Raw genomic sequence first — 60,948 nt, 5'->3', positions numbered from 1 at the left:
GTTCCTGTGTGACCTGTGCTGGGTTCTCTGCTCCTGCTCTGGCAGCAACATTGGACTGGCAGATCTCCAGAGGTGCCTTCCTACTCCTAACATCCTGTGAGACTGTGAACCAACTCCTTCTAAGCCAAAGGATGATGTAACACTTAACTAATCCATGATGAACAGCAGTACTGACAACAATCTCACTGTAAAGGGTCTTTTCTCAGCCTTGTGGGCAAGTTGCATTAGAAACAGGCCCAGAAATAAAGGTGTTTGTCATCTTGCTGTTCCCTCCTGGGGGGAGTCAAAGGAACAATCCTACAGACATGGTGATGGGTGAAGCAGAAAGGAGTAGTTCAGGGCTGGGATCTTGGTGCCACGGTCGGATGTTTGCTATTTAAGCTTGAAGTTGTACTTCAAAAAGACAGATAATGTTTTGTATCATGCAAGTGTAGAGTCCAGCAGGTGGGCAGCAACAGCCCCCAAGTGAGGAGTGACCTGACGATGGAGGGCAGCTCCACAGAGAAGGGCCTGGGAGTGCCTGAGGGCATGTGGCTGGCTGATGGTGAACTTCTTGTCCCCCAGCCCAGTGGAGACTACAAAGCTGTTGAAGGGCCTGAAGCATCTCTGTGAGGAGGAAAGGCTGAGAGGCCTGGGGCTGAGAGCCTGAAGAGTCCAACCCACTGTCTAAGCCAAAACCTCCCTTGGTGCACCTTGAGGCCATTTCCTCTCATTGTTTACTACCTGGGAGACCAAGCCCCACCTGGCTCAAATTTCCTTTCAGGGAGATGAGGTCTCCCCTCAGCTTCTTCTTCTCCAGGCTGAACACCCCCAGCTCCCTCAGCTGCTCCCCACCATTTCTGTTCTCCACACCCTTCCCCAGCTTTGTTGCCTTTCTCTGGACCTGCTCCAGCCCCACAATGTCCTTCTAGGAGTGAGGGGCCCACAACTGAAGCTGGGATTCAAGGTGCAGCCTCCTCAGTGCAGAGTCCAGGGGCACAATCCCTGCCCTGCTCCTGCTGGCCAGGAAGGATGCTTGGACACCTGGGCACATTAATGATTCATCTTCAGCCACTGCTCCGAGGGTCACTTTCCAGTCACCTTCCGATCCTGCTCTGATGGTTACTTTACAGCCACTCTGCCCCAAGCCTGTAGCATTGCAGAGGGGAGTTGGGACCCAAGTCGTTACTCTGCTTAAAAAGGTTTAGCTCCCTGCTCCTGACATAATTCCCGCGATTTTCAAATGAAAACAAACAAACAAACAAACAAACAAACAAACCTCTTAACGTTTCCACGAGCCGCTAATTACAGCCTGCTAATTACAGCGTGCTCCGCAAGCGGGACAGCGCCCAACACCACCGCGCAGCCCGCACGGACCCGCCCCAGCCCCTGCCCCGGCTCCAGCTCCTGCCTCTGCCCCAGCTCCTGCCTCTGCCCCAGCTCCTGCCCCAGCTCGGCCCTACCCCTGCCCCTGCTACAGCCCGGGCCGGGCCGGGCCCGTCCTGCCCTGCCCTGCCCCAGCTCCACCCCCTGCCCCGCCCCAGCTCCAGCTCCACCCCCTGCCCCTGCTCCAGCTCCACCCCCTGCCCCTGCTCCAGCTCCACCCCCTGCCCCTGCCTCTGCCCCTGCTCTAGTCCCAGCCCCGCCCCCCAGCCCCGCCCCGCCCCTCAGCCCCGCCCCGCCGCCGGCTCTCGCGGGGCCGCGCCGCTCCGCCCCTTCCCCTGCCCGCCGGAAGCCGGCGCCGGGCGTGCAGCGGCCGCCATGGAGTACATGACGGGGCCGGCCCCCCACACCCAGGGAAACATGTGAGCGGCCGCCGGGCGCGGGGGTGGCGGGGCTCGGCCGGCCGGGGCGCGGCCGCAGGGTGCGGGGGGAAGGCGCCCGGGCGGCCGTTCGCCGGGCTGGCGGGGCTGGTGCGGGGGGAGCGGGTGAGGACCGAGCTGCGGGGCCGGAGTTAACACCGCAATGAAACGCGAAGCCCGCGGGAAGCTTTGCTTGCGTGCTGCGGGCGCAGCCGCCGCCGGCGCCTGACTTTCCCTCCGTCTCTCGGCTGCAGCCTGTGCTGCCAGTGCGGCGTGCCCGTCCCGCCCAACCCGGCCAACATGTGCGTGGGCTGCCTGCGGGCGCAGGTGGACATCACCGAGGGCATCCCCAAGCAGGGCACCGTCCACTTCTGCAAGCAGTGCGAAAGGTGAGCCGCCACAGCACCTTCAGAGAATCCCAGGCTGCTTTGGGTTGGAAGGGACCTTGAAGATCATCTAATTCCCACCCCCCGCCAGCCCAGGTTGCTCAAGGCCTCATCCAGCCTGGCCTTGAACACCTCCAGGGAGGGCACAGCCACAGCCTTGCTGGGCAGGCTGTGCCAGGGTCTCCCCACCCTCACTGCAAAGAATTCCCTTCTGCTATTTAACCTGAATCTACTCTCCTGGGGCTGGGGGCAGGGGCCCTTGGGGGTGACTGTGGCTGGAAAGCTGGACATGCTGGAAAGCTCTGCATGTTTTCATCTCACCTCTTGGGATTTTTCAGCACATCTCTTTTATGTCTTTCCTTGTGGAAGTAGAAAGGTGTTGGGGTGTAGAGGCTGAAAGATTTAAAGAAGTGAGGTTTTGGTCCTTGGAAGAAAAGTGGGCAGATTGATGAGGACAGACTGCTCCTGGAGTGTGTGAGTTCTAATGTTTAGGGAGGCAGAAGGTGTGGCTGATCACAGGATCCCAGCATGGTGGGGCTTGAAAGAGACCTCTGGAGATCATCCATTCCAACCCACCTGCTAAAGCAGGGCACCCACAGCAGCTTGCCCAGCAGCACTAATGGTCAGGGAGGTTTGGAAGCTTTCCATACCAGGAGACTCCACAACCTCTCTGGGCAGCCTGCTTCAGGCCTCCAGCACCCTCAGAGGAAAGAAAACTCCAAGCTGCTTCTCTGTAGAGCTGCTTCCCAGCAGGTCAACCCTCACCTGTACTGGTGCAGGAGGTTATTCCTCCCCAGGTGCAGGACCTTACACTTGGCCTTGTTAAACTTCACTAATCACCTCTCTAGCCTGTCCATACCCCACTGGCAAAACATGGGTATTAAAACTGCAAGCCTGGGAAATAACTTTTGGGTGCTGTAGTGTGCCTTAAAATGCTGCCTGTATCATAGGTACCTTCAGCCTCCAGGAACCTGGATTCAGTGTGCCTTAGAATCAAGAGAGCTTCTTGCTTTGTGTCTTAAGAAACTCAAAGCTTCTCTGAGCAAGGTGAGTGCATACTTCACAGTGTGTCCATGGCATTGCATAAAGTGGAGTTGAGCTAACTCACACCCCAGGGTTTGATCCTTATGGAGGGGTTGAACCCTCTGTATCACAGCATGGCTCAGGCTGGAAGGGAGCTCAGAGCTCAGCTGCTCCAAGCTCCCCACCATGCCCTGGGACACCTCTCAGCTCCACTCAGCTGCTCAAGGCCTCAGCCAGCCTGGCCTCAAACACCCCCAGCAAGGAGGCAGCCACAGCCTCCCTGGCCAGCCTGGGCCACACTCTCACCACCCTCACAAGCAACAACTTCTGCCTCAGCTCCACTCTCACCCTGCTCTGCCTCAGCTCCAAACCATTCCCCCTTGGCCTGGCTCCAGACCCCCTCAGCAAAAGTCTCTCTGCAGCCTTCCTGCAGGATGCCTTCAGGTGCTGGCAGGCAGCTCTGAGGTCCCCCGGAGCCTCCTCTTCTCCAGGCTAAGCAACCCCAGCTCCCTCAGCCTCTCCTCACAGGGCTGTGCTCCAGACCCCTCCCCAGCTTTCTTGCCCTTCTCTGGACACCTTCCAGCAGCTCAATGTCCTTCTTCAACTGAGGAGCCCAGAACTGGACACAGGACTCAAGGTGTGGCCTATCCAGTGCTGAGCACAGGGCACAATGACCTCCCTGCTCCTGCTGGCCACACTCTTCCTGATGCAGGCCAGGATGCCCTTGGCCTTCTTGGCCCCCTGGGCACACTGCTGGCTCATGTTCAGCTGCTGTCCACCTCTACCTCCAGGTCCCTCTCTGCCTGGCTGCTCTCAGCCACTCTGACCCCAGCCTGTAGCACTGCATGGGGTTGCTGTGGCCAATGTGCAGAACCTGGCACTTGGATATGTTCAATCTCATTCCCTTGGTCTCTGCCCATCTGCCCAGCCTGTCCAGGTCCCTCTGCAGAGCTCTCCTATCCTCTAACAGATCAACTCCTGCCCCCAGCTTGGTGTCATCTGCAAATGTGCTGATGCCTGACTCAATGCCCTCATTCAGATCATCACTGAAGATGTTAAAGAGCACAGGGCCCAGCACTGATCCCTGGGGCACACCACTGGGGCCTGGCTGCCAGCTGGCTGTGGCACCATTCACCACCACTCTCTGGGCTCAGCCTCCAGCCAGTTCCTAACCCAGCTCAGAGAGCTGCTGTCCAAGCCAGGGGCTGACAGCTTGGCCAGCAGTTTGCTGTAGGGGACGGTGTCAAAGGCCTTGCTGAAGTCCAGGCAGACCACATCCACAGCCTGCCACACATCCACCAGGCAGTCACCTGGGCATAGAAGGAGATCAGGTTGGTCAGGCAGGACCTGCCCCTCCTAAATCCATGTTGGCTGGGCCTGAGCCCTTGGCCACTTGGAAGATGGTTGCAGAGGGCTGGATAGAGATCAAGTTGAAAAATCACCTGTTTGAGTTTTAATTGGATGTTAATCATTCCCTGCCTTGCTGGAGCTAGAGCATGAGGTTGTGTGTTGTGGCTGGGGCTGGGTGTTTGTGACCAGCTCCTGGTGGCAGTGCTGGGAGCAGCTGAGCTCTTGTTCCTTGCCCCTGGCAGGTCCGGCTGATTGATGCAGGCTTCATTTGGACTGAGCCCCATTCCAAGAGGCTGAAGCTGAAGCTGACTGTTCAGAAAGAGGTAACTGAAGCACAGTGTTCTGTGGGGGACTTTTGAAAGCTTTTGTGGCACACAGCATGATTGGATTGGATTCTTTTTGTGTGTGGCTGTGTTTTAGGTAAGTGATTGTCTGTGGTCAAATCCAGCACGTGTCAGCTGGATTGTCTTCAGGGTAAAGATCTCTGTCCTGCAGAAAAGGAGCTGGGGGGTGGCAGTCAACAGCTGCCTGAAGGTGCCCTCTGCTCTGGTGAGGCCCATCCTGCAGCTCTGCCTCTAGTTCTGGTGACCTCAGCACAAGAAGGGCATGGTGCTGCTGGAGCAGGTCCAGTGGAGGCTACAAAGTGATCAGGGGGCTGGAGAACCCTCCCCTGTGTGAGCAGGCTGGGGGAGTTGGGGCTCTTCAGCCTGGAGAAGAAAAGGCTCCTCCAGGGCCTTAGAGCAGCCTTCCAGTACCTGAAGGGGGCTACAGGAAAGCCAGGAAGGGACTTTTGACAGGGGCTTGTAGTAGTAGGATGAGAAGGAATGGACTGAAGCTTGAGGAGAGCACATTTAGACTGGATATTAAGAAGAAATTCTTTCCAGTGAGGGTGGGGAGACACTGGAACAGATTGCTCAGGGGGCTGTGGATGAACTCTCCCTGGAGGTGTTCAAGGCCAGGTTGGATGAGGTCTTGAGCAACCTGGGCTAGCAGGAGGTGTCCCTGCCCATGGCAGGGGGTTGGAACTGGATGATCTTGAATGTCCCTTCCAATCTAAACCCTTTTATGAATCTGTGACCCATTAATGTGCCCAGGTGGCCAAGAATGTGTCAACAGCATCCTGGCCTGGATCTGAAGTAGCTTGATCAGCAGGAGCAGGGCAGGGATTGTTCCTCTGTCCCAAGAACTGGTGAGGCTGCACCCTGAATACTGGATTCAGTTTTGGGCCTTTCACTCCAGGAAGGACATTGAGAGGCTGGGGTGTGGCCACCCTTCATGGTTCCCTGAATACTGCTTTCAGCCTGCTTCATTTCTGTCACTGAAGTGCCATTCTGAAGGTGGTCTTTGGCTGTTCCAGGGAAGTTCTACTAGCCCAAGACAGCTTTTTCAGCATGCTGCTGTAAAGTGGCTTTGTGCCTCACCTCACAGCACTCCCCTCTCCAACCTTTGTCTTGCAGGTGATGAATGGAGCAGTCCTCCAGCAAGTCTTTGTGGTGGAGTACATAGTTCAGACTCAGATGTGTGAAGACTGTCACAGGATTGAAGCTAAGGATTTCTGGAAGGCTGTGGTGCAAGTCAGGCAGAAGGTAGAGGAATCTGAATGTTTAGTTCCTCCTGGCCCAGCAATCTGGTGCACAGATCTTGGGAGGAACAGCTTTTGTCTCTGCTGTCCCAGTATTGTTAGCTCATCCTTCTTAAATGATGGCAGGGGGGGTGGTGTCTTGTGCTTAACCTTCATCCTGTAACCTTTGTTGGGTTTCCAGACTCTGCACAAGAAGACTTTCTACTACTTGGAGCAGCTGATTTTGAAGCACAGGCTGCATCAGAACACTCTTCGTATCAAAGAGATCCATGGTGAGTGGGGAGGGTTTGAAGTCTGGAGGGACAGCAGACCAACCTGCTTGTGCTGGAAGGGTGCTTGTGTGAGCAGAGTCATAGCATCACAGAAGATCTCTGAGCTCCCTTCCAACCTGAGCCAATCTGCTCCGAGCTCCCCACCATGCCCAGGGACACCTCTCAGCTACACTCAGCTGCTCAAGGCCTCAGCCAGCCTGGCCTCAAACACCCCCAGCAAGGAGGCAGCCACAGCCTCCCTGGCCAGCCTGGGCCACACTCTCACCACCCTCACAAGCAACAACTTCTGCCTCAGCTCCACTCTGACCCTGCTCTGCCTCAGCTTCAAACCATTCCCCCTTGGCCTGGCTCCAGACCCCCTCAGCAAAAGTCTCTCTGCAGCCTTCCTGCAGGCTGCCTTCAGGTCCTGGCAGGCAGCTCTGAGGTGCCCCTGGAGCCTCCTCCTCTGCAGGCTGCACACCCCCAGCTCCCTCAGCCTGTGCTCCCAGCAGAGCTGCTCCAGCCCTTGGATCATCTTTGTGGCCTCCTCTGGCCTCTCTCCAGCAGCTCTGTGTCCTCCTTCACCAGACCTGGAGGCAGGATTGGAGGTGAGGTCTGAGCAGAGTTCCAGGGGCAGAATCCCCTCTCCTGCCCTGCTGCCCACACTGCTCTGGCTGCAGCCCAGCACCCAGCTGCCTGCTGGGCTGCAGGAGGACACTCTTGGCTCCTGGGGGGTGTTGGGTGATGGGAAGCTCTCTTTCTTCAGCTCTACTCTAACCCATGCTGCGCTCAGCCTGGATTTGTATCTCAGATTGATCCCCTCTCTTGTGCTGCTGGCCTCACTCCTCTTGATGGAGTATCTTGGGCTGCCATGATACAATTTGCCTTCTGGGCTGCCTGAGCTGAGCTAAGCAGCAGGTCACTTGGGCTGTGTCTCTCAGGTGGCAGTCACACCTCGCCCTGGCAGCAGATGTGTTCATCAAGCTTTCTCCTCTTCCAGATGGCCTGGACTTCTATTATTCTTCCAAGCAGCAGGCCCAGAAGATGGTAGATTTTCTTCAGTGTACAGTTCCATCTAGGTATGTCCTTGGATAATGAAAAGCTTTTGGGAACTCTTTTATCCTTCACTTGCAAAGTATTGTGGAAGGGGAAGGATCCTGCAGTCTGGTTAAACCAGACCAACACCCCTGCTGCCTGAGTCCCATGTTTTCCACTTAGCCATTGTAAAACCAGCCCCCAAGCGTCTCTGTACTTGCTTAATACTTGCAGTGCCCAGGGCTGTGTTGTTCAGTGCTGTGCTTTGTGCTGAGCAGCCCCTGCTCCAAGGAGTGTCCTCCCTGGTGCCTGCAGGCTCTCTTCCTTCTGTGTTTTGTAGGGCAAAGTCCTCGCAGCGCTTGATCTCCCACGACATCCACAGCAATGTCTACAACTACAAGAGCACCTTCTCTGTGGAGATTGTGCCCATATGCAAGGTAGCTGCTTCCTGCCCCACCTCCAGGGTGTTGCTTCCACTGGGTAGAGCTTTTGTAGAAGCACACAACTGTCAGGCTTGGAAGGGACCTCGAGGCTCAGCCAGTTCCAAGCCCCCTGCCATGGGCAGGGACACCTCACACCACAGCAGGTTGCTCACAGCCACCTCCAGCCTGGCTGCAAACACCTCCAGGCAGGAGGCTTCCACCACTTCCCTGGGCAACCTGTGCCAGGCTCTCACCTCCCTCATGGCCAACAACTTCTTCCTGACATCCAAGCTGAATCTCCCCACATCTAGTTTTGTTCCACCCCCCCCAGTCCTATCCCTCCCTGACACCCTCACAAGTCCCTCCCCAGCTTTCTTGGAGCCCCCTGCAGATCCTGGAAGGCCATCAGAAGGTCTCCTGAGAGCCTTCTCCTCTCCAGCCTGCACAACCCCAACTCTCTCAGGCTGTCTCCAGAGCAGAGCAGCTCCAGCCCTCTGCTCCTCCTCCTGGCCCTGCTCTGGACACCTTCCAGCCCCTCCAGATCCTTCCTGGCACAGAGGCTCCAGCACTGGCCCCAGAGCTGCAGCTGTGGTCTCAGCAGAGTGGAGCAGAGGGGCAGAATGCCCTCCCTGGCCCTGCTGGCCACACTTCTCTTGCTGCAGCCCAGGCTCTGCTTGGCTCTCTGGGCTGCAAGTGCTGACTGCTGGCTCCTGTTGAGCTTCTCCTCCCCCAGCACTCTCAAGGCCTTTCCTTCTTTTTCTGATGGAGACTTTTGCTGAGGGGGTCTGGAGCCAGGCCAAGGGGGAATGGTTTGAAGCTGAGGCAGAGCAGGGTGAGAGTGGAGCTGAGGCAGAAGTTGTTGCTTGTGAGGGTGGTGAGAGTGTGGCCCAGGCTGGCCAGGGAGGCTGTGGCTGCCTCCTTGCTGGGGGTGTTTGAGGCCAGGCTGGCTGAGGCCTTGAGCAGCTGAGTGTAGCTGAGAGGTGTCCCTGGGCATGGTGGGGAGCTTGGAGCAGATGAGCTCTGAGCTCCCTTCCAGCCTCAGCCATTCTAGATTTCAGATTCTCTGCTGTCTTAACTGACAGAGTAGGTCACAATGATGTGAATGGTTCTGTGTTTGTGTGCAGGACAATGTTGTGTGCCTCTCACCCAAGCTGGCCCAGAGCCTTGGCAACATGAGCCAGATCTGCGTGTGCATCCGCGTGACCAGCACCATCCACCTCATCGACCCCAGCACTCTCCAGAGTAAGCTGCAGCTGCTCCTCTGCTCTCTGACACCACCTGCTCTGTCTGCTGCCCCAATCTGTCCTTGGCTTGGTTGGGTTCTCATGAAGTCCTGTGGGCTTAGACCTTAATGTTGTCAATTTAGCTGTAGAATAGAACTGAATTAACCAGGTTGGAAAAGACCTTTGAGGTCGTCAAATCCAACCTATCACCCAGCACCATCTGATCAACTAAACCATGGCACCAAGGGCCTCATCCAGGCTCTTCTTAAACACCTCCAGGTTTGGTGACTCCACCACCTCCCTGGGCAGCACATCCCAGTGGCATGTCCCTGCTGAGATCTCATCTTGAGTACTGTGTTCAGTTTTGGGCTCCCCAGGTCAGGAGGGACAGGGATCTGCTGGAGAGAGTCCAAGGGGGGGCTCCAAGGATGATTAGGGGACTGAGCACTGTCTGGAGAGGAGAGGCTGAGAGCCCTGGGGCTGTTTAGTCTGCAGAAGAGAAGACTGAGAGGGGATTCAATCAATGTTCACAAATATCTGAGGGCTGGGGGTCAGGAAGGAGGGGACAGGGACAGGGACAGGCTCTGCTCAGTTGTGCCCTGGGATAGGACAAGGAGCAATGGATGGAAACTGCAGCACAGGAGGTTCCACCTCAACATGAGGAGGAACTTCTTCCCTGTGAGGGTCCCAGAGGCCTGGAGCAGGCTGCCCAGAGAGGTTGTGGAGTCTCCTTCTCTGGAGCCTTCCCAGCCCTGTCTGGATGTGTTCCTGTGTGACCTGTGCTGGGTTTTCTGCTCCTGCCCTGGCAGGGGCCTTGGACTGGATGATCTCTCTGGGTCACTTCCAACTCCTGACATCCTGTGAGCCTGTATGCAAGTGGAGTCAGTTCTTCAGAGAGTGTGGATGCAGCCTGGAAAGTAGGCCCCCAGCACGTGGTCAGTGCAGGAAGCAGCAGCAGCAGATGACCTCTGTTGAGCAGGCAAGGCAGGGAAAGAAAGCAGTGAAAGATGTCTGCCCTTGTTACAGGCTTGCTGGACAGGAAGGGGGAGTAGAATAGACCACCTCTGACCCAGGGGACCCCTCCTCCTGGGAGGGGGAAATCCAGGTCTCTCTCTGCCCACCTGGATCAGGTTCTTTCAGCCCCCATGCAGGATGGCTGTAACCCATCACAATCTTTTAGTCCAACCCCCTTGCTAAAACAGTGTCTTGTAATGTAAAGGCCTTGCAGCTGGGGCAGGGTAATTCCAGGCAGGGAGCAGCTGGAGAGCAGCTCTCAAGGAAAGGCCTTGGGGGTGCTGGGGGAGGAGAAGCTCCACAGGAGCCAGCAGGGAGCACTTGCAGCCCAGAGAGCCAAGCAGAGCCTGGGCTGCAGCAAGAGAAGTGTGCCCAGCAGGGCCAGGGAGGGCATTCTGCCCCTCTGCTCCACTCTGCTGAGACCACAGCTGCAGCTCTGGGGCCACTTCTGGAGCCTCTGTGCCAGGAAGGCTCTGGAGGGGCTGGAAGGTGTCCAGAGAAGGGCCACGAGGAGGAGCAGAGGGCTGGAGCTGCTCTGCTCTGGAGACAGCCTGAGAGAGTTGGGGTTGTGCAGGCTGGAGAGGAGAAGGCTCCCAGGAGACCTTCTGGTGGCCTTCCAGGATCTGCAGGGGGCTCCAAGAAAGCTGGGGAGGGACTTGTGAGGGTGTCAGGGAGGGATAGGACTGGGGGGGATGGAGCAGAACTAGAAGTGGGGAGATTGAGATTGGCTGTGAGGAAGAAGTTGTTGGCCATGAGGGTGGTGAGAGCCTGGCACAGGTTGCCCAGGGAGGTGGTGGAAGCCTCCTGCCTGGAGGTGTTTGCAGCCAGGCTGGCTGTGGCTGTGAGCAACCTGCTGCTGTGGTGTGAGGTGTCCCTGGCCATGGCAGGGGGTTGGGACTGGCTGAGCCTTGAGGTCCCTTCTATCCCTGACAGTTCCCTGATTCTATAAATCACCCAGGAACACATCCAGGCAGGTTTTGGGTGCCTCCAGAGAGGGAGTGTGATGGAAGCTTAGGCCATGTTTTCCCATGGGTCAGGTGTATTCCTCTAAAATGAGTTTGCATCAAGTTTTGCTGTGAATGACAAGTCTGGCCACTTGGGTACCAGCAGCACGCTGCTTGTGTTGGCATTTGCTGGTGAAATGGCAGCCAGCTGCCTCTCAGAAGTTAGGACAAATCCAGAAGAATGATTCCTGCAGCTGAACAGGTTTGTGCTACAGACATAGAATGGAATAAACCAAGTTGGAAGAGACCTTCAATGTCATCGAGTCCAACCTATCACCCAACACCACCTAAACAACTAACCCATGGCACCCAGCACCCTGTCAAGTCTCCTCCTGAACACCTCCAGGGATGGGGACTCCACCACCTCCCTGGGCAGCACATCCCAATGGGCAATCACTCTCTCTGTCTGTGAACTTCTTCCTAACCTCCAGCCTGAACCTCCCCTGGCACAGCTTGAGACTGTGTCCTCTTGTTCTGGTGCTGGCTGCCTGGGAGAAGAGACCAACCCCCACCTGGCTACAACCTCCCTTCAGGGAGTTGGAGAGAGCAAGAAGGTCTCCCCTGAGCCTCCTAAATGTGATATGGGGCTGGGCTTTCACACATCAGCTGCTCTTGTAGCACAAGTTTGCTGCATAGGTCATGTCCTAAATGCTTGTGGTACAGTAGGAAACCAGCAAAGGCTGAGAGCCTGCAGAAGAGCAGCCCCAGAGGGCAGCTGAGCAATGCTCAGCAAGAGACAAAGGAGCTGTGGGGGGCAAGAGGCTGGGGCCAGGCTCTGCTCAGTGGTGCCCAGGGACAGGAGAAGGGGCAGTGGGCACAAAGTGGAGCCCAGGAGGTTCCATGTGAAGAGGAGGAGAAAGTTGTTTGGTGTGAGGGTGCTGGAGGCCTGGAGCAGGCTGCCCAGAGAGGTTGTGGAGTCTCCTGGTGTGGAGAGCTTCCAACCCCCCCTGGGCATTGTGCTGCTGGGCAAGCTGCTGTGGGTGCCCTGCTGGAGCAGGGGCTTGGACTGATGATGCCCAGAGGTCCATTCCAACCCCTCCATGCTGGGACTGTGGAATGACTGACTTCACCCCAATGAGTTTGGTGGTTGCCCAGGGTTTGGCTGCTTCCTGTTGCGTTCAGCCTCTCCCCAGGAAGCCCTGCTCCTCTCACAGCTGATGCTGTTGTCTTCTTGCAGTTGCTGAAGTTGATGGCAGCACCTACTGGCGCCACCCTTTCAACAGCCTGTTCCACCCCAGGCAGCTGGAGGAGTTCATCATTGTGGATATCAACAGGGTTCAGGAGAAGAAGAAAGGGGCAGGTGCAGGGGCCAGGTCAAACAAGGTAAGAGTTCCTCTTGCTTCGCTTTAGAGCTTTGGGCTCTGCTCCCCCTTGCTTCCCCTTCTCAGCTGAACCTCTCTTCTGGGTCCTTCTGCCTAGCAGAGGCAGGTGAATGCTTTGACACTTGCCTCTGGCAAAAGCTCTCCTGTGGTGGTTGGAGCCTTAACTGGGATTTAAGAGCTCAGATGGGGGCCAAGGCTGACAATCCCTCCCCTGCTTCCCCCCTCCTCTTTCCTGATTGAGAGGGAAGGAAGGAAAAAAAAGGCAAGGAGCAAATCCACTGAGAAATCTTTTGGAGTTGGTTTGGAAGTGGAGAGGTAAAAGTTTCTTCAAACCATGTATGTATGTATAACAACAGGAAGGGCTCACAAGGGTGAGGAACAAGGATGGATAGGGAAAATAGGAATACAAACCCAGTCCTTTGGAGTCTTTGCAGAGGCATGGATGTAGCAGGGAGAGGACCAGGCCTGCTGTCCAGGAAAGGCAGAAGCCAAAGAGAGAGCTAATGGCTGCAGTGTCCTCCTTTTTATAGGCTTGCTGGACAGGGAGGGGGAGTGGAACAGACTGACTCAGTTCCCCAGGGAGGAAAAACCCCTCCAGGGAGAGCAAGGCTCTCACAAGCCCTCCCCCACCCTGCTTGCAGGACGGGCCTAACCCATCATACCCTGCCCAGGAGAGGTGTGAGCAGTGCTTAGGAGCCTGCCCAGGGGTTCTCTGAATTCCACCCTCCAAAATTCTTCTCTAAGAGTTTCAACTCCACTTGTTGCTGTGATTTGAAGTTGTCTTCTGTTAGCTTTCCAGCTCTGCAGTTATTAAATTCATAGAATCAGCCAGGTTGGAAGAGACTTCAGAGATTATCAAGTCCAACCTATTTCCTAATCCCTAACACCTCCTGACAACTAAACCATGGCTCCAAGTGCCACATCCAAGCCTTTCGTGAGCACCTCCAGGGATGGGGACTTCACCACCTCCCTGGGCAGCACATCCCAGTGGCCAATTACTCTCTCTGGGAAGAACTTTCTCCTCACCTTCAGCCTTAACCTCCCCTGGCACAGCCTGAGATTGTGTCCTCTTGTTCTGCTGCTGGGTGCCTGGGAGAAGAGCCCAACCCCCACCTGGCTACAACCTCCCTTCAGGTAGAGAGCAAGAAGGTCTCCCAAACTGCTCTTGTGGGAGTGCAGAAGCATTTCCTCTTCCTCAGGATTAAAGGCTCAGTGCTAAATGTTGTCTCCTCTGTCTGTGCTTCAATGTTAGGAAGCAAAGATGAAGTTCAGCAAGGGCAGGGGTAGGGTCCTGCACCTGGAAAGGAACAGAGGCCCCTGCAGCAGTACAGGTGAGGGGAGACCTGCTGGGAAGCAGCTCTGCAGAGAACACACTGAGAGTGCTGGAGGACAAGAAGTTCACCCTGAGCCACTGGTGTGCCCTCAGGGCCATGAAGACCAATGGTGTCCTGGGTACATGGAGAAGAGTGTGGCCAGCAGGTTCTCCTCACCCTCTACTGTGCCCTGGTTAGGCCACAGGTGAAATATTGGGTGCAGGTCTGGGCTGCCCAGTTCAAGAGTCAGGGAACTGCTGGAGAGAGTCCAGGGGGGGCTGCAAAGCTGCTGAGGGGCCTGGAGCAGCTCTGGGAGGAGCAAAGGCTGAGAGCCCTGGGGCTGAGAGCCTGAAGAAGAGCAGCCCCAGAGGGCAGCTGAGCAATGCTCAGCAAGAGACAAAGGAGCTGTGGGGAGCAAGAGGCTGGGGCCAGGCTCTGCTCAGTGGTGCCCAGGGACAGGACAAGGGGCAGTGGGCACAGAGTGGACCCCAGGAAGTTCCATGTGAAGAGGAGGAGAAAGTTGTTTGTTGTGAGGGTGCTGGAGGCCTGGAGCAGGCTGCCCAGAGAGGTTGTGGAGTCTCCTGGTGTGGAGAGCTTCCAACCCCCCCTGGGCACTGTGCTGCTGGGCAAGCTGCTGTGGGTGCCCTGCTGGAGCAGGGGCTTGGACTGATGATCCCCAGAGGTCCTTTCCAACCCCTACCATCCTGTGATCTCCAGAGGTCCCTGCCAGTCTGTACCATGCTGAGATTCTCTGCCGCTTCTCCCATGCAGCTTTGCATTTGCAGCCCCAGATTCCTCCCTGCCCCCTGTGAAGGTTTCATTCAGCCCTTGCCCAGTGTCCTGTGCCTTTGGCAAAGGGCTGTCCCTGCCCTTTATGGATTGCAGCCCCAGAGCTGCAAACTCACTTCACCAAAGCAGCACATGCACTTCCAATTCCTTCTGTTAACAAACCCAATGCCCAACAGCTGCCTAAAAGTTGTGGGGACAGCCTTGGAGGGGCTCTTGTGAGTAGTGGTTGTTGTGTCTCCCTTCACACGGTTAAGGAGGGAGGAGGTGCAGGTGGTACACTGGATGCTTGGTGCAGCAATCAGAGTTTCAATGGCAGTGTGATTGAGTACAGAGAGCCAGTGTAGCTGCCCTGGGGGACAGAGAGCCAGTGTAGCTGCCCTGGGGGACAGAGAGCCAGTGCAGATGCTTTGCTGCCCACTGAGTTGATCCCAGTTAAGATCCATTTCATTATGAGACTGTTTGTTTCTTTCTCCCTTCTTCCAGCACACTCTGGCTGAAGCCTGGGTACAGAAAACCTCAGAGCTGAACACAGATCATCAGTACTTCTGCTCCACTCACTTGGGCCACATTCTGAATCCTGGTGACCTGGTCTTGGGGTCTGTTTTGTTTGTTGGGGTTTATGAAATGATTCTTGAATGGCTCAATTCTCTGTGCTCTCAACAGGAGGTTTTGAACTGTTGTGGTTTCTAAAGGAGCTCAGCATAAAGCCTAGATCAAATTGTTCACCTTAGCCATGAGGAGAGGTTCCCAACACACCAAATCTTCTATTGTAGCAGAGACAAGGGCTGTTAGTAAGCAGAGAGCTGGGGGTTATAGGGGGTGCTGGTGGGGCAGAAGCTGGGCAGGAGCAGGCAGTGGGAGCTTGCAGCACAGAAGGCCAGGGGCAGCCTGGGCTGCATCCAAAGCAGCATTGCCAGAGATCCAGAGAGGTGATTCTGACACTTGGCTCTGCTCTGCTGAGACCTCACCTGCAGTGCTGAGTGCAGCTCTGGAGCCCTCAGCACAGGAAGGACCTGGACCTCATGGAGAGGCTCCAGAGGAGGGACACAAAAATGCTCAGGGGGTTGGAGCAGCTCTGCTGTGAGTACAGGCTGTGGGAGCTGGGGGTGTTCAGCCTGGAGAAGAGAAGGCTCCAGGGAGACCTCAGAGCAGCTGCCAGGACCTGAAGGGGGCTGCAGGAAGGCTGCAGAGAGACTGTGAAGGCCTGCAGGGACAGGGACAGGGGCAATGGCTTCAAACCAGAGCAGAGCAGATTGAGATTGGATGTGAGGAACAAGTTCTGCACCAGGAGGCTGCTGGAACACTGCAACAGGTTGCCCAGGGAGGTGGTTGAGGCTCCATCCCTGGAGATATTCCAGGTGAGGCTGGACAGGGCTCTGGGCAACCGGAGCTAGGTGGGGCTGTCCCTGCTGAGTGCAGGGGGTTGGACTGGATGAGCTTTGGAGCTCCCTTCCAGCCTCCATAGTGGAGCTTGGAATAGCAGCTTAGACCCAAATGGTTGGGAAGGATTTTCCAAGTCCCAGGCAGGACCTTTTTGTTTGCTGAGGGGTGACAAACAGGACAGTTTCTCAGGCAGATGAGGGGATTCTTAAACATGGATATTGCTGTAGCTGTTATGAGCCCAGTAGCACCTCCCTGGCTCTTGCTCTTGGGGGTCAGAGGCTGGGGAGTGCTGCTGGGACAGCAGGCCCTGGGAGTTGGGCACAACTGCGACAGCAGCTCTCTGCTTCAGCTGGAAACCTTTCTCTGCCTGAGGAGAGCTGTGACTGCTGCTCTTTGATTCAAAGCTGATTCCCTGGGTGTAGTTTTGGTGGCTTCTGTTGGAGGCAGGGTGAAATTCCTGTTGCCCATTTTCACTTCCTGTCTCCTGTCTCTGTTTCAGGTTCGACCTGGCAAACTGCAACTTAAATGATGAGTTTGCCAACAAGATGAACCCCCACAGCATTCCTGATGTGGTAAGGCCATTTTCTGTCTCTCTCCAAAGAGTTCTGCCTCACCCTGGGGCGTTGGGGTAGGTGAGTTAGAGACTCCCTTCCTTTGTAGTGCCTAAAGCGTGAGGAGAGAGGGATGTTGAACCCTGAAAAGCAGCTGGCACTGAGAACTGTTTCCTCCCTGCTTTACACTTGTGAGGGGTGGCTAAGGAATGCATTCACTTAGCTTCCAGCACACACCAGTGAGGTGTGTTGCACCTCCAGCATCTGTGAGCCTCTTCAGTGCAGAGCAGGGCAAGGAAGCTGGGAAGGGCCTGGAGAAGAAATCTGATGGAGAGCAACTGAAGGAGCTGGGGATGGTTAGTGTGAAAGAGAGGAGGCTGAGGGGAGACCTCCTGGCTGTCCACAGCTCCCTGAAAGGAGGTTGTGGAGAGGCTGCTGCTGGTCTCTGCTCACAGCTAATTAGTGACAGAACAAGAGGCAATGGCCTCAAGCTGCCACTGGGGAGATTCAGACAGGACAGTAGGAAGAATCTTTTCCCATCAAGAGTGGTCAAGGATTGGAATGTGCTGCCCAGGGAGGTGGTGGAGTCCCCAAGCCTGGCTGTGTTTCAGGGTGGTTTGGCTGTGGTGCTTGGGGATGATATGGTTTAGGGGTGACCCCTGGAGAGCAGGGTTGTGGGTTAGACCTGGTGATGCTGAGGCTCTGTTCCAACCTGAATGTCTCTGTGACTGTGATTCAGGACACAACCCAAAGGGTCTGGAAGCTTTGAAATTCATAGCATCCTAGAATGGCTCAGGTTGGAAGGGAGCTCAGAGCTCATCTGCTCCAAGCTCCCCACCATGCCCAGGGACATCTCTCAGCTCCACTCAGCTGCTCAAGGCCTCAGCCAGCCTGGCCTCAAACACCCCCAGCAAGGAGGCAGCAACTCTCTCTAGGACTTCTCAATACCAGCTGCCTCCAGCATTTGTTCAGCTGAACTTACAGTGCTCCAAGTCTAGGCATGGGTGTTGTTTTGGATCTTGAGAGTGCCTTTGGAGGTGTGTGTAAACATCTGCTGCCCTTGCTCTTTGCTCCAGGTGTTAATAAAGAAGAGCTATGACCGCAGCAAGCGCCAGCGCCGCAGGAACTGGAAGCTGAAGGAGCTGGAAAGGGACAGAGAAGGCATGGAATCAGATGATGAAAGGTTCAGTATCTGCTGTGGAGCTTTTCAGTCCCTCCTGCCTAGGACACTGGGTCAATGAGTGGATTAGGAAGAAATTCTTTATAGAGGGGGGGGGTGAGACACTGCAACAGGTTGCCTGGCGAGGCTGTGGATGCCTCCCCCTGGAGCAGCCTGGGCAGCAGCACGGTGTCCCTGTCCATGGCAGGGGCTTTTGAACTAGGTGATGTTTAGGTTCTTTTCCAACCAACACCATTCTATGAGTCATAGAATGGCTCAGGTTGGAAGGGAGCTCAGAGCTCATCTGCTCCAAGCTCCCCAGGGACACCTCTCAGCTACACTCAGCTGCTCAAGGCCTCAGCCAGCCTGGCCTCAAACACCCCCAGCAAGGAGGCAGCCACAGCCTCCCTGGCCAGCCTGGGCCACACTCTCACCACCCTCACAAGCAACAACTTCTGCCTCAGCTCCACTCTCACCCTGCTCTGCCTCAGCTTCAAACCATTCCCCCTTGGCCTGCCTCAGACCCCCTCAGCAAAAGTCTCTCTGCAGCCTTCTGCAGGTCTTAGGAGTCTGGGGTGCTCTAGGTGATACAGGTGTTGGGCAGAAGGTTGGACATGATGAACTTAGATGTCTTTTCCAACCTTAATTTATCTATAACTGTAGCCATGTGTCAGCTTCAGCTGAGGGCAAAGCCAGTGGCACACCTGCACTGGGGTGCATGAGGAGAGGCTGCTGGATCTGTCTCAGCATGGTGCTGGCTCCCAGGACAGGCTGATCTCTTGCACCTTTATTTATGCTCATCCTTACTCCTAAATATTCAGGGAACAAGGATACTGAGGCCAGGGGAATGTGGAAACCAACTGCCCAGGGAGGTGGTGGAGTCACCCTCACTGGAAGTGTTCAAAAAGAGCCTGGATGAGGCCCTTGGTGCCATGGTTGAGTTGATTGGATGGTGCTGGGTGATAGGTTGGACCTGGTGATCTCCAAGGTCTTTTCCAGCCTGGTGCATTCTTTGTTCTGTATATCCTGAAGACAACACTGCAGGTTTTTCAGGTTCACTGGTGCAAAATATCAAAAGCTCCCTATTTTTCTTTCCAGGAAAAGCTTAAGTCATGAAATAATCCCAGAAGCACTGGGTCTGTAGCTTACAGTCAGTGTCTAGCTCAAGGGACATCTGAAATGGGCTGAATAATCATCATATTGAATATAATCATAAGCTGGGAGGTCATGCTTGGCACAGGTTTGGCCACTGACAAAGCTGCTTCTGAGTAACAACTGAGTAGGAAAGAATCAGGCAAGTAGAGTTCAATCAGGGCAGAAGAATAACATCACTTGGGAACTAGTGAAAAGGCAAAAAGACAGGGAAAAGGAGTTGGACAGCAGCACTCTGAGCTGGGTTAGGAACTGGCTGGAGGCTGAGCCCAGAGAGTGGTGGTGAATGGTGCCACAGCCAGCTGGCAGCCAGGCACCAGTGGTGTGCCCCAGGGAGCAGTGCTGGGCCCCATCCTCTTTAACATCTTCATTGATGATCTGGAGGAGGGGATTGAGTCAGGCATCAGCACATTTGCAGCTGACACCAAGCTGGGGGCAGGAGTTGATCTGTTAGAGGGTAGGAGAGTTCTGCAGAGGGACCTTGCCAGGCTGGGCAGATGGGCAGAGTCCAACAGCATGGCATTCAACAAGTCCAAGTGCCAGGTTCTACACACTGGCCACAGCAACCCCATGCAGAGCTACAGGCTGGGGTCAGAGTGGCTGAGAGCTGCCAGGCAGAGAGGCACCTGGGGGTGCTGATTGACAGCTGCCTGAACATGAGCCTGCAGTGTGCCCAGGGGGCCAAGAAGGCCAAGGGCATCCTGGCCTGCATCAGGAAGAGTGTGGCCAGCAGGAGCAGGGAGGTCATTGTGCCCTGTGCTCAGCACTGCTGAGGCCACACCTTGAGTCCTGTGTCCAGTTCTGGGCTCCTCAGGTTAGGAAAGATGTTGAGCTGCTGGAAGGTGTCCAGAGAAGGGCAGGAAAGCTGGGGAGGGGTCTGGAGCACAGAGGTTTAGTTTTCAGGAGGTGTTGGGTGACAGGTTGGACTTGATGAGCTCTGAGGTCTTTTCCAACCTGTGAAATGCAGGAATGCTGCCAGGAGGCAGATCTGAAGGGCTGAGGACTGCAGAGCCATGAGGCTTTGTTCCTTTGGTTTCATTGTTGGGTTTAGGAACTTCCAGGAAGCCAAAGGCCAAGTGAGTAAATGCAGGAATTGTTTTGACAGGCAATACCAGGACTTCCTTGAGGATCTGGAAGAAGATGAAGCCATCAGGAAGAACGTCAACATCTACCGCAGTAAGGCCTTTGCCCAGCTCCTGGCGTGCCACTGGATCCTCCCTGTTGGGCTGAAAACCTCTGGGTTTGGGTTCTGTGAACAGCTTGTGGCTGGAGAAGGGCTGCAGAGCAGCAGCAGCAGCTCTTCACTGCAGCTCACATGCACTGAGCAGATGTTGATGGCTTTTCTTTGCTTGCCTTTAACACGAGGGAGAGAAGTGTGTTGTCTCCAGCCCCCCAGAAGCTCAGCTGGTGAAGGGTTGGGTTCAGAGTTCAGCCTCTTGGGTACTCATGGCTTGGGCAGCTCTACTGTTTGCTGGGTGGCAGAGGCCAGAGTGTGGTGTGGAATGGAGCTAACTCCAGCTAGTGGCCAGTCACTGTGGTGTTCCCCAGGGCTCAGCACTGGGGCCAGTGCTCTTTAATGTCTGCAGCAATGATCTAGGGGAGGGGATCCAGGCACCCTCAGTGAGACTGCAGATGGCACCAAGTTGAGCAGCAGTGTTGGCCTGCTGGAGGGTAGGGAGGGTCTCCTGAGGGACCTGGCCAGGCTGGATTGAAGGGGCAAGGCCAATGGGAGGAAGTTCAACAAGGCCAAGGGCCAGGCCCTGCACTTGGGTCACAGCAGCTCCATGAACATTCAATGCCTGAGACACAGTGCCTGGAAACTGCCTGGTGGGAAAGGACCTAACAAGGAGCAGCTGAGGGACCTGGGGTGGTTCAGCCTGGAGGAGGCTGAGGGTAGACCTGCTGGCTCTCTCCAACTGCCTGAAAGGAGGCTGGAGCCAGGTGGGAATTGGTCTCTTCTCTCACATGGCAAGTGAGAGGATGAGAGGAAATGACCTCAAGTTGCCACAGGAGAGGTTTAGGTTGGACATGGGGAACAATTTTTCCCCAAAAAAAGGATTGTCAAGGCCTGGCCCAGGCTGCCCAAGGCAGTGGTGGAGTCCCCATCCCTGGAGGGGTTTCCCAGCTGTGTAGCTGTGGTGCTGAGGGCCATGGCTTGGTGGTGAGCTGGCAGTGCTGGGTCTCTTCCAGCCTTAGTGATTGAGTGATTTTCCCTGAGGGAGTTGCCAGGGGGAGATTTGGTCAGGGTTTGGTTGGGGTTGGTTTTGTCCTTTGTTTGGGAGTTCTGGGAGGGGTTGTTCCCCTCCTGCCTGGCTGCTGCTCAGGGGGGCTGGGGCTCATCTGCTTTGCTTAGCTGTTTGTTGTTTCTTTGCTGCCACTCTTTCAGATGCAGACATTCCGGTGGAGAGTGACACAGATGATGATGGTCCTCCAAGGATCAGCCTGGCTGAAATGCTGGAGGATCTCCACATCTCCCAGGATGCCACCGGCGGGGAGGGAGCAAATATGATGACAGAATAAGAGCAGCGCAGTAAGCCAGGCCAGGAATGTTCCCCTCTTAATGAGGCTAAGCCACCCAGGGCAGAAGTCAACACTACCAGCTGCTGGCATGGGCATGAAAAAGGACCTGGTGGATGCCACCACCACCCAAAATCACGGCCCTGAATTAGTGTTTTAGAGAGAATCAGCAACTTCACTTCCAATTCTGGGGCAGGCATTGCAGTGTTGGCCCTGAGAGCTCCTTCTCCTTCTGCAGCACCAAGCCCAGCTGACCAGCTTCCTCTTGTGCTGAAGACAGCTGCAAGGCTGGGCAGAGGCAGAGGTTTTGTTCTGCTTTGCTAGATTTTTAGCTAAAAATACCTGCTCTTGATTGTTGCTTTCATTTCTTCACATGGGAAGGCTCTTCCCTGTCTTAATCTTCTTGGCACAGTGGTTTGGAGCCTTTTATGATATAGATTGTTCCAAATAACAGAGTTCTGGGAGGCTCAAGAACAGATTTCCTCTTCCACTATCAAGGAACTCCAACTATCCATGCTTGCACACAGAAACCTGCCTGGAGATTGGCTTGAAGATGTAGCCCTGGAGGGGCAAGCTGGAAAACTTCCCCCCTGGCCAGGTTGTGGTGGTCTCTTTTTCTTTCATGCCTGTATCCATGGATTAAAAGCAATTAAGCTTAGTGTCTAATTAATACAGCAGGTCTGACCAGTTGGAGGCCTTTTGACAGGGGTTTGGTGCAGCATTTTGGACCATGCTGTTGTGGGGCACAGCAACATTGAACACTCCAGGCTTGGGGCAGAGGGTGGCAACTGTCTGGTGGAAAAGGACCTGAGTGGGGTTGGTTGACAGCAGCTGAAGCAGGGGTGCCCAGGTGGCCAAGAAGGTCACCAGCATCCTGGCCTGGATCAGCAATGGTGTGGCCAGCAGGAGCAGGGCAGGGATTGCCCACACCTTGAAGCCTGGGTTCAGTTTTGGGGCCCTCACTCCAAGGGCATGGGGGGACTGGAGCAAGTACAGAGTAAGGCAACAAAGCTGGAGAAGGGTCTGGAGAACAGGGCTGGGGAGGAGCAGCTGAGGGAAGTGTGGTTGAACTGTGGGCATGGAAGATAATGGCAGAGACAGGGAGGAAGAACTGCCCATGGTAAGTGAAGAGCAGGTTGGTGATCACCTGAAGAACCTGAAAGTGTTCAAGTCCATGGGACCCGACGGGATACACCCACGGGTGCTGAGAGAACTGGCAGAGGAGGTTGCTAAACCCCTCTCTGTTCTGTTCCAAAAGTCATGGCAGTCTGGGGCAGTCCCCACAGACTGGAACAGGGGAAACATTGCTCCCATCTTCAAAAGGGGTAAGAAGGAGGAACCAGGGAACTCCAGGCCAGTCAGTCTCACCTCTGTGCCCGGAAAGATCATGGAGCAGATCCTCCTGGAGGCACTGCTGGCTCAGAAGAATAGTGAAGAGGTGATTGGGAACAGTCAGCAGGGCTTCACCAAGGGCAAATCCTGCCTGACCAACCTGGTGGCCTTCTCTGCACAGGTGACAACATCAATAGCTGAGGGGTGAGCAGCTGCTGTCGTTTGCCTGGAGCTGAGCACAGCCTTCGACACTCCCACAGCACATCCTGGGCTCCAGGCTGGTGACACATGGGTGTGAGGGGTGACCACTAGATGGATAAGGAACTGGCCTGAGGCCTGCACCCAAGGAGTGGCTGTCCATGGCTCCATGTCCCAGTGGAGGCCAGGGACAAGCAGAGTCCCTCAGGGATCAGTCCTGGGACCAGGCTTGTTCAACATCTCTGTGGCTGCCATGGGCAGTGGCACTGAGTGCACCCTCAGCAAGTTTGCTGATGACACCAAGCTGTGTGGTGCAGCAGACAGCTGGAGGGAAGGGATGCACTTGGATTTGTTCAATACTATCCTGTTGGACTCTGTCCATCTGTCCAGCCTGGCAAGTTCCCTCTGCAGCGCCCTTCTGCCCTCTAACAGATCAACTCCTGCTCCCAACTTGGTGTCCCCTTCAAATTTGCTGATGCTGGACTCAATCTCCTCCTCCAGATCATCAGTGAAGATATTGAACAGGCTGGGGCCCTAGGGGACACCACTGTGCCTGGCTGCCAGCTGGCTGTGGCACCATTCACCACCACTCTCTGGGCTCATCTCGAGCTCAGGAAACCTCAGGTCTGGCCACACTGGGCTGGTGAGAGGGGAAGGAGTTTTGCTGACCACTTTCTGACTCTCCAACTGACAAATCAGATTCTGAATGGGCACCAAAGAGTCAGGGCTGGTTCTGTACTCTCTGTGATGCACAGGCTGAGAGGCAACGTGCAACATAATGTCCTCTATCTCACATTGTCCCACAACTGCAGATTCATCAGAAAGCTCAGGTCTGACAGCTTCAGTTTTTGTCCATCAACTTCCACAGCTGCCACTCCAAGAGCCCATTTGTAACCCTTAGGGTCTTTGAAAGGCCCTTCTCTCAGCAAATCCATTCCCAGAATACAAGGTGCCTCAGGTCCTGTCATCACAGGATGCTTCTTCCCCTCTTCACCAGTTAAACTTACATCAACCTCCACCCTACTTAACTCTTGAGATCCCCCAGTGACTCCCAGAACAGTTACAGGCTCTGATCCCTGATAATTTGATGGCATTATGGTGCACTGAGCTCCTGTGTCAACCAAGGCCCTGTACTTCTGCAATGTTGAAGTGCCAGGCCACTGGATGTACACATCCCAATAGATTCTATTCTCTCTGTTATCCCTCTCCTCCCCCTGGCAGGAGGCAGGGCACCCCTAGTTATGGGGAATATGCCCACATGTGCAGTGAGCAGAGTGTGCAGTGTTAGAACCCCAACTCTCTCAGGCTGTCTCCAGAGCAGAGCAGCTCCAGCCCTCTGCTCCTCCTCGTGGCCCTTCTCTGGACACCTTCCAGCCCCTCCAGAGCCTTCCTGTCAGAGAGGCTCCAGAACTGGACGCACAGCTCCAGCTGTGGTCTCACCCTGGAAGAAGTTTCTCCTTGGAACCTCCTGGGCTCCAGCTTGTGCCTCCTGTTCCTTGTCCTATCACTGGGCACCACTGACAAGAGCCTGGCACCTTCACCTTGCCTCCCACCCTTCACATGTTTATAGATGTTGATAAATACCCCTCCAGAAGTGCCCACCCCCCCAAGCCCATGAGCAGCATGGCCAAGACATTGGAAGGGTGGCATAAAACAGGAGCCATGAAACTTCTCTTTCCAGACTCTGTGTGATCCTCTGCCCATCCTCATCCTGCTGGGGCTGGCATCTTGCAGTGCACAGCTGGAGAGGGAGCATGCTCAACTCCATGCCAGCTCAAAATGGGATGGCAAGCCCTGCTGCTCCTCTTGAGGCATGCAGAGACTAAAACTGGGTGGGTTTGGCCTTAATTTGAGAGGGAGGGCTGAGTGCCTCATCAACACGGTGTGCAGCACCTGCCCTGCAGGCTGTGCTGGGGGGAGGGATATCCAGCTGAGCCCCCCTGCCTGCCCAGGGAGGTGCTGCAGATGGCACACCTTCCCCACCAGCAGTGCCTGAGCCTGGCCTCCCACTGCCTGCCTGCTGCCCAAAGGGCAGGGAGCTGGTGCCTGCTGCCTGCAGGGCCTGCCAGGATGGCTTCCCACAGGACCAACTCCCTGAAGGGAGGGTGTAGCCAGGTGGAGGTTGGTCTCTTCTCCCAGGCACCCAGCACCAGAACAAGAGAACACAGTCTCAAGCTGTGCCAGGGGAGGTTTAAGCTGGAGGTGAGGAGAAAGTTCTTCCCAGAGAGAGTAATTGGCCACTGGGATGTGCTGCCCAGGGAGGTGGTGGAGTCACCGTCCCTGGAGGTGTTCAAGAGGGGATTGGATGTGGCACTTGGTGTCATGGTTTAGTTGTCAGGAGGTCATGGGTGACAGGTTGGACTGGATGATCTTTGAGGTCTTTTCCAACCTTGTTGATTCTGTGACCATCCCTCCCCTGGGCATCACAGCAGGGGAGGGGAACTCAGCCCTTTGCTGGGAAGCCTCCTGCCTGGCTGCAGGGAAGAGAGCAGGCTTGGGGCAACCATGCAGGGACATGCCCAGCACCTCACCCCCCCTGCCTGAAAGCATGGCAGCCTTACTGGGCAAACTGTGCCAGTCTCTCACCACTCTCATGGCAACCAACTTCTTCCTCACATCCAATCTCAATCTCCCCACTTCCAGTTTTGCTCAATACCCCCCAGGCCTATGGCTCCCTGGCACCCTCAAAAGTTCCTCCCCAGCTTTCTGGGAGCTCCCTGCAGATCCTGGAAGGCCACCAGAAGGCCTCCTGGGAGCCTTCTCCTCTTCCTTTCAGGGAAGAAGTTTCTTCTCATCTCCAACCTAAACCTCCCGTGGGACAATCTGAAGCTTTTTCCTCTCCTCCTATCAGTTGTGCTTGTGAGAAGAGCCCAACCACCCCCGGCTCCAAGGAGGTCTCTCTCAGCCTCCTCAGCTCCACACTCAACACCCCCAGGCTCCCTCAGCTGCTCCTGCCCAGCCCTCTTCTCCAGACCCTTCCCCACCTTTCTTGCCCTCTCTGGCACTGCTCCAGCTCCTCAATGTCCTCCTAGTAGTCAGCAGCCCAAAACGGAGTCCAAGCCGGCGCTCCCCGAGCCCAGCCGAACCCAAGCCGGCGCTCCCCGAGCCCAGACGAACCCAAGCCGGCGCTCCCCGAGCCCAGCCGAACCCAAGCCGGCGCTCCCCGAGCCCGGACGAACCCAAGCCGGCACTAGCCGAGCCCAGACGAGCCCAAGCCGGCGCTCCCCGAGCCCGGACGAACCCAAGCCGGAGCTCCCCGAGCCCAGACGAGCCCAAGCCGGCGCTCCCCGAGCCCAGACGAACCCAAGCCGGCGCTCCCCGAGCCCAGCCGAACCCAAGCCGGCACTAGCCGAGCCCAGACGAGCCCAAGCCGGCGCTCCCCGAGCCCGGACGAACCCAAGCCGGCACTAGCCGAGCCCAGACGAGCCCAAGCCGGCGCTCCCCGAGCCTGGACGTACCCAAGCCGGAGCTCCCCGAGCCTGGACGTACCCAAGCCGGAGCTCCCCGAGCCTGGACGAACCCAAGCCGGAGCTCCCCGAGCCCGGACGAACCCAAGCCGGAGCTCCCCGAGCCCGGACGAACCCAAGCCGGCGCTCCCCGAGCCTCGCCGCCAGCCCTCGGGGCAGCTGCCGCCCCGCCCCTGGCCCCGTCCCGCCACAATCCAGCTGCTCAGCCTCGTTCCCCCCTGCTGCTGAGCCCAGCCTGGCGATGCTGCCCAGCCTCAGTGCTGACTCCTTGCCATCAGGGATCCATTGTGCGCCGGGGGCCGTGTCCACGCTGCAGCACATCGGCAGTGCTGGGCTCGGCCTCCTGGCTGCTTGTGGCCCCGGGGAAGAGGGAAGCAGATGGCCCTCAGCTCCTCGAGCTGCTCCTACCCCCCCAGCCCTTCTGCAGCTCGCTCCTGCTTGCTGCGTCTGCAGCGCCGTGGTGCTGAGCTTGCGAGGAGTGGCTGTGCTGCTGACAGATCCTCTCTGCCCAGCCTGCTCTCTGGCCTACACCTGCCCTCTGCCCTGCCTAGCTGGAGGGGGGCCTGAAACTCTCCCACCTGGGCTGCAGGGCTGCCTGCTGGGCTCAGGCTGGGAGCTGCTTGCTCGCTCTCCCCAGCAGCCTCTTGCAGTGCCACGAGGAGGAGAAAAGACCCCAAGAGGCTGGAGACAAAGGGCAGGGAGAGCTCCCTCCCCACATCTGCTGCTGGGGAAAAGACAGTCTCGATCTGGGGAAACCAAATCAACTCAACTTAGACCAAAGCACCCCCGATTTCCCAGCCGAATCGCAGCAGGAGCTGGAGGGCTGGAATACAACCTGGCCTCCCAGCCCCTGCCTGCTTCCTGGGGCCAGCTCCGCTCTCTCCTTGCCACCCGTGGAACAGAGAGGCAGGCAAGGGAGGTCGTGCTCAGTGCCAAGCCACTGCATGTTGTTTCCTCCTCAGAGGAAAGCTCCTCAGGGTGCTGGCCTGCAGCAAGGGCTGCGTCCCTGGCACAGCAGGCCCTGGGCTGCAGTGCTCTCAGCCCCGCAGCGCTGCAGCGGTGCTGTCCTCTCCGAGGTGCTGACTGGCTCGGCCTTGGCCACAGGCAGCTGCAGTCTGGAGGGCAGGAAGGAAGCTGCTGGCAGCTTCTGGCGTGAGCTCTGCCCCAGTCCCTGCCCTGCTGCCAGAGCCCTGCCAGACACAAGCCCGGCACATCCGTGCAAGCCCACAAGTCTGCTGCATCCCTCTGCAGGGGCAGGGAAGAGTTCCCCGAGCGAGCTGCAAGTGCCTCAGGTGCTGTGCCCGTGCCCATCCCCATCGGGCAGCCAGTAACGGCCCCCGGGCAGCTGCACCTGCCGGCGCCTGGCAACGGGCACAACACAGCCCCTCTGCCCTGTTCCCGCTGCAGCCCTTCAGCCCTGCTCCTGGCCCAGCCCTCTGCTCCCAGCGCCTCCAAGCCCCCCCCCAGCCCTTCTCACCTGTCCCAGCCCCTTCCCCACTGCCTGCCCACATCCCAGCCCGCGATGCAGAAAGGGAGGAAGAGGAAACTTGCACTGCGAGAGGTGGGCACCCCGGGATGCAGCTGGCTGGGCAGGCCTGAGCGTGCCCCGTGGGGGTGGCATGGGCTGGGGACCCTGCGCTGGGGACACGGTGGGGGCGGGAGCCCTGAGTGTGCCGGGCTGCTGGCACAGGGCTGCTGGCTGGCAGCAGCTGCCTCCTGCCCGCAGCCTGAGCTGCTGCCTTTGCTGCCCCTTGCCAGGCTGGTCCCTCGGCATCCCGGGCCTCCCCGCAGTGCAAGAAAGAGTGCAGGAGCCACCAGCACAGGGTAAGGAGCTTCTGGGTGCCGAGGCAGGCGCGGGGCCAGGCTCTGTGCCCAGGGCCCCCCAGGGGCGGTCAGCAGGAGCACTCAGCCCTGCCCTCTCTGCTCTGGCAGATCCAGAGGAGCTGGAAGGCATCCAAGGAGAGGAGGAAGGAGATGAAGAGGAGAAGGTGGCTGCAGAAACGCACCGGTCACTGCCGGTGGGTGCTGCTGGGCAAGGAGCCGCCCAAGCCGCAGCCAGCTGCTGCTGGGGGCGTGCCCAGGGGCCCCGGGGCCCGACGGCTCTGGCCAGGCACCAAAAGGGGGCAGGGGTGCCCAGAGCCCCGTGCCACAGGTCTGCTTGGCTGCCAGGCCAGGGCCAATGACCTTCCCTGCTTGACTTTCGGCTTAGGCTGTGCCTAAGAAGTGTGGAGGAGAAGGACGTAGAGATGAAAGAGGTGACGGAGGAAGAGGAGATGGAGGTGGATGGCTGCTGGCAGGAGGCAATCAAAGTAGAGCAGGATGGAGAGGTGCCAATGGAGGTAGACCAGAGCTCCCCCCCCAAACAGGCAAGTATTGCCCACCCTGTGCCCACAGCTGGGCTGGGTCACCCCCTGCCAGGCTGGGAGTGTGGCAGGGGTGGGTAGTCCCCACTGCAGGACACAGCAGCCTGTCCCCTTGTCCTGCTGGCACCACTGCCACCGTTGCCCTGCCCTGGGCACCTGTCCTGTCCCCCTGTCCTGCCCCCCTGTCCTGCTGGCACCACTGCCACCATTGCCCTGCCCTGGGCACCTCTCCTGCCCCACTGTCCTGCTGGCACCACTGCCACCATTGCCCTGCCCTGGGCACCTGTCCTGTCCCCCTGTCCTGCCCCACTGTCCTGCTGGCACCACTGCCACCGTTGCCCTGCCCTGGGCACCTGTCCTGTCCCCCTGTCCTGCCCCACTGTCCTGCTGGCACCACTGCCACCATTGCCCTGCCCTGGGCACCTGTCCTGTCCCCCTGTCCTGCCCCACTGTCCTGCTGGCACCACTGCCACCGTTGCCCTGCCCTGGGCACCTGTCCTGTCCCCCTGTCCTGCCCCACTGTCCTGCTGGCACCACTGCCACCATTGCCCTGCCCTGGGCACCTGTCCTGTCCCCCTGTCCTGCCCCACTGTCCTGCTGGCACCACTGCCACCGTTGCCCTGCCCTGGGCACCCACCCGCCTTGGGCAGCCACCCATTCCTTGGGGCTCAGCAACCCAAGTGTAAGCCAAGGCCAGCGGCTCAGTGCCAGCAGCAGAGTGCCGCTCTGCCCAGCGTGTGCCAGGGCTGTGGCACCTCCAGTGCCTGTCAGGACAGAGCCCAGCCTGCAGCTGAGCCATTCAGGAGCCCCCAGCTCTGCTGGGCAGGGGCTGCTCCTTGGCCTAACAGCTCTCCTCCTGCCTTTGCTTCCAGGGTCAGTGGAGAGTTGGAAGCCACTGCCGAAGGAGGTTGTTTTAGGCAGAGCTGCTGTTGGCTTCTGTCTGCTGGCTCGGTGCAGACATTGACTGAGCACTGCTGTAAATATGTTTGCTTAGATCTGCCTTCAGAGTGTTGGCTTAGAGCTCCTGTAGATATGTTTGGTGAAGTCTCTCATAGGTTCATAGGTTTCATAGTCCATAGGTTCATAGATTTCATAGTTCATAGGTTCATAGATTGCATAGTTCATAGGTTTATAGATTCCATAGTTCATAGGCTCATAGATTCCATAGTTCATAGGTTCATAGATTTCATAGTTCATAGGTTCATAGATTCCATAGTTCATAGGTTTATAGATTTCATATTTCATAGGTTTATAGATTTCATAGTGCATAGATTCCATAGTTCATAGGTTCATAGATTGCATAGGTCATAGGCTCATAGATTTTATACTTCATAGGTTCATAGATTTCATAGTTTTAATAGAATAGAGTAGAGTAGAGTAGAGTAGAGTAGAGTAGAGTAGAATAGAATTAACCAGGTTGGAAAAGACCAAAGCAAACAAGCAAGAAGGTCTCCCCTGAGCCTCCTCTTCTCCAGGCTAAGCAGCCCCAGCTCCCACAGCCTCTCCTCACAGGGCTGTGCTCCAGACCCCTCCCCAGCCTTGTGCACCAGACCCCTCCCCAGCCTTGTGCACCAGACCCCTCCCCAGCCTTGTTGCCCTTTTCTGGACACCTTCCTAACCTGAAGGGCCCAGAACAGGACGCAGGACTCAAGGTGTCCCCTAAGCAGTGCTCAGCACAGGGCACAAGGACTTCCCTGCTCCTGCTGGCCAGGGTCACAGATTCTTAGGCTTTATCCATTCACAGATTCATAGATTCATAGAACAGTTAGGGTTGGAAGGGAGCTCAAAGCTCCTCCAGTGCCAAGCCCCTGCCATGGGCAGGGACACCTCCCACCAGCCCAGGCTGCCCAAGGCCTGCTCCAGCCTGGCCTTCAACCCCTCCGGGAGGAGGCTTCCGTCAGCTCCCTGGGCAACCTGTGCCAGCGCCTGCCCAGCCTGACTGTAAAGAACTTCCTCCTCCTCTCCAGCCTCAAGCTGCCCTCCTCAAGCTTCAGTTGGTTGCCTCTCGTCCTGTCCCTCCCAGCCCTTGTCCAAAGCCCCTTCCTGGCTTCCCTGCAGGCCCTTTCAGGCCCTGGGAGGCTGCTGGGAGCTCTCCCCGCAGCCTTCTTTTCTCCAGGCTGAGCAGCAATCTGTTTCTGTGTTTCTCTCCATCCCTTTGTTTCTCTTTTGCCAGCAAGAGATTTGTTTCTGTGTCACAACCTCAGGCTCTGTCTCATCCTTGCCTTTCCTTTGGGCCCTGGCGGGGGGGGTTGCCCGCTGGTGGTTGCCACTTGCTGTGGGGTGCTGGGCTGGGGGTGCTGGGCTGGGGGTGCTGGGCTGGGGGTGCTGGCAGGGCCACCCAGAGGGTAGGGGGAGGTGAGCAGAGCAGGGAGGGTCTCAGGGTGCTGAGCAGGGGCTGCTTGTCCTGTGGGCTCTCCCTTCATTCCAATAACGCCTCACTCAACTCCTCTGTCTCCCTTGGGAACAGGAACTTCTAAGTAGAGAGAGACTTTTTCCTTCCAGCTGGGGGCTTCGGCCGGGGTCTGCCCCAGCGCTCAGGGGCGGCAGCTGGGGAAGGGAATTGCCGGCAGCCTCACCGCATTTGGGTGATCGATTCCCTGCTGTGGCTGCCGGCACTGAGGGCTGCATTGGAGAGCCGAGACAGGAGACAGAGGAGCAAGGGAGCAGGGGGTTCCACGGGGCGGCTGCAGGACCGACCAAGGGGGTCTGTTAAAAAGGTCCAGAGCAAAGGACCACAGGAAGGTCTCCCCGGGGAGTGCTAAGGGAATCTGGGGGAGTCAAAAGGGAAAGACCCCCAGGGAGGGAGGTACAAATGGAAACGATGCCCAGGGAGGGCAGAAGCCAGGCCACGATGAGGATCTTGGGATACTCCCCCAAAAGCCTCTAGGGAAAATGTTAAGATTGAGGCACAATCTGCACATGCTCCCAGGAATAACTAAGGGAATAGTGGTTGGCAGAGCTCTGGGCCTGCAGCCTCCTTGCTGGTGGCAGGGAGGGGGAGCCCCGGAGGCAGGGGGGAGCCTCCAGGTGCAGGGAAACGAAAGAGCTCATCAAATGTCTTCACACAGGGTTGTGGGGGCAGGGTTGTAGGAAGGGGGGGAAGAACTGCCCATGGTAAGTGAAGAGCAGGTTGGTGATCACCTGAAGAACCTGAAAGTGTTCAAGTCCATGGGACCCGACGGGATACACCCACGGGTGCTGAGAGAACTGGCAGAGGAGGTTGCTAAACCCCTCTCTGTTCTGTTCCAAAAGTCATGGCAGTCTGGGGCAGTCCCCACAGACTGGAACAGGGGAAACATTGCTCCCATCTTCAAAAGGGGTAAGAAGGAGGAACCAGGGAACTCCAGGCCAGTCAGTCTCACCTCTGTGCCCGGAAAGATCATGGAGCAGATCCTCCTGGAGGCACTGCTGACTCAGAAGAATAGTGAAGAGGTGATTGGGAACAGTCAGCAGGGCTTCACCAAGGGCAAATCCTGTCTGACCAACTTGGTGGCCTTCTGTGAGCAGGTGACAACATCAATAGCTGAGGGGTGAGCAGCTGCTGTCGTTTGCCTGCAGCTGAGCACAGCCTTCGACACTGTCCCACACCACATCCTGGGCTCCAGGCTGGTGACACATGGGTGTGAGGGGTGACCACTAGATGGATAAGGAACTGGCTTGAGGCCTGCACCCTAAGGGTGGCTGTCCATGGCTCCATGTCCCAGTGGAGGCCAGGGACAAGCAGAGTCCCTCAGGGGTCAGTCCTGGGACCAGGCTTGTTCAACATCTCTGCTGATGCCATGGACAGTGGCACTGAGTGCACCCTCAGCAAGTTTGCTGATGACACCAAGCTGTGTGGTGCAGCAGACAGGTGGAGGGAAGGGATCCATCCAGAGGGACCTGGACAGGCTGGAGAGGTGGGCACAAGCCAACCTCAGGAGGCTCAACAAGACCAAGGGCAGGGTCCTGCATCTGGGTCGAGGCAATCCCAGGCACAAATCCAGGCTGGGCAGGGACTGGCTGGAAAGCAGCCCTGAGGAGAGAGACTTGGGGGTGCTGGGGGAGGAGAAGCTCAACAGGAGCTCTCAGTGTGCACTTTCAGTCCAGAAAGCCAATCAGATCCTGGGCTGCATCAGGAGAAGTGTGGCCAGCAGGTCAAGGGAGGTGATTCTCCCCCTCTACTCAGCTCTGCTGAGACCCCACCTGAAGTACTGCCTCCAGTTCTGGAGCCCCTATTCCAAGAGGGATCTGGAGGTGCTGGAAGGTGTCCAGAGATGGGCCAGGAGGATGAGCAGAGGGCTGGAGCACCTCTCCTGTGAGGACAGACTGAAGGAGTTGGGGCTGTTCAGTCTGGAGAAGAGAAGGCTCCCAGGTGACCTCATTGTGGCCTTCCAGGATCTGAAGGGGGCCTACAGGAAGGCTGGGGAGGGACTGCTCAGGATCTCAGGCAGTGATAGGACTAGGGGGAATGGAATGAAGCTGGAGGTGGGGAGATTGAGGCTGGAGGTGAGGAGGAAGTTCTTCCCCATGAGAGTGGTGAGGCCCTGGGATGGGTTGTCCAGGGAGGTGGTTGGGGCCCTGTCCCTGGAGGTGTTTAAGCCCAGGCTGGATGAGGCTCTGGGCAGCCTGATCTAGTGTGGGGTGTCCCTGCCCATGGCAGGGGGGTTGGAACTAGATGATCCTTGTGGTCCCTTCCAACCCTGACTGACACTATGATACTATGATAGGAGGAGGCTGAGGGGAGAGCTGGCTCTCTACAGCTCCCTGAAAGGAGGTTGGAGCCAGGTGGGGGTTGGTCTTTCTGCAACACATAAGGTGGAGCAACCCCAGCTCCCTCAGCCTGTCCCTATGGCAGAGCTGCTCCAGCCCCCCCATCATCTTTAGGGTCTCCTCTAGACCCTCTCCCTCAGGTCTGTGTCCTTGTGTTGGGGCCCCAGAGCTGGACACAGCACAGCAGGTGAGGTCTCCCCAGAGCAGAGGGGCAGGATCCCTCTCTCCATCTCTGGCCACACAGTTTGGATGCAGCCCAGGCTGCCATTGGCCTTCTGAGCTGCCAGTGCCCATTGCTTCAGTCTTACCAACCACCCCCTTCAGCTTGGCCTCACTGCAGGTTTGCTGAAGTACTTAAGCTACTCCAGCCCCACTTTTTTCACCACTCAGTGAAGAAGAAAAGAGACAGAACATGCAGGACTAAATCCAGCTTCTGCCAGTTTGAAGCCATCACCTCTCCTGTCACTCCATGCCTTGGACACAAGTCCCTCCCCAGCTCTCCTACAGCCCCCTTCAAACCCTGGCAGGCTGCTCTAGGGTCTCCCTGGAGCCTTCTCCAGGCTGGACAACCCCAGCTCTCAGTGTGCTTTCCCAGCAGAGGTGCTCCAGCCTCTGCTCACCTGGCGGAGCCCTGCTGTGTGCTGTCCCAGGGATTAGTGTGGTGTAGGCCACCTGATGTCACTGTTGCCTCATCTTGCTGGCCCCAAAGCACAGCTGCTCTAAGGAGAAGGGGTTGTGAGCTCTGAGAAACTCTTGCACCAATCCCATTTTCACCTCAGTGCAGCCTAGCATCAACCTAAGGAACACTCGAGACAAAACCCACAGGCATGGTGATGGTGAAGGACTCATTCCCAGCAGTCTGCTCCTCCTGCCTGCAGAGTCTCTGCTGAGGCCTTGCCAAGGCCACTTCTTTTGGCTGCTTACTCCAGAAGAGTTCAAGGGAGGGGTGAGACTCAGGTGGTGGCTTCCAGAGGGGTTTTGGCAATCTTTGCTCTAGAATGTCGTTGTATAAGAGAGAGAATTACCTGCTGCCTCCAGAACTCACAAGCTCTTTTTGTGCCTCCTCATAAGCTTAGGATGGAACCTGGTTCAGACACAAGGAACAGAAGGTGAATCATACAATCACAGAACTGTCAGGGTTGGGAGGGGCCTCAAGGCTCAGCCAGTTCCAAGCCCCCTGCCATGGCCAAGGACACCTCACACCACAGCAGGTTGCTCACAGCCACAGCCAGCCTGGCTGCAAACACCTCCAGGCAGGAGGCTTCCACCACCTCCCTGGGCAACCTGTGCCAGGCTCTCACCACCCTCATGGGCACCAACTTCTTCCTCACAGCCAAGCTGAATCTCCCCACTTCTAGTTTTGCTCCATCCCCCCAGTCCTGGGGGACCCTGTCAGGATCTCAGCTGTGTGAAGAAAAACAAAGGAGAATGGGAAAGAAAGAGAAGTGTTTGGGGGTAACTTGAAGCTGCAGCTTCAGAAGTGAAGCAATTCTGCTTGAGCTGTCAGTGGTTTGGCCAGGCTATGTATGAGAGCATGCTGAGCCTGCTGCCTGCCTTGGCTGTAGCCCCTCTGGTCAGCCCCTTTGTTAGTAATGTGGCTCTTTGTTCATCCCTGCCTCTCTGTAGTGCACGGCTGAGACTGCAAGGGACTGAATTTTTACCCCAGAACTCCACTGAAAGGAGTTCATGTTTGAATCCTAGAATCCCAGCATGGTGAGGGCTGGAGAGGACCTCTGGAGCTCACCCAGTCCAACCCCCTGCTCCAGCAGGGCACCCACAGCAGCTTGCCCAGCAGCACAATGCCCAGGGGGGGTTGGAAGCTCTCCACACCAGGAGACTCCACAACCTCTCTGGGCAGCCTGCTCCAGGCCTCCAGCACCCTCACCACAAAGAAGCTTCTCCAGATGTTGAGGTGGAACTTCCTGGGTTCCAGTTTGTATCCATTGTCCCTTGTCTAATACAGAAAACTACTAAAGAGAGCCTGGCCCCAGCCTCTTGCCCCCCACAGCTCCTTTGTCTCTCGCTGAGCATTGCTCAGCTGCCCTCTGGGGCTGCTCCTCTCCAGGCTCAACAGCCCCAGGGCTCTCAGCCTTTCCTCACCAGACAGATGAGGAAAAGTTTCTCCTCCTGCTCAGGTGGAACCTCCTGGGTTCCACTTTGTGCCCACTGCCCCTTGGCCTGTCCCTGGGCACCAGCCTCTTGCTCCCCACAGCTCCTTTAGCTCTTGTTGAGCATTGCTCTGGTTCCTTCTGGGGCTGCTCTTCTCCAGGCTCAAGGTGCCTCAGCATCTCCTCCAAAGAGAGTCACTGACACATTTAAGCCAGTAAGAGTGAATGCAACCCTCGAAGTCATTGCTTGAAGCTCTTTGTTCCTTCCAAACGGGATTCATTGCACAGAACATAACTCAGAATTGGCTCCTTTAGGCACCCTGAGCGCCCCAGGAGCAGAGGTGTTCAGGCACTTGGTGCTGAGCTGTCCAGATCTGAGGTTCCCTGATGGAAGCCTCGGTCAGAGGTGGTTGTGCAGGATCCCATCACAGAAGAGACAGAGTTCTCCCCAGAGCAGAGGGCTGCAGGTGCTGGCACACAGAACAGGACACTGCTGGAGGTGCTGGTGGGAGCACTCCTGCTAGGGCAGCTCTTCCAGCGGGCTGTGAGAGGTACTCCTCCTGCAGGCTGTGCTGGGGGGAGGGATATCCAGCTGAGCCCCCCTGCCTGCCCAGGGAGGTGCTGCAGATGGCACACCTTCCCCACCAGCAGTGCCTGAGCCTGGCCTCCCACTGCCTGCCTGCTGCCCAAAGGGCAGGGAGCTGGTGCCTGCTGCCTGCAGGGCCTGCCAGGATGGCTTCCCACAGGACCAACTCCCTGAAGGGAGGGTGTAGCAAGGTGGAGGTTGGTCTCTTCTCCCAGGCACCCAGCACCAGAACAAGAGAACACAGTCTCAAGCTGTGCCAGGGGAGGTTTAAGCTGGAGGTGAGGAGAAAGTTCTTCCCAGAGAGAGTAATTGGCCACTGGGATGTGCTGCCCAGGGAGGTGGTGGAGTCACCGTCCCTGGAGGTGTTCAAGAGGGGATTGGATGTGGCACTTGGTGTCATGGTTTAGTTGTCAGGAGGTCATGGGTGACAGGTTGGACTGGATGATCTTTGAGGTCTTTTCCAACCTTGTTGATTCTGTGACCATCCCTCCCCTGGGCATCACAGCAGGGGAGGGGAACTCAGCCCTTTGCTGGGAAGCCTCCTGCCTGGCTGCAGGGAAGGGAGCAGGCTTGGGGCAACCATGCAGGGACATGCCCAGCACCTCACCCCCCCTGCCTGAAAGCATGGCAGCCTTACTGGGCAACCTGTGCCAGTCTCTCACCACTCTCATGGCGACCAACTTCTTCCTCACATCCAATCTCAATCTCCCCACTTCCAGTTTTGCTCAATACCCCCCAGGCCTATGGCTCCCTGGCACCCTCAAAAGTTCCTCCCCAGCTTTCTGGGAGCTCCCTGCAGATCCTGGAAGGCCACCAGAAGGCCTCCTGGGAGCCTTCTCCTCTTCCTTTCAGGGAAGAAGTTTCTTCTCATCTCCAACCTAAACCTCCCGTGGGACAATCTGAAGCTTTTTCCTCTCCTCCTATCAGTTGTGCTTGTGAGAAGAGCCCAACCACCCCCGGCTCCAAGGAGGTCTCTCTCAGCCTCCTCAGCTCCACACTCAACACCCCCAGGCTCCCTCAGCTGCTCCTGCCCAGCCCTCTTCTCCAGACCCTTCCCCACCTTTCTTGCCCTCTCTGGCACTGCTCCAGCTCCTCAATGTCCTCCTAGTAGTCAGCAGCCCAAAACGGAGTCCAAGCCGGCGCTCCCCGAGCCCGGACGAACCCAAGCCGGCGCTCCCCGAGCCCGGACGAACCCAAGCCGGCGCTCCCCGAGCCCGGACGAACCCAATCCGGAGCTCCCCGAGCCCAGACGAACCCAAGCCGGAGCTCCCCGAGCCCGGACGAACCCAAGCCGGCACTAGCCGAGCCCGGACGAACCCAAGCCGGCGCTCCCCGAGCCCAGACGAACCCAAGCCGGAGCTCCCCGAGCCCGGACGAACCCAAGCCGGCGCTCCCCGAGCCCGGACGAACCCAAGCCGGCGCTCCCCGAGCCCAGCCGAGCCCAAGCCGGCGCTCCCCGAGCCCAGTACTCCTGCACTGCTCCCGGGGCAGGCTGGCTGCTTCCCAGGGCCGATTTCAAGAGGAGCCTTGGGCTGCCAGGGAAGAGGCTGTGGAGCTGCCCTTGCAGAGCAGTTTCTTGCCTGTCAGCTCCTAGGCAGCTGTGTTCTCTTTCTGTGCAGGCTCCCCTGCAGTGCCTGTGTGGGCTGCAGTGCCCATGGTGCCAGGGCTGTGTGCAGATGCTTGCCCCCGGATGCCTGGGGACTTGGCCGGAGGGCAGCAGGCGTGCAGCGGGTTGGGGCCACGCTGAGAGCCGGGAGAAAACAGCCTTGAGGGCCACGCTGGCACTGCAGGGGCTTGTGGGGAGGCATGGGAGGAGGCACACAGGGGGGTGGTGGATCAGCTGTGCTGCCTTTGCCAGTGCCCAGCTCAGGCTCTGCTCACCGAGGCACTTCCTGCAGCTCAGGGCAGGCTGGCACAGCCAGGGGCTGCTGCTGGCACTCAGAACCTGCTGGCAGAGCTCCTGCCAAGGGCTGGCCTGCAGACCAAGGGCACGGCTCCACCTTGGGTGCCACCTGGGGCTGCAGGAAGGCAGAGGTGGCACCTGTGGGGAGCAGCAGACAGCTCAGGGGACCCCAAACTGCCCAAGAAGGGATTGCAGCCCACAGATGGCATCTCCAGGAGCAAGCTGATGGGATGAAAAGTAGCTGGTGTCTTTACAAAGGAAGAAGTGTCTGAAGGGGGCTAGAAGGAGAAGGGAGGGGAACCAGACAGTTTCCCTTCTCTAGGTGGATAAAGCAGGAAGCAGCAGCTGCCAAAGACCTTTCTCTTCAATCCAAAGTAAATCAGTGGGAGTCTGTCAGAGGATGAGCACACACTGAACACAGCCTCAACTCTTGAACTCTCAGGCCAGAGCCCAGGCTTCACAGACTTCTAAACATGAACTTCTCCGCCCAAAGTCCTGAGGAACCTAATTTAAATGCACACACAAAGGGTGTAGCAGGGGGGCTGCATGTGAAGGGGGACGTGTGGCAGGCGTCTGGGGACAGACTGTCAATCCTGAGTCCCTGGCCTGTAGGGAAAGGGAGAGGGAAATGTGCGGCCGGGAAAGTAGGATAAAAGGGAGCTGTGTCTGCCAGCAATTGGAGAGATCCCACCAGCAATTGTCCTGGGGGCTCTCCCTTTATTCCAAGAAAGCCTTACCAAGCTCCTCTGTCTCCCTTGGGGACAGGAACTTCTAAGCAGAGAGAGAATTTTTCCTTACAAAGCTGAGGGATCACCAGGGCCAAGCCTCTTCTTCCCTGACCGCTGTCAGAGGAGCACTCTGTCCCCTCTGCCTTTCATCTGCCTCCTTCAGATCCTGAATGGAGGCGCAGAATCCAGCTCCTGAGCCCAGTTCCCATCTGATGCTGAGCCCAGCCTGGGACTTGTGCCCAGCTACAGTGGTACCAGAGTTGATTCCAGGTGTTCGACGCTGACGCTCCCCGAGCCCAGCCGAGCCCAAGCCGGAGCTCCCCGAGCCCGGACGAACCCAAGCCGGCGCTCCCCGAGCCCGGACGAACCCAAGCCGGAGCTCCCCGAGCCCAGCCGAACCCAAGCCGGCGCTCCCCGAGCCCAGACGAACCCAAGCCGGAGCTCCCCGAGCCTGGACGAACCCAAGCCGGAGCTCCCCGAGCCCAGACGAACCCAAGCCGGCGCTCCCCGAACCTGGACGTACCCAAGCCGGCGCTCCCCGAGCCTGGACGAACCTAAGCCGGCGCTCCCCGAGCCTGGACGAATCCAAGCCGGAGCTCCCCGAGCCTGGACGAACCCAAGCCGGAGCTCCCCGAGTCCAGCCGAACCCAAACCGGCGCTCCCCGAGCCCGGACGAACCCAAGCCGGCGCTCCCCGAGCCTCGCCGCCAGCCCTCGGGGCAGCTGCCGCCCCGCCCCTGGCCCCGTCCCGCCACAATCCAGCTCCTCAGCCTCGTTCCCCCCTGCTGCTGAGCCCAGCCTGGCGATGCTGCCCAGCCTCAGTGCTGACTCCTTGCCATCAGGGATCCATTGTGCGCCGGGGGCCGAGTCCACGCTGCAGCACATCGGCAGTGCTGGGCTCGGCCTCCTGGCTGCTTGTGGCCCCGGGGAAGAGGGAAGCAGATGGCCCTCAGCTCCTCGAGCTGCTCCTACCCCCCCAGCCCTTCTGCAGCTCGCTCCTGCTTGCTGCGTCTGCAGCGCCGTGGTGCTGAGCTTGCGAGGAGTGGCTGTGCTGCTGACAGATCCTCTCTGCCCAGCCTGCTCTCTGGCCTACACCTGCCCTCTGCCCTGCCTAGCTGGAGGGGGGCCTGAAACTCTCCCACCTGGGCTGCAGGGCTGCCTGCTGGGCTCAGGCTGGGAGCTGCTTGCTCGCTCTCCCCAGCAGCCTCTTGCAGTGCCACGAGGAGGAGAAAAGACCCCAAGAGGCTGGAGACAAAGGGCAGGGAGAGCTCCCTCCCCACATCTGCTGCTGGGGAAAAGACAGTCTCGATCTGGGGAAACCAAATCAACTCAACTTAGACCAAAGCACCCCCGATTTCCCAGCCGAATCGCAGCAGGAGCTGGAGGGCTGGAATACAACCTGGCCTCCCAGCCCCTGCCTGCTTCCTGGGGCCAGCTCCGCTCTCTCCTTGCCACCCGTGGAACAGAGAGGCAGGCAAGGGAGGTCGTGCTCAGTGCCAAGCCACTGCATGTTGTTTCCTCCTCAGAGGAAAGCTCCTCAGGGTGCTGGCCTGCAGCAAGGGCTGCGTCCCTGGCACAGCAGGCCCTGGGCTGCAGTGCTCTCAGCCCCGCAGCGCTGCAGCGGTGCTGTCCTCTCCGAGGTGCTGACTGGCTCGGCCTTGGCCACAGGCAGCTGCAGTCTGGAGGGCAGGAAGGAAGCTGCTGGCAGCTTCTGGCGTGAGCTCTGCCCCAGTCCCTGCCCTGCTGCCAGAGCCCTGCCAGACACAAGCCCGGCACATCCGTGCAAGCCCACAAGTCTGCTGCATCCCTCTGCAGGGGCAGGGAAGAGTTCCCCGAGCGAGCTGCAAGTGCCTCAGGTGCTGTGCCCGTGCCCATCCCCATCGGGCAGCCAGTAACGGCCCCCGGGCAGCTGCACCTGCCGGCGCCTGGCAACGGGCACAACACAGCCCCTCTGCCCTGTTCCCGCTGCAGCCCTTCAGCCCTGCTCCTGGCCCAGCCCTCTGCTCCCAGCGCCTCCAAGCCCCCCCCCAGCCCTTCTCACCTGTCCCAGCCCCTTCCCCACTGCCTGCCCACATCCCAGCCCGCGATGCAGAAAGGGAGGAAGAGGAAACTTGCACTGCGAGAGGTGGGCACCCCGGGATGCAGCTGGCTGGGCAGGCCTGAGCGTGCCCCGTGGGGGTGGCATGGGCTGGGGACCCTGCGCTGGGGACACGGTGGGGGCGGGAGCCCTGAGTGTGCCGGGCTGCTGGCACAGGGCTGCTGGCTGGCAGCAGCTGCCTCCTGCCCGCAGCCTGAGCTGCTGCCTTTGCTGCCCCTTGCCAGGCTGGCCCCTCGGCATCCCGGGCCTCCCCGCAGTGCAAGAAAGAGTGCAGGAGCCACCAGCACAGGGTAAGGAGCTTCTGGGTGCCGAGGCAGGCGCGGGGCCAGGCTCTGTGCCCAGGGCCCCCCAGGGGCGGTCAGCAGGAGCACTCAGCCCTGCCCTCTCTGCTCTGGCAGATCCAGAGGAGCTGGAAGGCATCCAAGGAGAGGAGGAAGGAGATGAAGAGGAGAAGGTGGCTGCAGAAACGCACCGGTCACTGCCGGTGGGTGCTGCTGGGCAAGGAGCCGCCCAAGCCGCAGCCAGCTGCTGCTGGGGGCGTGCCCAGGGGCCCCGGGGCCCGACGGCTCCGGCCAGGCACCAAAAGGGGGCAGGGGTGCCCAGAGCCCCGTGCCACAGGTCTGCTTGGCTGCCAGGCCAGGGCCAATGACCTTCCCTGCTTGACTTTCGGCTTAGGCTGTGCCTAAGAAGTGTGGAGGAGAAGGACGTAGAGATGAAAGAGGTGACGGAGGAAGAGGAGATGGAGGTGGATGGCTGCTGGCAGGAGGCAATCAAAGTAGAGCAGGATGGAGAGGTGCCAATGGAGGTAGACCAGAGCTCCCCCCCCAAACAGGCAAGTATTGCCCACCCTGTGCCCACAGCTGGGCTGGGTCACCCCCTGCCAGGCTGGGAGTGTGGCAGGGGTGGGTAGTCCCCACTGCAGGACACAGCAGCCTGTCCCCTTGTCCTGCTGGCACCACTGCCACCGTTGCCCTGCCCTGGGCACCTCTCCTGTCCCCCCGTCCTGCCCCACTGTCCTGCTGGCACCACTGCCACCATTGCCCTGCCCTGGGCACCTGTCCTGTCCCCCCGTCCTGCTCCCCTGTCCTGCTGGCACCACTGCCACCATTGCCCTGCCCTGGGCACCTGTCCTGTCCCCCTGTCCTGCCCCACTGTCCTGCTGGCACCACTGCCACCATTGCCCTGCCCTGGGCACCTGTCCTGTCCCCCTGTCCTGCCCCACTGTCCTGCTGGCACCACTGCCACCGTTGCCCTGCCCTGGGCACCCACCCACCTTGGGCAGCCACCCATTCCTTGGGGCTCAGCAACCCAAGTGTAAGCCAAGGCCAGCGGCTCAGTGCCAGCAGCAGAGTGCCGCTCTGCCCAGTGTGTGCCAGGGCTGTGGCACCTCCAGTGCCTGTCAGGACAGAGCCCAGCCTGCAGCTGAGCCATTCAGGAGCCCCCAGCTCTGCTGGGCAGGGGCTGCTCCTTGGCCTAACAGCTCTCCTCCTGCCTTTGCTTCCAGGGTCAGTGGAGAGTTGGAAGCCACTGCCGAAGGAGGTTGTTTTAGGCAGAGCTGCTGTTGGCTTCTGTCTGCTGGCTCGGTGCAGACATTGACTGAGCACTGCTGTAAATATGTTTGCTTAGATCTGCCTTCAGAGTGTTTGCTTAGAGCTCCTGTAGATATGTTTGGTGAAGTCTCTCATAGGTTCATAGGTTTCATAGTCCATAGGTTCATAGATTCCATAGTCCATAGGTTCATAGATTCCATAGTTCATAGGTTTATAGATTCCATAGTCCATAGGTTCATAGATTCCATAGGTCATAGGTTCATAGGTTTCATAGTTCATAGGTTCATAGATTCCATAGTTCATAGGTTTATAGATTTCATATTTCATAGGTTTATAGATTTCATAGTGCATAGATTCCATAGTTCATAGGTTCATAGATTGCATAGGTCATAGGCTCATAGATTTTATACTTCATAGGTTCATAGATTTCATAGTTTTAATAGAATAGAGTAGAGTAGAGTAGAGTAGAGTAGAGTACAGTAGAGTAGAGTACAGTAGAGTAGAGTAGAGTAGAATAGAATTAACCAGGTTGGAAAAGACCAAAGCGAAAAAGCAAGAAGGTCTCCCCTGAGCCTCCTCTTCTCCAGGCTAAGCAGCCCCAGCTCCCACAGCCTCTCCTCACAGGGCTGTGCTCCAGACCCCTCCCCAGCCTTGTGCACCAGACCCCTCCCCAGCCTTGTGCACCAGACCCCTCCCCAGCCTTGTTGCCCTTTTCTGGACACCTTCCTAACCTGAAGGGCCCAGAACAGGACGCAGGACTCAAGGTGTCCCCTAAGCAGTGCTCAGCACAGGGCACAAGGACTTCCCTGCTCCTGCTGGCCAGGGTCACAGATTCTTAGGCTTTATCCATTCACAGATTCATAGATTCATAGAACAGTTAGGGTTGGAAGGGAGCTCAAAGCTCCTCCAGTGCCAAGCCCCTGCCATGGGCAGGGACACCTCCCACCAGCCCAGGCTGCCCAAGGCCTGCTCCAGCCTGGCCTTCAACCCCTCCGGGAGGAGGCTTCCGTCAGCTCCCTGGGCAACCTGTGCCAGCGCCTGCCCAGCCTGACTGTAAAGAACTTCCTCCTCCTCTCCAGCCTCAAGCTGCCCTCCTCAAGCTTCAGTTGGTTGCCTCTCGTCCTGTCCCTCCCAGCCCTTGTCCAAAGCCCCTTCCTGGCTTCCCTGCAGGCCCTTTCAGGCCCTGGGAGGCTGCTGGGAGCTCTCCCCGCAGCCTTCTTTTCTCCAGGCTGAGCAGCAATCTGTTTCTGTGTTTCTCTCCATCCCTTTGTTTCTCTTTTGCCAGCAAGAGATTTGTTTCTGTGTCACAACCTCAGGCTCTGTCTCATCCTTGCCTTTCCTTTGGGCCCTGGCGGGGGGGGTTGCCCGCTGGTGGTTGCCACTTGCTGTGGGGTGCTGGGCTGGGGGTGCTGGGCTGGGGGTGCTGGCAGGGCCACCCAGAGGGTAGGGGGAGGTGAGCAGAGCAGGGAGGGTCTCAGGGTGCTGAGCAGGGGCTGCTTGTCCTGTGGGCTCTCCCTTCATTCCAATAACGCCTCACTCAACTCCTCTGTCTCCCTTGGGAACAGGAACTTCTAAGTAGAGAGAGACTTTTTCCTTCCAGCTGGGGGCTTCGGCCGGGGTCTGCCCCAGCGCTCAGGGGCGGCAGCTGGGGAAGGGAATTGCCGGCAGCCTCACCGCATTTGGGTGATCGATTCCCTGCTGTGGCTGCCGGCACTGAGGGCTGCATTGGAGAGCCGAGACAGGAGACAGAGGAGCAAGGGAGCAGGGGGTTCCACGGGGCGGCTGCAGGACCGACCAAGGGGGTCTGTTAAAAAGGTCCAGAGCAAAGGACCACAGGAAGGTCTCCCCGGGGAGTGCTAAGGGAATCTCGGGGAGTCAAAAGGGAAAGACCCCCAGGGAGGGAGGTACAAATGGAAACGATGCCCAGGGAGGGCAGAAGCCAGGCCACGATGAGGATCTTGGGATACTCCCCCAAAAGCCTCTAGGGAAAATGTTAAGATTGAGGCACAATCTGCACATGCTCCCAGGAATAACTAAGGGAATAGTGGTTGGCAGAGCTCTGGGCCTGCAGCCTCCTTGCTGGTGGCAGGGAGGGGGAGCCCCGGAGGCAGGGGGGAGCCTCCAGGTGCAGGGAAACGAAAGAGCTCATCAAATGTCTTCACACAGGGTTGTGGGGGCAGGGTTGTAGGAAGGGGGGGAAGAACTGCCCATGGTAAGTGAAGAGCAGGTTGGTGATCACCTGAAGAACCTGAAAGTGTTCAAGTCCATGGGACCCGACGGGATACACCCACGGGTGCTGAGAGAACTGGCAGAGGAGGTTGCTAAACCCCTCTCTGTTCTGTTCCAAAAGTCATGGCAGTCTGGGGCAGTCCCCACAGACTGGAACAGGGGAAACATTGCTCCCATCTTCAAAAGGGGTAAGAAGGAGGAACCAGGGAACTCCAGGCCAGTCAGTCTCACCTCTGTGCCCGGAAAGATCATGGAGCAGATCCTCCTGGAGGCACTGCTGACTCAGAAGAATAGTGAAGAGGTGATTGGGAACAGTCAGCAGGGCTTCACCAAGGGCAAATCCTGTCTGACCAACTTGGTGGCCTTCTGTGAGCAGGTGACAACATCAATAGCTGAGGGGTGAGCAGCTGCTGTCGTTTGCCTGCAGCTGAGCACAGCCTTCGACACTGTCCCACACCACATCCTGGGCTCCAGGCTGGTGACACATGGGTGTGAGGGGTGACCACTAGATGGATAAGGAACTGGCTTGAGGCCTGCACCCTAAGGGTGGCTGTCCATGGCTCCATGTCCCAGTGGAGGCCAGGGACAAGCAGAGTCCCTCAGGGGTCAGTCCTGGGACCAGGCTTGTTCAACATCTCTGCTGATGCCATGGAGAGTGGCACTGAGTGCACCCTCAGCAAGTTTGCTGATGACACCAAGCTGTGTGGTGCAGCAGACAGGTGGAGGGAAGGGATCCATCCAGAGGGAGCTGGACAGGCTGGAGAGGTGGGCACAAGCCAACCTCAGGAGGTTCAACAAGACCAAGGGCAGGGTCCTGCAGCTGGGTCGAGGCAATCCCAGGCACAAATCCAGGCTGGGCAGGGACTGGCTGGAAAGCAGCCCTGAGGAGAGAGACTTGGGGGTGCTGGGGGAGGAGAAGCTCAACAGGAGCTCTCAGTGTGCACTTTCAGCCCACAAAGCCAATCAGATCCTGGGCTGCATCAGGAGAAGTGTGGCCAGCAGGTCAAGGGAGGTGATTCTCCCCCTCTGCTCAGCTCTGCTGAGACCCCACCTGAAGTACTGCCTCCAGTTCTGGAGCCCCTATTCCAAGAGGGATCTGGAGGTGCTGGAAGGTGTCCAGAGATGGGCCAGGAGGATGAGCAGAGGGCTGGAGCACCTCTCCTGTGAGGACAGACTGAAGGAGTTGGGGCTGTTCAGGCTGGAGAAGAGAAGGCTCCCAGGTGACCTCATTGTGGCCTTCCAGGATCTGAAGGGGGCTACAGGAAGGCTGGGGAGGGACTGCTCAGGATCTCAGGCAGTGATAGGACTAGGGGGAATGGAATGAAGCTGGAGGTGGGGAGATTGAGGCTGGAGGTGAGGAGGAAGTTCTTCCCCATGAGAGTGGTGAGGCCCTGGGATGGGTTGTCCAGGGAGGTGGTTGGGGCCCTGTCCCTGGAGGTGTTTAAGCCCAGGCTGGATGAGGCTCTGGGCAGCCTGATCTAGTGTGGGGTGTCCCTGCCCATGGCAGGGGGGTTGGAACTAGCTGATCCTTGTGCTCCCTTCCAACCCTGACTGACACTGTGATACTATGATAGGAGGAGGCTGAGGGGAGAGCTGGCTCTCTACAGCTCCCTGAAAGGAGGTTGGAGCCAGGTGGGGGTTGGTCTTTCTGCAACACATAAGGTGAAGCAACCCCAGCTCCCTCAGCCTGTCCCTATGGCAGAGCTGCTCCAGCCCCCCCATCATCTTTAGGGTCTCCTCTAGACCCTCTCCCTCAGGTCTGTGTCCTTGTGTTGGGGCCCCAGAGCTGGACACAGCACAGCAGGTGAGGTCTCCCCAGAGCAGAGGGGCAGGATCCCTCTCTCCATCTCTGGCCACACAGTTTGGATGCAGCCCAGGCTGCCATTGGCCTTCTGAGCTGCCAGTGCCCATTGCTTCAGTCTTACCAACCACCCCCTTCAGCTTGGCCTCACTGCAGGTTTGCTGAAGTACTTAAGCTACTCCAGCCCCACTTTTTTCACCACTCAGTGAAGAAGAAAAGAGACAGAACATGCAGGACTAAATCCAGCTTCTGCCAGTTTGAAGCCATCACCTCTCCTGTCACTCCATGCCTTGGACACAAGTCCCTCCCCAGCTCTCCTACAGCCCCCTTCAAACCCTGGCAGGCTGCTCTAGGGTCTCCCTGGAGCCTTCTCCAGGCTGGACAACCCCAGCTCTCAGTGTGCTTTCCCAGCAGAGGTGCTCCAGCCTCTGCTCACCTGGCGGAGCCCTGCTGTGTGCTGTCCCAGGGATTAGTGTGGTGTAGGCCACCTGATGTCACTGTTGCCTCATCTTGCTGGCCCCAAAGCACAGCTGCTCTAAGGAGAAGGGGTTGTGAGCTCTGAGAAACTCTTGCACCAATCCCATTTTCACCTCAGTGCAGCCTAGCATCAACCTAAGGAACACTCGAGACAAAACCCACAGGCATGGTGATGGTGAAGGACTCATTCCCAGCAGTCTGCTCCTCCTGCCTGCAGAGTCTCTGCTGAGGCCTTGCCAAGGCCACTTCTTTTGGCTGCTTACTCCAGAAGAGTTCAAGGGAGGGGTGAGACTCAGGTGGTGGCTTCCAGAGGGGTTTTGGCAATCTTTGCTCTAGAATATCGTTGTATAAGAGAGAGAATTACCTGCTGCCTCCAGAACTCACAAGCTCTTTTTGTGCCTCCTCATAAGCTTAGGATGGAACCTGGTTCAGACACAAGGAACAGAAGGTGAATCATACAATCACAGAACTGTCAGGGTTGGGAGGGGCCTCAAGGCTCAGCCAGTTCCAAGCCCCCTGCCATGGCCAAGGACACCTCACACCACAGCAGGTTGCTCACAGCCACAGCCAGCCTGGCTGCAAACACCTCCAGGCAGGAGGCTTCCACCACCTCCCTGGGCAACCTGTGCCAGGCTCTCACCACCCTCATGGGCACCAACTTCTTCCTCACAGCCAAGCTGAATCTCCCCACTTCTAGTTTTGCTCCATCCCCCCAGTCCTGGGGGACCCTGTCAGAATCTCAGCTGTGTGAAGAAAACCAAAGGAGAATGGGAAAGAAAGAGAAGTGTTTGGGGGTAACTTGAAGCTGCAGCTTCAGAAGTGAAGCAATTCTGCTTGAGCTGTCAGTGGTTTGGCCAGGCTATGTATGAGAGCATGCTGAGCCTGCTGCCTGCCTTGGCTGTAGCCCCTCTGGTCAGCCCCTTTGTTAGTAATGTGGCTCTTTGTTCATCCCTGCCTCTCTGTAGTGCGCGGCTGAGACTGCAAGGGACTGAATTTTTACCCCAGAACTCCACTGAAAGGAGTTCATGTTTGAATCCTAGAATCCCAGCATGGTGAGGGCTGGAGAGGACCTCTGGAGCTCACCCAGTCCAACCCCCTGCTCCAGCAGGGCACCCACAGCAGCTTGCCCAGCAGCACAATGCCCAGGGGGGGTTGGAAGCTCTCCACACAAGGAGACTCCACAACCTCTCTGGGCAGCCTGCTCCAGGCCTCCAGCACCCTCACCACAAAGAAGCTTCTCCAGATGTTGAGGTGGAACTTCCTGGGTTCCAGTTTGTATCCATTGTCCCTTGTCTAATACAGAAAACTACTAAAGAGAGCCTGGCCCCAGCCTCTTGCCCCCCACAGCTCCTTTGTCTCTCGCTGAGCATTGCTCAGCTGCCCTCTGGGGCTGCTCCTCTCCAGGCTCAACAGCCCCAGGGCTCTCAGCCTTTCCTCACCAGACAGATGAGGAAAAGTTTCTCCTCCTGCTCAGGTGGAACCTCCTGGGTTCCACTTTGTGCCCGCTGCCCCTTGGCCTGTCCCTGGGCACCAGCCTCTTGCTCCCCACAGCTCCTTTAGCTCTTGTTGAGCATTGCTCTGGTTCCTTCTGGGGCTGCTCTTCTCCAGGCTCAAGGTCCCTCAGCATCTCCTCCAAAGAGAGTCACTGACACATTTAAGCCAGTAAGAGTGAATGCAACCCTCGAAGTCATTGCTTGAAGCTCTTTGTTCCTTCCAAATGGGATTCATTGCACTGAACATAACTCAGAATTGGCTCCTTTAGGCACCCTGAGCGCCCCAGGAGCAGAGGTGTTCAGGCACTTGGTGCTGAGCTGTCCAGATCTGAGGTTCCCTGATGGAAGCCTCGGTCAGAGGTGGTTGTGCAGGATCCCATCACAGAAGAGACAGAGTTCTCCCCAGAGCAGAGGGCTGCAGGTGCTGGCACACAGAACAGGACACTGCTGGAGGTGCTGGTGGGAGCACTCCTGCTGGGGCAGCTCTTCCAGCGGGCTGTGAGAGGCACTCCTCCTGCAGGCTGTGCTGGGGGGAGGGATATCCAGCTGAGCCCCCCTGCCTGCCCAGGGAGGTGCTGCAGATGGCACACCTTCCCCACCAGCAGTGCCTGAGTCTGGCCTCCCACTGCCTGCCTGCTGCCCAAAGGGCAGGGAGCTGGTGCCTGCTGCCTGCAGGGCCTGCCAGGATGGCTTCCCACAGGACCAACTCCCTGAAGGGAGGGTGTAGCAAGGTGGAGGTTGGTCTCTTCTCCCAGGCAACCAGCACCAGAACAAGACAACACAGTCTCAAGCTGTGCCAGGGGAGGTTTAAGCTGGAGGTGAGGAGAAAGTTCTTCCCAGAGAGAGTAATTGGCCACTGGGATGTGCTGCCCAGGGAGGTGGTGGAGTCACCGTCCCTGGAGGTGTTCAAGAGGGGATTGGATGTGGCACTTGGTGTCATGGTTTAGTTGTCAGGAGGTCATGGGTGACAGGTTGGACTGGATGATCTTTGAGGTCTTTTCCAACCTTGTTGATTCTGTGACCATCCCTCCCCTGGGCATCACAGCAGGGGAGGGGAACTCAGCCCTTTGCTGGGAAGCCTCCTGCCTGGCTGCAGGGAAGGGAGCAGGCTTGGGGCAACCATGCAGGGACATGCCCAGCACCTCACCCCCCCTGCCTGAAAGCATAGCAGCCTTACTGGGCAACCTGTGCCAGTCTCTCACCACTCTCATGGCGACCAACTTCTTCCTCACATCCAATCGCAATCTCCCCACTTCCAGTTTTGCTCAATACCCCCCAGGCCTATGGCTCCCTGGCACCCTCAAAAGTTCCTCCCCAGCTTTCTGGGAGCTCCCTGCAGATCCTGGAAGGCCACCAGAAGGCCTCCTGGGAGCCTTCTCCTCTTCCTTTCAGGGAAGAAGTTTCTTCTCATCTCCAACCTAAACCTCCCGTGGGACAATCTGAAGCTTTTTCCTCTCCTCCTATCAGTTGTGCTTGTGAGAAGAGCCCAACCACCCCCGGCTCCAAGGAGGTCTCTCTCAGCCTCCTCAGCTCCACACTCAACACCCCCAGGATCCCTCAGCTGCTCCTGCCCAGCCCTCTTCTCCAGACCCTTCCCGACCTTTCTTGCCCTCTCTGGCACTGCTCCAGCTCCTCAATGTCCTCCTAGTAGTCAGCAGCCCAAAACGGAGTCCAAGCCGGCGCTCCCCTAGCCCAGCCGAGCCCAAGCCGGAGCTTCCCGAGCCCAGACGAACCCAAGCCGGCGCTCCCCGAGTCCAGCCGAGCCCAAGCCGGAGCTTCCCGAGCCCGGACGAACCCAAGCCGGAGCTCCCCGAGCCCGGACGAACCCAAGCCGGCGCTCCCCGAGCCCGGACGAACCCAAGCCGGCGGTCCCCGAGCCCGGACGAACCCAAGCCGGCGCTCCCCGAGCCCAGACGAGCCCAAGCCGGCGCTCCCCGAGCCCAGTACTCCTGCACTGCTCCCGGGGCAGGCTGGCTGCTTCCCAGGGCCGATTTCAAGAGGAGCCTTGGGCTGCCAGGGAAGAGGCTGTGGAGCTGCCCTTGCAGAGCAGTTTCTTGCCTGTCAGCTCCTAGGCAGCTGTGTTCTCTTTCTGTGCAGGCTCCCCTGCAGTGCCTGTGTGGGCTGCAGTGCCCATGGTGCCAGGGCTGTGTGCAGATGCTTGCCCCCGGATGCCTGGGGACTTGGCCGGAGGGCAGCAGGCGTGCAGCGGGTTGGGGCCACGCTGAGAGCCGGGAGAAAACAGCCTTGAGGGCCACGCTGGCACTGCAGGGGCTTGTGGGGAGGCATGGGAGGAGGCACACAGGGGGGTGGTGGATCAGCTGTGCTGCCTTTGCCAGTGCCCAGCTCAGGCTCTGCTCACCGAGGCACTTCCTGCAGCTCAGGGCAGGCTGGCACAGCCAGGGGCTGCTGCTGGCACTCAGAACCTGCTGGCAGAGCTCCTGCCAAGGGCTGGCCTGCAGACCAAGGGCACGGCTCCACCTTGGGTGCCACCTGGGGCTGAAGGAAGGCAGAGGTGGCACCTGTGGGGAGCAGCAGACAGCTCAGGGGACCCCAAACTGCCCAAGAAGGGATTGCAGCCCACAGATGGCATCTCCAGGAGCAAGCTGATGGGATGAAAAGTAGCTGGTGTCTTTACAAAGGAAGAAGTGTCTGAAGGGGGCTAGAAGGAGAAGGGAGGGGAACCAGACAGTTTCCCTTCTCTAGGTGGATAAAGCAGGAAGCAGCAGCTGCCAAAGACCTTTCTCTTCAATCCAAAGTAAATCAGTGGGAGTCTGTCAGAGGATGAGCACACACTGAACACAGCCTCAACTCTTGAACTCTCAGGCCAGAGCCCAGGCTTCACAGACTTCTAAACATGAACTTCTCCGCCCAAAGTCCTGAGGAACCTAATTTAAATGCACACACAAAGGGTGTAGCAGGGGGGCTGCATGTGAAGGGGGACGTGTGGCAGGCGTCTGGGGACAGACTGTCAATCCTGAGTCCCTGGCCTGTAGGGAAAGGGAGAGGGAAATGTGCGGCCGGGAAAGTAGGATAAAAGGGAGCTGTGTCTGCCAGCAATTGGAGAGATCCCACCAGGAATTGTCCTGGGGGCTCTCCCTTTATTCCAAGAAAGCCTTACCAAGCTCCTCTGTCTCCCTTGGGGACAGGAACTTCTAAGCAGAGAGAGAATTTTTCCTTACAAAGCTGAGGGATCACCAGGGCCAAGCCTCTTCTTCCCTCACCGCTGTCAGAGGAGCACTCTGTCCCCTCTGCCTTTCATCTGCCTCCTTCAGATCCTGAATGGAGGCGCAGAATCCAGCTCCTGAGCCCAGTTCCCATCTCATGCTGAGCCCAGCCTGGGACTTGTGCCCAGCTACAGTGGTACCAGAGTTGATTCCAGGTGCTCGAGCCCAGCCCAGCCCAATCCGGCGCTCCCCGAGCCCAGCCGAGCTCAAGCCGCCGCTCCCCGAGCCCGGACGAACCCAAGCCGGAGCTCCCCGAGCCCAGACGAACCCAAGCCGGAGCTCCCCGAGCCCAGACGAACCCAAGCCGGAGCTCCCCGAGCCTGGACGAACCCAAGCCGGCGCTCCCCGAGCCCAGCCGAGCCCAAGCCGGCGCTCCCCGAGCCTGGACGAACCCAAGCCGGCGCTCCCCGAGCCCAGACGAGCCCAAGCCGGCGCTCCCCGAGCCTGGACGAACCCAAGCCGGCGCTCCCCGAGCCCAGACGAACCCAAGCCGGCACTAGCCGAGCCCAGACGAGCCCAAGCCGGAGCTCCCCGAGCCCGGACGAGCCCAAGCCGGCGCTCCCCGAGCCCGGACGAACCCAAGCCGGGGCTCCCCGAGCCTGGACGAACCCAAGCCGGCGCTCCCCGAGCCCAGTACTCCTGCACTGCTCCCGGGGCAGGCTGGCTGCTTCCCAGGGCCGATTTCAAGAGGAGCCTTGGGCTGCCAGGGAAGAGGCTGTGGAGCTGCCCTTGCAGAGCAGTTTCTTGCCTGTCAGCTCCTAGGCAGCTGTGTTCTCTTTCTGTGCAGGCTCCCCTGCAGTGCCTGTGTGGGCTGCAGTGCCCATGGTGCCAGGGCTGTGTGCAGATGCTTGCCCCCGGATGCCTGGGGACTTGGCCGGAGGGCAGCAGGCGTGCAGCGGGTTGGGGCCACGCTGAGAGCCGGGAGAAAACAGCCTTGAGGGCCACGCTGGCACTGCAGGGGCTTGTGGGGAGGCATGGGAGGAGGCACACAGGGGGGTGGTGGATCAGCTGTGCTGCCTTTGCCAGTGCCCAGCTCAGGCTCTGCTCACCGAGGCACTTCCTGCAGCTCAGGGCAGGCTGGCACAGCCAGGGGCTGCTGCTGGCACTCAGAACCTGCTGGCAGAGCTCCTGCCAAGGGCTGGCCTGCAGACCAAGGGCACGGCTCCACCTTGGGTGCCACCTGGGGCTGCAGGAAGGCAGAGGTGGCACCTGTGGGGAGCAGCAGACAGCTCAGGGGACCCCAAACTGCCCAAGAAGGGATTGCAGCCCACAGATGGCATCTCCAGGAGCAAGCTGATGGGATGAAAAGTAGCTGGTGTCTTTACAAAGGAAGAAGTGTCTGAAGGGGGCTAGAAGGAGAAGGGAGGGGAACCAGACAGTTTCCCTTCTCTAGGTGGATAAAGCAGGAAGCAGCAGCTGCCAAAGACCTTTCTCTTCAATCCAAAGTAAATCAGTGGGAGTCTGTCAGAGGATGAGCACACACTGAACACAGCCTCAACTCTTGAACTCTCAGGCCAGAGCCCAGGCTTCACAGACTTCTAAACATGAACTTCTCCGCCCAAAGTCCTGAGGAACCTAATTTAAATGCACACACAAAGGGTGTAGCAGGGGGGCTGCATGTGAAGGGGGACGTGTGGCAGGCGTCTGGGGACAGACTGTCAATCCTGAGTCCCTGGCCTGTAGGGAAAGGGAGAGGGAAATGTGCGGCCGGGAAAGTAGGATAAAAGGGAGCTGTGTCTGCCAGCAATTGGAGAGATCCCACCAGGAATTGTCCTGGGGGCTCTCCCTTTATTCCAAGAAAGCCTTACCAAGCTCCTCTGTCTCCCTTGGGGACAGGAACTTCTAAGCAGAGAGAGAATTTTTCCTTACAAAGCTGAGGGATCACCAGGGCCAAGCCTCTTCTTCCCTCACCGCTGTCAGAGGAGCACTCTGTCCCCTCTGCCTTTCATCTGCCTCCTTCAGATCCTGAATGGAGGCGCAGAATCCAGCTCCTGAGCCCAGTTCCCATCTCATGCTGAGCCCAGCCTGGGACTTGTGCCCAGCTACAGTGGTACCAGAGTTGATTCCAGGTGCTCGAGCCCAGCCCAGCCCAATCCGGCGCTCCCCGACCCCAGCCGAGCCCAATCCGGCGCTCCCCGACCCCAGCCGAGCCCAATCCGGCGCTCCCCGAGCCCGGACGAACCCAAGCCGGAGCTCCCCGAGCCCAGCCGAGCTCAAGCCGCCGCTCCCCGAGCCCAGGCGAGCTCAAGCCGGAGCTCCCCGAGCCCAGACGAACCCAAGCCGGCGCTCCCCGAGCCTGGACGAACCCAAGCCGGCGCTCCCCGAGCCCAGACGAACCCAAGCCGGAGCTCCCCGAGCCCGGCCGAACCCAAGCCGGAGCTCCCCGAGCCCAGACGAACCCAAGCCGCCGCTCCCCGAGCCTGGACGAACCCATGCCGGAGCTCCCCGAGCCCAGACGAACCCAAGCCGGAGCTCCCCGAGCCCAGCCGAGCCCAAGCCGGAGCTCCCCGAGCCCAGACGAACCCAAGCCGGAGCTCCCCGAGCCCAGACGAACCCAAGCCGGAGCTCCCCGAGCCTGGACGAACCCAAGCCGGAGCTCCCCGAGCCCGGACGAACCCAAGCCGGCGCTCCCCGAGCCCAGCCGAACCCAAGCCGGCGCTCCCCGAGCCTGGACGAACCCAAGCCGGCGCTCCCCGAGCCCAGCCGAGCCCAAGCCGGCGCTCCCCGAGCCTGGACGAACCCAAGCCGGCGCTCCCCGAGCCCAGACGAACCCAAGCCGGAGCTCCCCGAGCCCAGCCGAACCCAAGCCGGAGCTCCCCGAGCCCAGCCGAACCCAAGCCGGAGATCCCCGAGCCCAGACGAACCCAAGCCGGCGCTCCCCGAGCCTCGCCGCCAGCCCTCGGGGCAGCTGCCGCCCCGCCCCTGGCCCCGTCCCGCCGCAATCCAGCTGCTCAGCCTCGTTCCCCCCTGCTGCTGAGCCCAGCCTGGCGATGCTGCCCAGCCTCAGTGCTGACTCCTTGCCATCAGGGATCCATTGTGCGCCGGGGGCCGTGTCCACGCTGCAGCACATCGGCCGTGCTGGGCTCGGCCTCCTGGCTGCTTGTGGCCCCGGGGAAGAGGGAAGCAGATGGCCCTCAGCTCCTCGAGCTGCTCCTACCCCCCCAGCCCTTCTGCAGCTCGCTCCTGCTTGCTGCGTCTGCAGCGCCGTGGTGCTGAGCTTGCGAGGAGTGGCTGTGCTGCTGACAGATCCTCTCTGCCCAGCCTGCTCTCTGGCCTACACCTGCCCTCTGCCCTGCCTAGCTGGAGGGGGGCCTGAAACTCTCCCACCTGGGCTGCAGGGCTGCCTGCTGGGCTCAGGCTGGGAGCTGCTTGCTCGCTCTCCCCAGCAGCCTCTTGCAGTGCCACGAGGAGGAGAAAAGACCCCAAGAGGCTGGAGACAAAGGGCAGGGAGAGCTCCCTCCCCACATCTGCTGCTGGGGAAAAGACAGTCTCGATCTGGGGAAACCAAATCAACTCAACTTAGACCAAAGCACCCCCGATTTCCCAGCCGAATCGCAGCAGGAGCTGGAGGGCTGGAATACAACCTGGCCTCCCAGCCCCTGCCTGCTTCCTGGGGCCAGCTCCGCTCTCTCCTTGCCACCCGTGGAACAGAGAGGCAGGCAAGGGAGGTCGTGCTCAGTGCCAAGCCACTGCATGTTGTTTCCTCCTCAGAGGAAAGCTCCTCAGGGTGCTGGCCTGCAGCAAGGGCTGCGTCCCTGGCACAGCAGGCCCTGGGCTGCAGTGCTCTCAGCCCCGCAGCGCTGCTGTCCTCTCCGAGGTGCTGACTGGCTCGGCCTTGGCCACAGGCAGCTGCAGTCTGGAGGGCAGGAAGGAAGCTGCTGGCAGCTTCTGGCGTGAGCTCTGCCCCAGTCCCTGCCCTGCTGCCAGAGCCCTGCCAGACACAAGCCCGGCACATCCGTGCAAGCCCACAAGTCTGCTGCATCCCTCTGCAGGGGCAGGGAAGAGTTCCCCGAGCGAGCTGCAAGTGCCTCAGGTGCTGTGCCCGTGCCCATCCCCATCGGGCAGCCAGTAACGGCCCCCGGGCAGCTGCACCTGCCGGCGCCTGGCAACGGGCACAACACAGCCCCTCTGCCCTGTTCCCGCTGCAGCCCTTCAGCCCTGCTCCTGGCCCAGCCCTCTGCTCCCAGCGCCTCCAAGCCCCCCCCAGCCATTCTCACCTGTCCCAGCCCCTTCCCCACTGCCTGCCCACATCCCAGCCCGCGATGCAGAAAGGGAGGAAGAGGAAACTTGCACTGCGAGAGGTGGGCACCCCGGGATGCAGCTGGCTGGGCAGGCCTGAGCGTGCCCCGTGGGGGTGGCATGGGCTGGGGACCCTCCGCTGGGGACACGGTGGGGGCGGGAGCCCTGAGTGTGCCGGGCTGCTGGCACAGGGCTGCTGGCTGGCAGCAGCTGCCTCCTGCCCGCAGCCTGAGCTGCTGCCTTTGCTGCCCCTTGCCAGGCTGGCCCCTCGGCATCCCGGGCCTCCCCGCAGTGCAAGAAAGAGTGCAGGAGCCACCAGCACAGGGTAAGGAGCTTCTGGGTGCCGAGGCAGGCGCGGGGCCAGGCTCTGTGCCCAGGGCCCCCCAGGGGCGGTCAGCAGGAGCACTCAGCCCTGCCCTCTCTGCTCTGGCAGATCCAGAGGAGCTGGAAGGCATCCAAGGAGAGGAGGAAGGAGATGAAGAGGAGAAGGTGGCTGCAGAAACGCACCGGTCACTGCCGGTGGGTGCTGCTGGGCAAGGAGCCGCCCAAGCCGCAGACAGCTGCTGCTGGGGGCGTGCACAGGGGCCCCGGGGCCCGACGGCTCCGGCCAGGCACCAAAAGGGGGCAGGGGTGCCCAGAGCCCCGTGCCACAGGTCTGCTTGGCTGCCAGGCCAGGGCCAATGACCTTCCCTGCTTGACTTTCGGCTTAGGCTGTGCCTAAGAAGTGTGGAGGAGAAGGACATAGAGATGAAAGAGGTGACGGAGGAAGAGGAGATGGAGGTGGATGGCTGCTGGCAGGAGGCAATCAAAGTAGAGCAGGATGGAGAGGTGCCAATGGAGGTAGACCAGAGCTCCCCCCCCAAACAGGCAAGTATTGCCCACCCTGTGCCCACAGCTGGGCTGGGTCACCCCCTGCAAGGCTGGGAGTGTGGCAGGGGTGGGTAGTCCCCACTGCAGGACACAGCAGCCTGTCCCCTTGTCCTGCTGGCACCACTGCCAACATTGCCCTGCCCTGGGCACCTGTCCTGTCCCCCTGTCCTGCCCCACTGTCCTGCTGGCACCACTGCCACCATTGCCCTGCCCTGGGCACCTGTCCTGTCCCCCCGTCCTGCTCCCCTGTCCTGCTGGCACCACTGCCACCGTTGCCCTGCCCTGGGCACCTGTCCTGTCCCCCCGTCCTGCTCCCCTGTCCTGCTGGCACCACTGCCAACATTGCCCTGCCCTGGGCACCTGTCCTGTCCCCCCGTCCTGCTCCCCTGTCCTGCTGGCACCACTGCCACCGTTGCCCTGCCCTGGGCACCTGTCCTGTGCCCCTGTCCTGCCCCACTGTCCTGCTGGCACCACTGCCACCGTTGCCCTGCCCTGGGCACCCACCCGCCTTGGGCAGCCACCCATTCCTTGGGGCTCAGCAACCCAAGTGTAAGCCAAGGCCAGCGGCTCAGTGCCAGCAGCAGAGTGCCGCTCTGCCCAGCGTGTGCCAGGGCTGTGGCACCTCCAGTGCCTGTCAGGACAGAGCCCAGCCTGCAGCTGAGCCATTCAGGAGCCCCCAGCTCTGCTGGGCAGGGGCTGCTCCTTGGCCTAACAGCTCTCCTCCTGCCTTTGCTTCCAGGGTCAGTGGAGAGTTGGAAGCCACTGCCGAAGGAGGTTGTTTTAGGCAGAGCTGCTGTTGCCTTCTGTCTGCTGGCTCGGTGCAGACATTGACTGAGCACTGCTGTAAATATGTTTGCTTAGATCTGCCTTCAGAGTGTTGGCTTAGAGCTCCTGTAGATATGTTTGGTGAAGTCTCTCATAGGTTCATAGGTTTCATAGTCCATAGGTTCATAGATTTCATAGGTCATAGGTTTATAGATTGCATAGTTCATAGGTTCATAGGTTTCATAGTTCATAGGTTTATAGATTCCATAGTTCATAGGTTCATAGATTCCATAGTTCATAGGTCATAGATTTCATAGGTCATAGGCTCATAGATTCCATAGTTCATAGGTTTATAGATTTCATAGTTCATAGGTTCATAGATTCCATAGTTCATAGGTTTATAGATTTCATATTTCATAGGTTTATAGATTTCATAGTGCATAGATTCCATAGTTCATAGGTTCATAGATTGCATAGGTCATAGGCTCATAGATTTTATACTTCATAGGTTCATAGATTTCATAGTTTTAATAGAATAGAGTAGAGTAGAGTAGAGTAGAGTAGAGTAGAGTAGAGTAGAGTAGAGTAGAGTAGAGTAGAGTAGAGTAGAGTAGAATAGAGTAGAGTAGAGTAGAGTAGAGTACAGTAGAGTAGAGTAGAGTAGAATAGAATTAACCAGGTTGGAAAAGACCAAAGCAAAAAAGCAAGAAGGTCTCCCCTGAGCCTCCTCTTCTGCAGGCTAAGCAGCCCCAGCTCCCACAGCCTCTCCTCACAGGGCTGTGCTCCAGACCCCTCCCCAGCCTTGTGCACCAGACCCCTCCCCAGCCTTGTGCACCAGACCCCTCCCCAGCCTTGTTGCCCTTTTCTGGACACCTTCCTAACCTGAAGGGCCCAGAACAGGACGCAGGACTCAAGGGGTCCCCTAAGCAGTGCTCAGCACAGGGCACAAGGACTTCCCTGCTCCTGCTGGCCAGGGTCACAGATTCTTAGGCTTTATCCATTCACAGATTCATAGATTCATAGAACAGTTAGGGTTGGAAGGGAGCTCAAAGCTCCTCCAGTGCCAAGCCCCTGCCATGGGCAGGGACACCTCCCACCAGCCCAGGCTGCCCAAGGCCTGCTCCAGCCTGGCCTTCAACCCCTCCGGGAGGAGGCTTCCGTCAGCTCCCCGGGCAACCTGTGCCAGCGCCTGCCCAGCCTGACTGTAAAGAACTTCCTCCTCCTCTCCAGCCTCAAGCTGCCCTCCTCAAGCTTCAGTTGGTTGCCTCTCGTCCTGTCCCTCCCAGCCCTTGTCCAAAGCCCCTTCCTGGCTTCCCTGCAGGCCCTTTCAGGCCCTGGGAGGCTGCTGGGAGCTCTCCCCGCAGCCTTCTTTTCTCCAGGCTGAGCAGCAATCTGTTTCTGTGTTTCTCTCCATCCCTTTGTTTCTCTTTTGCCAGCAAGAGATTTGTTTCTGTGTCACAACCTCAGGCTCTGTCTCATCCTTGCCTTTCCTTTGGGCCCTGGCGGGGGGGGTTGCCCGCTGGTGGTTGCCACTTGCTGTGGGGTGCTGGGCTGGGGGTGCTGGGCTGGGGGTGCTGGGCTGGGGGTGCTGGCAGGGCCACCCAGAGGGTAGGGGGAGGTGAGCAGAGCAGGGAGGGTCTCAGGGTGCTGAGCAGGGGCTGCTTGTCCTGTGGGCTCTCCCTTCATTCCAATAACGCCTCACTCAACTCCTCTGTCTCCCTTGGGAACAGGAACTTCTAAGTAGAGAGAGACTTTTTCCTTCCAGCTGGGGGCTTCGGCCGGGGTCTGCCCCAGCGCTCAGGGGCGGCAGCTGGGGAAGGGAATTGCCGGCAGCCTCACCGCATTTGGGTGATCGATTCCCTGCTGTGGCTGCCGGCACTGAGGGCTGCATTGGAGAGCCGAGACAGGAGACAGAGGAGCAAGGGAGCAGGGGGTTCCACGGGGCGGCTGCAGGACCGACCAAGGGGGTCTGTTAAAAAGGTCCAGAGCAAAGGACCACAGGAAGGTCTCCCCGGGGAGTGCTAAGGGAATCTGGGGGAGTCAAAAGGGAAAGACCCCCAGGGAGGGAGGTACAAATGGAAACGATGCCCAGGGAGGGCAGAAGCCAGGCCACGATGAGGATCTTGGGATACTCCCCCAAAAGCCTCTAGGGAAAATGTTAAGATTGAGGCACAATCTGCACATGCTCCCAGGAATAACTAAGGGAATAGTGGTTGGCAGAGCTCTGGGCCTGCAGCCTCCTTGCTGGTGGCAGGGAGGGGGAGCCCCGGAGGCAGTGGGGAGCCTCCAGGTGCAGGGAAACGAAAGAGCTCATCAAATGTCTTCACACAGGGTTGTGGGGGCAGGGTTGTAGGAAGGGGGGGAAGAACTGCCCATGGTAAGTGAAGAGCAGGTTGGTGATCACCTGAAGAACCTGAAAGTGTTCAAGTCCATGGGACCCGATGGGATACACCCACGGGTGCTGAGAGAACTGGCAGAGGAGGTTGCTAAACCCCTCTCTGTTCTGTTCCAAAAGTCATGGCAGTCTGGGGCAGTCCCCACAGACTGGAACAGGGGAAACATTGCTCCCATCTTCAAAAGGGGTAAGAAGGAGGAACCAGGGAACTCCAGGCCAGTCAGTCTCACCTCTGTGCCCGGAAAGATCATGGAGCAGATCCTCCTGGAGGCACTACTGGCTCAGAAGAATAGTGAAGAGGTGATTGGGAACAGTCAGCAGGGCTTTGCCAAGGGCATGGATAAGGAACTGGCTTGAGGCCTGCACCCTAAGGGTGGCTGTCAATGGCTCCATGTCCCAGTGGAGGCCAGGGACAAGCAGAGTCCCTCAGGGGTCAGTCCTGGGACCAGGCTTGTTCAGCATCTCTGCTGATGCCATGGAGAGTGGCACTGAGTGCACCCTCAGCAAGTTTGCTGATGACACCAAGCTGTGTGGTGCAGCAGACAGGTGGAGGGAAGGGATCCATCCAGAGGGAGCTGGACAGGCTGGAGAGGTGGGCACAAGCCAACCTCAGGAGGTTCAACAAGACCAAGGGCAGGGTCCTGCATCTGGGTCGAGGCAATCCCAGGCACAAATCCAGGCTGGGCAGGGACTGGCTGGAAAGCAGCCCTGAGGAGAGAGACTTGGGGGTGCTGGGGGAGGAGAAGCTCAACAGGAGCTCTCAGTGTGCACTTTCAGTCCAGAAAGCCAATCAGATCCTGGGCTGCATCAGGAGAAGTGTGGCCAGCAGGTCAAGGGAGGTGATTCTCCCCCTCTACTCAGCTCTGCTGAGACCCCACCTGAAGTACTGCCTCCAGTTCTGGAGCCCCTATTCCAAGAGGGATCTGGAGGTGCTGGAAGGTGTCCAGAGAAGGGCCAGGAGGATGAGCAGAGGGCTGGAGCACCTCTCCTGTGAGGACAGACTGAAGGAGTTGGGGCTGTTCAGTCTGGAGAAGAGAAGGCTCCCAGGTGACCTCATTGTGGCCTTCCAGGATCTGAAGGGGCCTACAGGAAGGCTGGGGAGGGACTGCTCAGGATC

The 60,948-nt window shown here is 58.5% G+C and overlaps 1 protein-coding gene across 1 annotated transcript; it reads left to right on the top strand.

Moving 5' to 3' along the window:
- The first annotated feature begins 1,711 nt into the window (after positions 1–1,711).
- Positions 1,712–21,927, top strand: NMD3 (NMD3 ribosome export adaptor). Its single transcript, XM_068164262.1, has 15 exons — positions 1,712–1,784; positions 2,036–2,170; positions 3,118–3,214; positions 4,783–4,863; positions 5,998–6,126; positions 6,304–6,394; positions 7,374–7,452; positions 7,749–7,845; positions 8,955–9,072; positions 12,249–12,394; positions 14,979–15,091; positions 16,378–16,450; positions 17,506–17,612; positions 19,846–19,916; positions 21,127–21,927. Exons 1-15 carry the CDS (start codon positions 1,741–1,743, stop codon positions 21,258–21,260), a joined length of 1,515 nt encoding a protein of 504 aa, XP_068020363.1. The 5' UTR covers positions 1,712–1,740; the 3' UTR covers positions 21,261–21,927.
- Positions 21,928–60,948: the final 39,021 nt, after the last annotated feature.

This window comes from Melanerpes formicivorus, unplaced genomic scaffold (genome assembly GCF_026170545.1).
Source record: "Melanerpes formicivorus ecotype bairdi unplaced genomic scaffold, bMelFor1.0.p_v2 SCAF_78, whole genome shotgun sequence".
Lineage (NCBI taxonomy): Eukaryota > Metazoa > Chordata > Aves > Piciformes > Picidae > Melanerpes > Melanerpes formicivorus.
This window is presented reverse-complemented; position numbering and strand designations above follow the sequence as displayed.

Coding starts and splice junctions, on each gene's coding strand:
- NMD3 (XM_068164262.1), top strand. CDS start 1,741: ATGGAGTACATGACGGGGCCGGCCCCCCACACCCAGGGAAACAT. Junction 6,127..6,303: donor TGGTGCAAGTCAGGCAGAAG/GTAGAGGAATCT, acceptor TTGGGTTTCCAG/ACTCTGCACAAGAAGACTTT. Junction 15,092..16,377: donor CCTGGTGACCTGGTCTTGGG/GTCTGTTTTGTT, acceptor TCTCTGTTTCAG/GTTCGACCTGGCAAACTGCA.